The sequence below is a fragment of the Doryrhamphus excisus genome, chromosome 14, assembly GCF_030265055.1.
Source record: "Doryrhamphus excisus isolate RoL2022-K1 chromosome 14, RoL_Dexc_1.0, whole genome shotgun sequence".
Classification (NCBI taxonomy): domain Eukaryota; kingdom Metazoa; phylum Chordata; class Actinopteri; order Syngnathiformes; family Syngnathidae; genus Doryrhamphus; species Doryrhamphus excisus.
In genome coordinates this window covers 1,819,426-1,884,439 of record NC_080479.1, presented here as the reverse complement: position 1 = coordinate 1,884,439, position 65,014 = coordinate 1,819,426, and positions in this window count along the sequence as shown.

The window sequence follows — 65,014 nt, the reverse complement described above, 5'->3', positions numbered from 1 at the left end:
AGAGGGTTGTGAGCATGCAGCTTGTTGACCAACCACAGCAGGGGCCACTGATGACCTGCACCTGCTGGCCCTTTACTGCTTCCTTGCAGCGCAGACAGCCAATCAGGAGGGGACCTACCGTCAGCTGACCAAGTCATATGGCTGCTCATGATTAGGCTGGTGGGAAGACATGGGTTACACTGGCCCTCTAAAGCTGGCGCATTAAGGCTGGCCTTTTAAGCCGGCCCTCTAAAGCTGGCCCTCCAAGGCTGGCCCTCTTAGCTGAGCCTTTAAGGCTGACCCTCGCTGGCCTTCTAAGGCTGGCCTTCTAAGGCTGGCCCTCTAAGGCTGGCCCTTTAAGGCTGGCCCTCTAAGGCTGGCCCTCTAAGGCTGGCCCTTTAAGGCTGGCCCTTTCAGGATGGCCCTTTAAGGCTGGCCCTTTAAGGCTGGCCCTTTAAGCTGGCCCTTTAAGCTGGCCCTGTAAGGCTGGCCCTCTAAGTCTGGCCCTTTAAGGCTGGCCCTCTAAGGCTGGCGCTTTAAGGCTGGCCCTCTAAGGCTGGCCCTCTAAGGCTGGCCCTCTAAGGCTGGCCCTCTAAGGCTGGCCCTCTAAGGCTGGCCCTCTAAGGCTGGCCCTCTAAGGCTGGCCCTTTAAGGCTGGCCCTTTAAGCTGGCCCTGTAAGGCTGGCCCTCTAAGGCTGGCCCTTTAAGCTGGCCCTTTAAGCGGGCCCTGTAAGGCTGGCCCTTTAAGGCTGGCCCTTTAAGGCTGGCCCTTTAAGCTGGCCCTGTAAGGCTGGCCCTCTAAGGCTGGCCCTTTAAGCTGGCCCTTTAAGCGGGCCCTGTAAGGCTGGCCCTCTAAGGCTGGCCCTTTAAGGCTACAGCTTTAAGGCTGGCCCTTTAAGCTGGCCCTCTAAGGCTAGCCCTTTAAGCTGGCCCTTTAAGCTGGCCCTCTAAGGCTGGCCCTCTAAGGCTGGCCCTTTAAGGCTGGCCCTCTAAGGCTAGCCCTTTAAGCTGGCCCTTTAAGATGGCCCTGTAAGGCTGGCCCTCTAAGGCTGGCCCTTTAAGGCTGGCCCTTTAAGGCTGGCCTTTTAAGGCTGGCCCTTTAAGGATGGCCCTTTAAGGATGGGCCTTGAAGGCTGGCCCTTTAAGGCTGGCCCTCTAAGGCTGGCCCTTTAAGCTGGCCCTCTAAGGCTGGCCCTTTAAGGATGGCCCCTTAAGGCTGGCCCTCTAAGGCTGGCCCTCTAAGGCTGGCCCTCTAAGGCTGGCCCTCTAAGGCTGGCCCTTTAAGGATGGCCCCTTAAGGCTGGCCCTCTAAGGCTTGCCCTCTAAGGCTGGCCCTCTAAGGCTGGCCCTCTAAGGCTGGCCCTTTAAGCTGGCCCTCTAAGGCTGGCCCTCTAAGGCTGGCCCTTTAAGCTGGCCCTTTAAGCTGGCCCTGTAAGGCTGGCCCTCTAAGTCTGGCCCTTTAAGGCTGGCCCTCTAAGGCTGGCCCTTTAAGGCTGGCCCTCTAAGGCTGGCCCTCTAAGGCTGGCCCTTTAAGCTGGCCCTTTAAGCGGGCCCTGTAAGGCTGGCCCTCTAAGGCTGGCCCTTTAAGGCTACAGCTTTAAGGCTGGCCGTTTAAGCTGGCCCTTTACGCTGGCCCTCTAAGGCTGGCCCTCTAAGGCTCGCCCTTTAAGGATGGCCCCTTAAGGCTGGCCCTCTAAGGCTGGCCCTCTAAGGCTGGCCCTTTAAGCTGGCCCTCTAAGGCTGGCCCTCTAAGGCTGGCCCTCTACGGCTGGCCCTCTAAGGCTGGCCCTTTAAGGCTGGCCCTTTAAGGCTGGCCCTTTAAGCTGGCCCTTTAAGCTGGCCCTGTTAGGCTGGCCCTCTAACACTGGCCCTCTAAAGCTGGCGCATTAAGGCTGGCCTTTTAAGCCGGCCCTCTAAAGCTGGCCCTCCAAGGCTGGCCCTCTAAGCTGACCCTTTAAGGCTGCCCTCTAAGGCTGGCCCTCTAAGACTGGCCCTTTAAGGCTGGCACTTTAAGCTAACCCTTTAAGGCTGACCCTCGCTGGCCCTCTAAGACTGGCCCTTTAAGGCTGGCACTTTAAGCTAACCCTTTAAGGCTGACCCTCGCTGGCCTTCTAAGGCTGGCCTTCTAAGGCTGGCCCTCTAAGGCTGGCCCTTTAAGGCTGGCCCTCTAAGGCTGGGCCTCTAAGGCTGGCCCTCTAAGGCTGGCCCTCTAAGGCTGGCCCTCTAAGGCTGGCCCTCTAAGGTCGGCCATGTAAGGCTGGCCCTCTAAGGCTGGCCCTCTAAGGCTGGCCCTCTAAGGCTGGCCCTCTAAGACTGGCCCTTTAAGCTGGCCCTTTAAGGCTGGCCCTCTAAGGCTGGCCCTTTCAGGATGGCCCTTTAAGGCTGGCCCTTTAAGGCTGGCCCTTTAAGCGGGCCCTGTAAGGCTGGCCCTCTAAGGCTGGCCCTCTAAGGCTGGCCCTTTAAGCTGGCCCTTTAAGCTGGCCCTTTAAGCTGGCCCTTTAAGGCTGGCCCTCTAAGGTCGGCCCTTTAAGCTGGCCCTGTACGGCTGGCCCTCTAAGTCTGGCCCTTTAAGGCTGGCCCTCTAAGGCTGGCCCTTTAAGGCTGGCCCTCTAAGGCTGGCCCTCTAAGGCTGGCCCTCTAAGGCTGGCCCTTTAAGGCTGGCCCTTTCAGGATGGCCCTTTAAGGCTGGCCCTTTAAGGCTGGCCCTTTAAGCTGGCCCTTTAAGCTGGCCCTGTAAGGCTGGCCCTCTAAGTCTGGCCCTTTAAGGCTGGCCCTCTAACGCTGGCCCTTTAAGGCTGGCCCTCTAAGGCTGGCCCTCTAAGGCTGGCCCTCTAAGGCTGGCCCTCTAAGGCTGGCCCTCTAAGGCTGGCCCTCTAAGGCTGGCCCTTTAAGGCTGGCCCTTTAAGGCTGGCCCTTTAAGGCTGGCCCTTTAAGCTGGCCCTGTAAGGCTGGCCCTCTAAGGCTGGCCCTTTAAGGCTGGCCCTCTAAGGCTGGCCCTCTAAGGCTGGCCCTCTAAGGCTGGCCCTTTAAGCTGGCCCTTTAAGCTGGCCCTTTAAGCGGGCCCTGTAAGGCTGGCCCTCTAAGGCTGGCCCTTTAAGGCTACAGCTTTAAGGCTGGCCCTTTTAGCTGGCCCTTTAAGCTGGCCCTCTAAGGCTGGCCCTCTAAGGCTGGACCTTTAAGGATGGCCCCTTAAGGCTGGCCCTCTAAGGCTGGCCCTCTAAGGCTGGCCCTCTAAGGCTGGCCCTCTAAGGCTGGCCCTTTAAGCTGGCCCTCTAAGGCTGGCCCTCTAAGGCTGGCCCTCTAAGGCTGGCCCTCTAAGGCTGGCCCTTTAAGCTGGCCCTTTAAGCTGGCCCTGTAAGGCTGGCCCTCTAAGTCTGGCGCTTTAAGGCTGGCCCTCTAAGGCTGGCCCTTTAAGGCTGGCCCTCTAAGGCTGGCCCTCTAAGGCTGGCCCTCTAAGGCTGGCCCTTTAAGCTGGCCCTTTAAGCGGGCCCTGTAAGGCTGGCCCTCTAAGGCTGGCCCTTTAAGGCTGGCCCTCTAAGGCTGGCCCTTTAAGGCTGGCCCTTTAAGGCTGGCCCTTTAAGCTGGCCCTGTAAGGCTGGCCCTCTAAGGCTGGCCCCTTAAGGCTGGCCCTCTAAGGCTGGCCCTCTAAGGCTGGCCCTTTAAGCTGGCCCTTTAAGCTGGCCCTTTAAGCGGGCCCTGTAAGGCTGGCCCTTTAAGCGGGCCCTGTAAGGCTGGCCCTCTAAGGCTGGCCCTTTAAGCTGGCCCTTTAAGCTGGCCCTTTAAGCGGGCCCTGTAAGGCTGGCCCTTTAAGCGGGCCCTGTAAGGCTGGCCCTCTAAGGCTGGCCCTTTAAGGCTACAGCTTTAAGGCTGGCCCTTTAAGCTGGCCCTTTAAGCTGGCCCTCTAAGGCTGCCCCTCTAAGGCTGGCCCTTTAAGTATGGCCCCTTAAGGCTGGCCCTCTAAGGCTGGCCCTCTAAGACTGGCCCTCTAAGGCTGGCCCTCTAAGGCTGGCCCTTTAAGCTGGCCCTCTAAGGCTGGCCCTCTAAGGCTGGCCCTCTAAGGCTGGCCCTTTAAGCTGGCCCTTTAAGCTGGCCCTGTAAGGCTGGCCCTCTAAGTCTGGCCCTTTAAGGCTGGCCCTCTAAGGCTGGCCCTTTAAGGCTGGCCCTCTAAGGCTGGCCCTCTAAGGCTGGCCCTCTAAGGCTGGCCCTTTAAGCTGGCCCTTTAAGCGGGCCCTGTAAGGCTGGCCCTCTAAGGCTGGCCCTTTAAGGCTACAGCTTTAAGGCTGGCCCTTTAAGCTGGCCCTTTAAGCTGGCCCTCTAAGGCTGGCCCTCTAAGGCTGGCCCTTTAAGGATGGCGCCTAAGGCTGGCCCTCTAAGGCTGGCCCTCTAAGGCTGGCCCTTTAAGCTGGCCCTCTAAGGCTGGCCCTCTAAGGCTGGCCCTTTAAGGCTGGCCCTTTAAGGCTGGCCCTTTAAGCTGGCCCTGTACGGCTGGCCCTCTAAGTCTGGCCCTTTAAGGCTGGCCCTCTAAGGCTGGCCCTTTAAGGCTGGCCCTCTAAGGCTGGCCCTCTAAGGCTGGCCCTCTAAGGCTGGCCCTTTAAGGCTGGCCCTTTCAGGATGGCCCTTTAAGGCTGGCCCTTTAAGGCTGGCCCTTTAAGCTGGCCCTTTAAGCTGGCCCTGTAAGGCTGGCCCTCTAAGTCTGGCCCTTTAAGGCTGGCCCTCTAACACTGGCCCTTTAAGGCTGGCCCTCTAAGGCTGGCCCTCTAAGGCTGGCCCTCTAAGGCTGGCCCTCTAAGGCTGGCCCTCTAAGGCTGGCCCTCTAAGGCTGGCCCTTTAAGGCTGGCCCTTTAAGGCTGGCCCTTTAAGGCTGGCCCTTTAAGGCTGGCCCTTTAAGCTGGCCCTGTAAGGCTGGCCCTCTAAGGCTGGCCCTTTAAGGCTGGCCCTCTAAGGCTGGCCCTCTAAGGCTGGCCCTCTAAGGCTGGCCCTTTAAGCTGGCCCTTTAAGCGGGCCCTGTAAGGCTGGCCCTCTAAGGCTGGCCCTTTAAGGCTACAGCTTTAAGGCTGGCCCTTTAAGCTGGCCCTTTAAGCTGGCCCTCTAAGGCTGGCCCTCTAAGGCTGGACCTTTAAGGATGGCCCCTTAAGGCTGGCCCTCTAAGGCTGGCCCTCTAAGGCTGGCCCTCTAAGGCTGGCCCTCTAAGGCTGGCCCTCTAAGGCTGGCCCTTTAAGCTGGCCCTCTAAGGCTGGCCCTCTAAGGCTGGCCCTCTAAGGCTGGCCCTTTAAGCTGGCCCTTTAAGCTGGCCCTGTAAGGCTGGCCCTCTAAGTCTGGCGCTTTAAGGCTGGCCCTCTAAGGCTGGCCCTTTAAGGCTGGCCCTCTAAGGCTGGCCCTCTAAGGCTGGCCCTCTAAGGCTGGCCCTTTAAGCTGGCCCTTTAAGCGGGCCCTGTAAGGCTGGCCCTCTAAGGCTGGCCCTTTAAGGCTGGCCCTCTAAGGCTGGCCCTTTAAGGCTGGCCCTTTAAGGCTGGCCCTTTAAGCTGGCCCTGTAAGGCTGGCCCTCTAAGGCTGGCCCCTTAAGGCTGGCCCTCTAAGGCTGGCCCTCTAAGGCTGGCCCTTTAAGCTGGCCCTTTAAGCTGGCCCTTTAAGCGGGCCCTGTAAGGCTGGCCCTTTAAGCGGGCCCTGTAAGGCTGGCCCTCTAAGGCTGGCCCTTTAAGCTGGCCCTTTAAGCTGGCCCTTTAAGCGGGCCCTGTAAGGCTGGCCCTTTAAGCGGGCCCTGTAAGGCTGGCCCTCTAAGGCTGGCCCTTTAAGGCTACAGCTTTAAGGCTGGCCCTTTAAGCTGGCCCTTTAAGCTGGCCCTCTAAGGCTGCCCCTCTAAGGCTGGCCCTTTAAGTATGGCCCCTTAAGGCTGGCCCTCTAAGGCTGGCCCTCTAAGACTGGCCCTCTAAGGCTGGCCCTCTAAGGCTGGCCCTTTAAGCTGGCCCTCTAAGGCTGGCCCTCTAAGGCTGGCCCTCTAAGGCTGGCCCTTTAAGCTGGCCCTTTAAGCTGGCCCTGTAAGGCTGGCCCTCTAAGTCTGGCCCTTTAAGGCTGGCCCTCTAAGGCTGGCCCTTTAAGGCTGGCCCTCTAAGGCTGGCCCTCTAAGGCTGGCCCTTTAAGCTGGCCCTTTAAGCGGGCCCTGTAAGGCTGGCCCTCTAAGGCTGGCCCTTTAAGGCTACAGCTTTAAGGCTGGCCCTTTAAGCTGGCCCTTTAAGCTGGCCCTCTAAGGCTGGCCCTCTAAGGCTGGCCCTTTAAGGATGGCGCCTAAGGCTGGCCCTCTAAGGCTGGCCCTCTAAGGCTGGCCCTTTAAGCTGGCCCTCTAAGGCTGGCCCTCTAAGGCTGGCCCTTTAAGGCTGGCCCTTTAAGGCTGGCCCTTTAAGCTGGCCCTTCAAGCTGGCCCTGTAAGGCTGGCCCTCTAACACTGGCCCTCTAAAGCTGGCGCATTAAGGCTGGCCTTTTAAGCCGGCCCTCTAAAGCTGGCCCTCCAAGGCTGGCCCTCTAAGCTGACCCTTTAAGGCTGCCCTCTAAGGCTGGCCCTCTAAGACTGGCCCTTTAAGGCTGGCACTTTAAGCTAACCCTTTAAGGCTGACCCTCGCTGGCCCTCTAAGACTGGCCCTTTAAGGCTGGCACTTTAAGCTAACCCTTTAAGGCTGACCCTCGCTGGCCTTCTAAGGCTGGCCTTCTAAGGCTGGCCCTCTAAGGCTGGCCCTTTAAGGCTGGCCCTCTAAGGCTGGCCTTCTAAGGCTGGCCCTCTAAGGCTGGCCCTTTAAGGCTGGCCCTCTAAGGCTGGGCCTCTAAGGCTGGCCCTCTAAGGCTGGCCCTCTAAGGCTGGCCCTCTAAGGCTGGCCCTCTAAGGTCGGCCATGTAAGGCTGGCCCTCTAAGGCTGGCCCTTTCAGGATGGCCCTTTCAGGATGGCCCTTTAAGGCTGGCCCTTTAAGGCTGGCCCTCTAAAGCTGGCCCTCTAAGGCTGGCCCTCTAAGGCTGGCCCTCTAATGCTGGCCCTCTAAGACTGGCCCTCTAAGGCTGGCCCTCTAAGGCTGGCCCTCTAAGGCTGGCCCTCTAAGGCTGGCCCTTTAAGGCTGGCCCTTTCAGGATGGCCCTTTAAGGCTGGCCCTTTAAGGCTGGCCCTTTAAACTGGCCCTTTAAGCTGGCCCTGTAAGGCTGGCCCTCTAAGGCTGGCCCTCTAAGGCTGGCCCTCTAAGGTCGGCCATGTAAGGCTGGCCCTCTAAGGCTGGCCCTTTCAGGATGGCCCTTTCAGGATGGCCCTTTAAGGCTGGCCCTTTAAGGCTGGCCCTCTAAAGCTGGCCCTCTAAGGCTGGCCCTCTAAGGCTGGCCCTCTAAGGCTGGCCCTCTATTGCTGGCCCTCTAAGACTGGCCCTCTAAGGCTGGCCCTCTAAGGCTGGCCCTTTAAGGCTGGCCCTCTAAGGCTGGCCCTCTAAGGCTGGCCCTCTAAGGCTGGCCCTTTAAGCTGGCCCTCTAAGGCTGGCCCTCTAAAGCTGGCCCTCTAAGGCTGGCCCTCTAAGGCTGGCCCTCTAATGCTGGCCCTCTAAGACTGGCCCTCTAAGGCTGGCCCTCTAAGGCTGGCCCTTTAAGCTGGCCCTTTAAGCTGGCCCCATAAGGCTTGCCCTCTAAGGCTTGCCCTCTAAGGCTGGCCCTCAAAGGCTGGCCCTCTAAGGCTGGCCCTTTAAGCTGGCCCTTTAAGGCTGGCCCTCTAAGGCTGGCCCTTTCAGGATGGCCCTTTAAGGCTAGCCCTTTAAGGCTGGCCCTTTAAGCGGGCCCTGTAAGGCTGGCCCTCTAAGGCTGGCCCTCTAAGGCTGGCCCTTTAAGCTGGCCCTTTAAGCTGGCCCTTTAAGCTGGCCCTCTAAGGCTGGCCCTCTAAGGTCGGCCCTTTAAGCTGGCCCTGTACGGCTGGCCCTCTAAGGCTGGCCCTTTAAGGCTGGCCCTCTAAGGCTGGCCCTTTAAGGCTGGCCCTCTAAGGCTGGCCCTCTAAGGCTGGCCCTCTAAGGCTGGCCCTTTAAGGCTGGCCCTTTCAGGATGGCCCTTTAAGGCTGGCCCTTTAAGCTGGCCCTGTAAGGCTGGCCCTCTAAGGCTGGCCCTCTAAGGCTGGCCCTCTAAGGCTGGCCCTCTAAGGCGGGCCCTGTAAGGCTGGCCCTCTAAGGCTGGCCCTTTAAGGCTACAGCTTTAAGGCTGGCCCTTTAAGCTGGCCCTTTAAGCTGGCCCTCTAAGGCTGGCCCTCTAAGGCTGGACCTTTAAGGATGGCCCCTTAAGGCTGGCCCCTTAAGGCTGGCCCTCTAAGGCTGGCCCTCTAAGGCGGGCCCTCTAAGGCTGGCCCTTTAAGCTGGCCCTCTAAGGCTGGCCCTCTAAGGCTGGCCCTTTAAGCTGGCCCTCTAAGGCTGGCCCTCTAAGGCTGGCCCTTTAAGCTGGCCCTTTAAGCTGGCCCTGTAAGGCTGGCCCTCTAAGTCTGGCCCTTTAAGGCTGGCCCTCTAAGGCTGGCCCTTTAAGGCTGGCCCTCTAAGGCTGGCCCTCTAAGGCTGGCCCTTTAAGCTGGCCCTTTAAGCGGGCCCTGTAAGGCTGGCCCTCTAAGGCTGGCCCTTTAAGGCTACAGCTTTAAGGCTGGCCGTTTAAGCTGGCCCTTTACGCTGGCCCTCTAAGGCTGGCCCTCTAAGGCTCGCCCTTTAAGGATGGCCCCTTAAGGCTGGCCCTCTAAGGCTGGCCCTCTAAGGCTGGCCCTTTAAGCTGGCCCTCTAAGGCTGGCCCTCTAAGGCTGGCCCTCTAAGGCTGGCCCTCTAAGGCTGGCCCTTTAAGGCTGGCCCTTTAAGGCTGGCCCTTTAAGCTGGCCCTTTAAGCTGGCCCTGTTAGGCTGGCCCTCTAACACTGGCCCTCTAAAGCTGGCGCATTAAGGCTGGCCTTTTAAGCCGGCCCTCTAAAGCTGGCCCTCCAAGGCTGGCCCTCTAAGCTGACCCTTTAAGGCTGCCCTCTAAGGCTGGCCCTCTAAGACTGGCCCTTTAAGGCTGGCACTTTAAGCTAACCCTTTAAGGCTGACCCTCGCTGGCCCTCTAAGACTGGCCCTTTAAGGCTGGCACTTTAAGCTAACCCTTTAAGGCTGACCCTCGCTGGCCTTCTAAGGCTGGCCTTCTAAGGCTGGCCCTCTAAGGCTGGCCCTTTAAGGCTGGCCCTCTAAGGCTGGGCCTCTAAGGCTGGCCCTCTAAGGCTGGCCCTCTAAGGCTGGCCCTCTAAGGCTGGCCCTCTAAGGCTGGCCCTCTAAGGTCGGCCATGTAAGGCTGGCCCTCTAAGGCTGGCCCTCTAAGGCTGGCCCTCTAAGGCTGGCCCTCTAAGGCTGGCCCTTTAAGCTGGCCCTTTAAGGCTGGCCCTCTAAGGCTGGCCCTTTCAGGATGGCCCTTTAAGGCTGGCCCTTTAAGGCTGTCCCTTTAAGCGGGCCCTGTAAGGCTGGCCCTCTAAGGCTGGCCCTCTAAGGCTGGCCCTTTAAGCTGGCCCTTTAAGCTGGCCCTTTAAGCTGGCCCTTTAAGGCTGGCCCTCTAAGGTCGGCCCTTTAAGCTGGCCCTGTACGGCTGGCCCTCTAAGTCTGGCCCTTTAAGGCTGGCCCTCTAAGGCTGGCCCTTTAAGGCTGGCCCTCTAAGGCTGGCCCTCTAAGGCTGGCCCTCTAAGGCCGGCCCTTTAAGGCTGGCCCTTTCAGGATGGCCCTTTAAGGCTGGCCCTTTAAGGCTGGCCCTTTAAGCTGGCCCTTTAAGCTGGCCCTGTAAGGCTGGCCCTCTAAGTCTGGCCCTTTAAGGCTGGCCCTCTAACGCTGGCCCTTTAAGGCTGGCCCTCTAAGGCTGGCCCTCTAAGGCTGGCCCTCTAAGGCTGGCCCTCTAAGGCTAGCCCTCTAAGGCTGGCCCTCTAAGGCTGGCCCTTTAAGGCTGGCCCTTTAAGGCTGGCCCTTTAAGGCTGGCCCTTTAAGCTGGCCCTGTAAGGCTGGCCCTCTAAGGCTGGCCCTTTAAGGCTGGCCCTCTAAGGCTGGCCCTCTAAGGCTGGCCCTCTAAGGCTGGCCCTTTAAGCTGGCCCTTTAAGCTGGCCCTGTAAGGCTGGCCCTCTAAGTCTAGCGCTTTAAGGCTGGCCCTCTAAGGCTGGCCCTTTAAGGCTGGCCCTCTAAGGCTGGCCCTCTAAGGCTGGCCCTCTAAGGCTGGCCCTTTAAGCTGGCCCTTTAAGCGGGCCCTGTAAGGCTGGCCCTCTAAGGCTGGCCCTTTAAGGCTGGCCCTCTAAGGCTGGCCCTTTAAGGCTGGCCCTTTAAGGCTGGCCCTTTAAGCTGGCCCTGTAAGGCTGGCCCTCTAAGGCTGGCCCCTTAAGGCTGGCCCTCTAAGGCTGGCCCTCTAAGGCTGGCCCTTTAAGCTGGCCCTTTAAGCTGGCCCTTTAAGCGGGCCCTGTAAGGCTGGCCCTCTAAGGCTGGCCCTTTAAGCTGGCCCTTTAAGCTGGCCCTTTAAGCGGGCCCTGTAAGGCTGGCCCTTTAAGCGGGCCCTGTAAGGCTGGCCCTCTAAGGCTGGCCCTTTAAGGCTACAGCTTTAAGGCTGGCCCTTTAAGCTGGCCCTTTAAGCTGGCCCTCTAAGGCTGCCCCTCTAAGGCTGGCCCTTTAAGTATGGCCCCTTAAGGCTGGCCCTCTAAGGCTGGCCCTCTAAGACTGGCCCTCTAAGGCTGGCCCTCTAAGGCTGGCCCTTTAAGCTGGCCCTCTAAGGCTGGCCCTCTAAGGCTGGCCCTCTAAGGCTGGCCCTTTAAGCTGGCCCTTTAAGCTGGCCCTGTAAGGCTGGCCCTCTAAGTCTGGCCCTTTAAGGCTGGCCCTCTAAGGCTGGCCCTTTAAGGCTGGCCCTTTAAGCTGGCCCTTTAAGCGGGCCCTGTAAGGCTGGCCCTCTAAGGCTGGCCCTTTAAGGCTACAGCTTTAAGGCTGGCCCTTTAAGCTGGCCCTTTAAGCTGGCCCTCTAAGGCTGGCCCTCTAAGGCTGGCCCTTTAAGGATGGCGCCTAAGGCTGGCCCTCTAAGGCTGGCCCTCTAAGGCTGGCCCTTTAAGCTGGCCCTCTAAGGCTGGCCCTCTAAGGCTGGCCCTTTAAGGCTGGCCCTTTAAGGCTGGCCCTTTAAGCTGGCCCTGTACGGCTGGCCCTCTAAGTCTGGCCCTTTAAGGCTGGCCCTCTAAGGCTGGCCCTTTAAGGCTGGCCCTCTAAGGCTGGCCCTCTAAGGCTGGCCCTCTAAGGCTGGCCCTTTAAGGCTGGCCCTTTCAGGATGGCCCTTTAAGGCTGGCCCTTTAAGGCTGGCCCTTTAAGCTGGCCCTTTAAGCTGGCCCTGTAAGGCTGGCCCTCTAAGTCTGGCCCTTTAAGGCTGGCCCTCTAACGCTGGCCCTTTAAGGCTGGCCCTCTAAGGCTGGCCCTCTAAGGCTGGCCCTCTAAGGCTGGCCCTCTAAGGCTGGCCCTCTAAGGCTGGCCCTCTAAGGCTGGCCCTTTAAGGCTGGCCCTTTAAGGCTGGCCCTTTAAGGCTGGCCCTTTAAGCTGGCCCTGTAAGGCTGGCCCTCTAAGGCTGGCCCTTTAAGGCTGGCCCTCTAAGGCTGGCCCTCTAAGGCTGGCCCTCTAAGGCTGGCCCTTTAAGCTGGCCCTTTAAGCTGGCCCTTTAAGCGGGCCCTGTAAGGCTGGCCCTCTAAGGCTGGCCCTTTAAGGCTACAGCTTTAAGGCTGGCCCTTTAAGCTGGCCCTTTAAGCTGGCCCTCTAAGGCTGGCCCTCTAAGGCTGGACCTTTAAGGATGGCCCCTTAAGGCTGGCCCTCTAAGGCTGGCCCTCTAAGGCTGGCCCTCTAAGGCTGGCCCTCTAAGGCTGGCCCTCTAAGGCTGGCCCTCTAAGGCTGGCCCTTTAAGCTGGCCCTCTAAGGCTGGCCCTCTAAGGCTGGCCCTCTAAGGCTGGCCCTTTAAGCTGGCCCTTTAAGCTGGCCCTGTAAGGCTGGCCCTCTAAGTCTGGCGCTTTAAGGCTGGCCCTCTAAGGCTGGCCCTTTAAGGCTGGCCCTCTAAGGCTGGCCCTCTAAGGCTGGCCCTCTAAGGCTGGCCCTTTAAGCTGGCCCTTTAAGCGGGCCCTGTAAGGCTGGCCCTCTAAGGCTGGCCCTTTAAGGCTGGCCCTCTAAGGCTGGCCCTTTAAGGCTGGCCCTTTAAGGCTGGCCCTTTAAGCTGGCCCTGTAAGGCTGGCCCTCTAAGGCTGGCCCCTTAAGGCTGGCCCTCTAAGGCTGGCCCTCTAAGGCTGGCCCTTTAAGCTGGCCCTTTAAGCTGGCCCTTTAAGCGGGCCCTGTAAGGCTGGCCCTTTAAGCGGGCCCTGTAAGGCTGGCCCTCTAAGGCTGGCCCTTTAAGCTGGCCCTTTAAGCTGGCCCTTTAAGCGGGCCCTGTAAGGCTGGCCCTTTAAGCGGGCCCTGTAAGGCTGGCCCTCTAAGGCTGGCCCTTTAAGGCTACAGCTTTAAGGCTGGCCCTTTAAGCTGGCCCTTTAAGCTGGCCCTCTAAGGCTGCCCCTCTAAGGCTGGCCCTTTAAGTATGGCCCCTTAAGGCTGGCCCTCTAAGGCTGGCCCTCTAAGACTGGCCCTCTAAGGCTGGCCCTCTAAGGCTGGCCCTTTAAGCTGGCCCTCTAAGGCTGGCCCTCTAAGGCTGGCCCTCTAAGGCTGGCCCTTTAAGCTGGCCCTTTAAGCTGGCCCTGTAAGGCTGGCCCTCTAAGTCTGGCCCTTTAAGGCTGGCCCTCTAAGGCTGGCCCTTTAAGGCTGGCCCTCTAAGGCTGGCCCTCTAAGGCTGGCCCTTTAAGCTGGCCCTTTAAGCGGGCCCTGTAAGGCTGGCCCTCTAAGGCTGGCCCTTTAAGGCTACAGCTTTAAGGCTGGCCCTTTAAGCTGGCCCTTTAAGCTGGCCCTCTAAGGCTGGCCCTCTAAGGCTGGCCCTTTAAGGATGGCGCCTAAGGCTGGCCCTCTAAGGCTGGCCCTCTAAGGCTGGCCCTTTAAGCTGGCCCTCTAAGGCTGGCCCTCTAAGGCTGGCCCTTTAAGGCTGGCCCTTTAAGGCTGGCCCTTTAAGCTGGCCCTTCAAGCTGGCCCTGTAAGGCTGGCCCTCTAACACTGGCCCTCTAAAGCTGGCGCATTAAGGCTGGCCTTTTAAGCCGGCCCTCTAAAGCTGGCCCTCCAAGGCTGGCCCTCTAAGCTGACCCTTTAAGGCTGCCCTCTAAGGCTGGCCCTCTAAGACTGGCCCTTTAAGGCTGGCACTTTAAGCTAACCCTTTAAGGCTGACCCTCGCTGGCCCTCTAAGACTGGCCCTTTAAGGCTGGCACTTTAAGCTAACCCTTTAAGGCTGACCCTCGCTGGCCTTCTAAGGCTGGCCTTCTAAGGCTGGCCCTCTAAGGCTGGCCCTTTAAGGCTGGCCCTCTAAGGCTGGGCCTCTAAGGCTGGCCCTCTAAGGCTGGCCCTCTAAGGCTGGCCCTCTAAGGCTGGCCCTCTAAGGTCGGCCATGTAAGGCTGGCCCTCTAAGGCTGGCCCTTTCAGGATGGCCCTTTCAGGATGGCCCTTTAAGGCTGGCCCTTTAAGGCTGGTCCTCTAAAGCTGGCCCTCTAAGGCTGGCCCTCTAAGGCTGGCCCTCTAATGCTGGCCCTCTAAGACTGGCCCTCTAAGGCTGGCCCTCTAAGGCTGGCCCTCTAAGGCTGGCCCTCTAAGGCTGGCCCTTTAAGGCTGGCCCTTTCAGGATGGCCCTTTAAGGCTGGCCCTTTAAGGCTGGCCCTTTAAACTGGCCCTTTAAGCTGGCCCTGTAAGGCTGGCCCTCTAAGGCTGGCCCTCTAAGGCTGGCCCTCTAAGGTCGGCCATGTAAGGCTGGCCCTCTAAGGCTGGCCCTTTCAGGATGGCCCTTTCAGGATGGCCCTTTAAGGCTGGCCCTTTAAGGCTGGCCCTCTAAAGCTGGCCCTCTAAGGCTGGCCCTCTAAGGCTGGCCCTCTAAGGCTGGCCCTCTATTGCTGGCCCTCTAAGACTGGCCCTCTAAGGCTGGCCCTCTAAGGCTGGCCCTTTAAGGCTGGCCCTCTAAGGCTGGCCCTCTAAGGCTGGCCCTCTAAGGCTGGCCCTTTAAGCTGGCCCTCTAAGGCTGGCCCTCTAAAGCTGGCCCTCTAAGGCTGGCCCTCTAAGGCTGGCCCTCTAATGCTGGCCCTCTAAGACTGGCCCTCTAAGGCTGGCCCTCTAAGGCTGGCCCTTTAAGCTGGCCCTTTAAGCTGGCCCCATAAGGCTTGCCCTCTAAGGCTTGCCCTCTAAGGCTGGCCCTCAAAGGCTGGCCCTCTAAGGCTGGCCCTTTAAGCTGGCCCTTTAAGGCTGGCCCTCTAAGGCTGGCCCTTTCAGGATGGCCCTTTAAGGCTAGCCCTTTAAGGCTGGCCCTTTAAGCGGGCCCTGTAAGGCTGGCCCTCTAAGGCTGGCCCTCTAAGGCTGGCCCTTTAAGCTGGCCCTTTAAGCTGGCCCTTTAAGCTGGCCCTTTAAGCTGGCCCTTTAAGGCTGGCCCTCTAAGGTCGGCCCTTTAAGCTGGCCCTGTACGGCTGGCCCTCTAAGTCTGGCCCTTTAAGGCTGGCCCTCTAAGGCTGGCCCTTTAAGGCTGGCCCTCTAAGGCTGGCCCTCTAAGGCTGGCCCTCTAAGGCTGGCCCTTTAAGGCTGGCCCTTTCAGGATGGCCCTTTAAGGCTGGCCCTTTAAGCTGGCCCTTTAAGCTGGCCCTGTAAGGCTGGCCCTCTAAGGCTGGCCCTCTAAGGCTGGCCCTCTAAGGCTGGCCCTCTAAGGCTGGCCCTCTAAGGCTGGCCCTCTAAGGCTGGCCCTTTAAGGCTGGCCCTTTAAGGCTGGCCCTTTAAGGCTGGCCCTGTAAGGCTGGCCCTCTAAGGCTGGCCCTTTAAGGCTGGCCCTCTAAGGCTGGCCCTCTAAGGCTGGCCCTCTAAGGCTGGCCCTTTAAGCTGGCCCTTTAAGCTGGCCCTTTAAGCGGGCCCTGTAAGGCTGGCCCTCTAAGGCTGGCCCTTTAAGGCTACAGCTTTAAGGCTGGCCCTTTAAGCTGGCCCTTTAAGCTGGCCCTCTAAGGCTGGCCCTCTAAGGCTGGACCTTTAAGGATGGCCCCTTAAGGCTGGCCCCTTAAGGCTGGCCCTCTAAGGCTGGCCCTCTAAGGCGGGCCCTCTAAGGCTGGCCCTTTAAGCTGGCCCTCTAAGGCTGGCCCTCTAAGGCTGGCCCTTTAAGCTGGCCCTTTAAGGCTGGCCCTCTAAGGCTAGCCCTTTAAGCTGGCCCTTTAAGATGGCCCTGTAAGGCTGGCCCTCTAAGGTTGGCCCTTTAAGGCTGGCCCTTTAAGGCTGGCCTTTTAAGGCTGGCCCTTTAAGGATGGCCCTTTAAGGATGGGCCTTTAAGGCTGGCCCTTTAAGGCTGGCCCTCTAAGGCTGGCCCTTTAAGCTGACCCTTTAAGGCTAGAGCTTTAAGGCGGCCCTGTAAGGCTGGCCCTTTAAAAGGGCCCTGAAAGGCTGGCCCTCTAAGGCTGGCCCTTTAAGGATGGCCCCTTAAGGCTGGCCCTCTAAGGCTGGCCCTTTAAGGCTGGCCCTCTAAGGCTGGCCCTCTAAGGCTGGCCCTCTAAGGCCGGCCCTTTAAGGCTGGCCCTTTCAGGATGGCCCTTTAAGGCTGGCCCTTTAAGGCTGGCCCTTTAAGCTGGCCCTTTAAGCTGGCCCTGTAAGGCTGGCCCTCTAAGTCTGGCCCTTTAAGGCTGGCCCTCTAACGCTGGCCCTTTAAGGCTGGCCCTCTAAGGCTGGCCCTCTAAGGCTGGCCCTCTAAGGCTGGCCCTCTAAGGCTAGCCCTCTAAGGCTGGCCCTCTAAGGCTGGCCCTTTAAGGCTGGCCCTTTAAGGCTGGCCCTTTAAGGCTGGCCCTTTAAGCTGGCCCTGTAAGGCTGGCCCTCTAAGGCTGGCCCTTTAAGGCTGGCCCTCTAAGGCTGGCCCTCTAAGGCTGGCCCTCTAAGGCTGGCCCTTTAAGCTGGCCCTTTAAGCTGGCCCTGTAAGGCTGGCCCTCTAAGTCTAGCGCTTTAAGGCTGGCCCTCTAAGGCTGGCCCTTTAAGGCTGGCCCTCTAAGGCTGGCCCTCTAAGGCTGGCCCTCTAAGGCTGGCCCTTTAAGCTGGCCCTTTAAGCGGGCCCTGTAAGGCTGGCCCTCTAAGGCTGGCCCTTTAAGGCTGGCCCTCTAAGGCTGGCCCTTTAAGGCTGGCCCTTTAAGGCTGGCCCTTTAAGCTGGCCCTGTAAGGCTGGCCCTCTAAGGCTGGCCCCTTAAGGCTGGCCCTCTAAGGCTGGCCCTCTAAGGCTGGCCCTTTAAGCTGGCCCTTTAAGCTGGCCCTTTAAGCGGGCCCTGTAAGGCTGGCCCTCTAAGGCTGGCCCTTTAAGCTGGCCCTTTAAGCTGGCCCTTTAAGCGGGCCCTGTAAGGCTGGCCCTTTAAGCGGGCCCTGTAAGGCTGGCCCTCTAAGGCTGGCCCTTTAAGGCTACAGCTTTAAGGCTGGCCCTTTAAGCTGGCCCTTTAAGCTGGCCCTCTAAGGCTGCCCCTCTAAGGCTGGCCCTTTAAGTATGGCCCCTTAAGGCTGGCCCTCTAAGGCTGGCCCTCTAAGACTGGCCCTCTAAGGCTGGCCCTCTAAGGCTGGCCCTTTAAGCTGGCCCTCTAAGGCTGGCCCTCTAAGGCTGGCCCTCTAAGGCTGGCCCTTTAAGCTGGCCCTTTAAGCTGGCCCTGTAAGGCTGGCCCTCTAAGTCTGGCCCTTTAAGGCTGGCCCTCTAAGGCTGGCCCTTTAAGGCTGGCCCTTTAAGCTGGCCCTTTAAGCGGGCCCTGTAAGGCTGGCCCTCTAAGGCTGGCCCTTTAAGGCTACAGCTTTAAGGCTGGCCCTTTAAGCTGGCCCTTTAAGCTGGCCCTCTAAGGCTGGCCCTCTAAGGCTGGCCCTTTAAGGATGGCGCCTAAGGCTGGCCCTCTAAGGCTGGCCCTCTAAGGCTGGCCCTTTAAGCTGGCCCTCTAAGGCTGGCCCTCTAAGGCTGGCCCTTTAAGGCTGGCCCTTTAAGGCTGGCCCTTTAAGCTGGCCCTGTACGGCTGGCCCTCTAAGTCTGGCCCTTTAAGGCTGGCCCTCTAAGGCTGGCCCTTTAAGGCTGGCCCTCTAAGGCTGGCCCTCTAAGGCTGGCCCTCTAAGGCTGGCCCTTTAAGGCTGGCCCTTTCAGGATGGCCCTTTAAGGCTGGCCCTTTAAGGCTGGCCCTTTAAGCTGGCCCTTTAAGCTGGCCCTGTAAGGCTGGCCCTCTAAGTCTGGCCCTTTAAGGCTGGCCCTCTAACGCTGGCCCTTTAAGGCTGGCCCTCTAAGGCTGGCCCTCTAAGGCTGGCCCTCTAAGGCTGGCCCTCTAAGGCTGGCCCTCTAAGGCTGGCCCTCTAAGGCTGGCCCTTTAAGGCTGGCCCTTTAAGGCTGGCCCTTTAAGGCTGGCCCTTTAAGCTGGCCCTGTAAGGCTGGCCCTCTAAGGCTGGCCCTTTAAGGCTGGCCCTCTAAGGCTGGCCCTCTAAGGCTGGCCCTCTAAGGCTGGCCCTTTAAGCTGGCCCTTTAAGCTGGCCCTTTAAGCGGGCCCTGTAAGGCTGGCCCTCTAAGGCTGGCCCTTTAAGGCTACAGCTTTAAGGCTGGCCCTTTAAGCTGGCCCTTTAAGCTGGCCCTCTAAGGCTGGCCCTCTAAGGCTGGACCTTTAAGGATGGCCCCTTAAGGCTGGCCCTCTAAGGCTGGCCCTCTAAGGCTGGCCCTCTAAGGCTGGCCCTCTAAGGCTGGCCCTCTAAGGCTGGCCCTCTAAGGCTGGCCCTTTAAGCTGGCCCTCTAAGGCTGGCCCTCTAAGGCTGGCCCTCTAAGGCTGGCCCTTTAAGCTGGCCCTTTAAGCTGGCCCTGTAAGGCTGGCCCTCTAAGTCTGGCGCTTTAAGGCTGGCCCTCTAAGGCTGGCCCTTTAAGGCTGGCCCTCTAAGGCTGGCCCTCTAAGGCTGGCCCTCTAAGGCTGGCCCTTTAAGCTGGCCCTTTAAGCGGGCCCTGTAAGGCTGGCCCTCTAAGGCTGGCCCTTTAAGGCTGGCCCTCTAAGGCTGGCCCTTTAAGGCTGGCCCTTTAAGGCTGGCCCTTTAAGCTGGCCCTGTAAGGCTGGCCCTCTAAGGCTGGCCCCTTAAGGCTGGCCCTCTAAGGCTGGCCCTCTAAGGCTGGCCCTTTAAGCTGGCCCTTTAAGCTGGCCCTTTAAGCGGGCCCTGTAAGGCTGGCCCTTTAAGCGGGCCCTGTAAGGCTGGCCCTCTAAGGCTGGCCCTTTAAGCTGGCCCTTTAAGCTGGCCCTTTAAGCGGGCCCTGTAAGGCTGGCCCTTTAAGCGGGCCCTGTAAGGCTGGCCCTCTAAGGCTGGCCCTTTAAGGCTACAGCTTTAAGGCTGGCCCTTTAAGCTGGCCCTTTAAGCTGGCCCTCTAAGGCTGCCCCTCTAAGGCTGGCCCTTTAAGTATGGCCCCTTAAGGCTGGCCCTCTAAGGCTGGCCCTCTAAGACTGGCCCTCTAAGGCTGGCCCTCTAAGGCTGGCCCTTTAAGCTGGCCCTCTAAGGCTGGCCCTCTAAGGCTGGCCCTCTAAGGCTGGCCCTTTAAGCTGGCCCTTTAAGCTGGCCCTGTAAGGCTGGCCCTCTAAGTCTGGCCCTTTAAGGCTGGCCCTCTAAGGCTGGCCCTTTAAGGCTGGCCCTCTAAGGCTGGCCCTCTAAGGCTGGCCCTTTAAGCTGGCCCTTTAAGCGGGCCCTGTAAGGCTGGCCCTCTAAGGCTGGCCCTTTAAGGCTACAGCTTTAAGGCTGGCCCTTTAAGCTGGCCCTTTAAGCTGGCCCTCTAAGGCTGGCCCTCTAAGGCTGGCCCTTTAAGGATGGCGCCTAAGGCTGGCCCTCTAAGGCTGGCCCTCTAAGGCTGGCCCTTTAAGCTGGCCCTCTAAGGCTGGCCCTCTAAGGCTGGCCCTTTAAGGCTGGCCCTTTAAGGCTGGCCCTTTAAGCTGGCCCTTCAAGCTGGCCCTGTAAGGCTGGCCCTCTAACACTGGCCCTCTAAAGCTGGCGCATTAAGGCTGGCCTTTTAAGCCGGCCCTCTAAAGCTGGCCCTCCAAGGCTGGCCCTCTAAGCTGACCCTTTAAGGCTGCCCTCTAAGGCTGGCCCTCTAAGACTGGCCCTTTAAGGCTGGCACTTTAAGCTAACCCTTTAAGGCTGACCCTCGCTGGCCCTCTAAGACTGGCCCTTTAAGGCTGGCACTTTAAGCTAACCCTTTAAGGCTGACCCTCGCTGGCCTTCTAAGGCTGGCCTTCTAAGGCTGGCCCTCTAAGGCTGGCCCTTTAAGGCTGGCCCTCTAAGGCTGGGCCTCTAAGGCTGGCCCTCTAAGGCTGGCCCTCTAAGGCTGGCCCTCTAAGGCTGGCCCTCTAAGGTCGGCCATGTAAGGCTGGCCCTCTAAGGCTGGCCCTTTCAGGATGGCCCTTTCAGGATGGCCCTTTAAGGCTGGCCCTTTAAGGCTGGTCCTCTAAAGCTGGCCCTCTAAGGCTGGCCCTCTAAGGCTGGCCCTCTAATGCTGGCCCTCTAAGACTGGCCCTCTAAGGCTGGCCCTCTAAGGCTGGCCCTCTAAGGCTGGCCCTCTAAGGCTGGCCCTTTAAGGCTGGCCCTTTCAGGATGGCCCTTTAAGGCTGGCCCTTTAAGGCTGGCCCTTTAAACTGGCCCTTTAAGCTGGCCCTGTAAGGCTGGCCCTCTAAGGCTGGCCCTCTAAGGCTGGCCCTCTAAGGTCGGCCATGTAAGGCTGGCCCTCTAAGGCTGGCCCTTTCAGGATGGCCCTTTCAGGATGGCCCTTTAAGGCTGGCCCTTTAAGGCTGGCCCTCTAAAGCTGGCCCTCTAAGGCTGGCCCTCTAAGGCTGGCCCTCTAAGGCTGGCCCTCTATTGCTGGCCCTCTAAGACTGGCCCTCTAAGGCTGGCCCTCTAAGGCTGGCCCTTTAAGGCTGGCCCTCTAAGGCTGGCCCTCTAAGGCTGGCCCTCTAAGGCTGGCCCTTTAAGCTGGCCCTCTAAGGCTGGCCCTCTAAAGCTGGCCCTCTAAGGCTGGCCCTCTAAGGCTGGCCCTCTAATGCTGGCCCTCTAAGACTGGCCCTCTAAGGCTGGCCCTCTAAGGCTGGCCCTTTAAGCTGGCCCTTTAAGCTGGCCCCATAAGGCTTGCCCTCTAAGGCTTGCCCTCTAAGGCTGGCCCTCAAAGGCTGGCCCTCTAAGGCTGGCCCTTTAAGCTGGCCCTTTAAGGCTGGCCCTCTAAGGCTGGCCCTTTCAGGATGGCCCTTTAAGGCTAGCCCTTTAAGGCTGGCCCTTTAAGCGGGCCCTGTAAGGCTGGCCCTCTAAGGCTGGCCCTCTAAGGCTGGCCCTTTAAGCTGGCCCTTTAAGCTGGCCCTTTAAGCTGGCCCTTTAAGGCTGGCCCTCTAAGGTCGGCCCTTTAAGCTGGCCCTGTACGGCTGGCCCTCTAAGTCTGGCCCTTTAAGGCTGGCCCTCTAAGGCTGGCCCTTTAAGGCTGGCCCTCTAAGGCTGGCCCTCTAAGGCTGGCCCTCTAAGGCTGGCCCTTTAAGGCTGGCCCTTTCAGGATGGCCCTTTAAGGCTGGCCCTTTAAGCTGGCCCTTTAAGCTGGCCCTGTAAGGCTGGCCCTCTAAGGCTGGCCCTCTAAGGCTGGCCCTCTAAGGCTGGCCCTCTAAGGCTGGCCCTCTAAGGCTGGCCCTCTAAGGCTGGCCCTTTAAGGCTGGCCCTTTAAGGCTGGCCCTTTAAGGCTGGCCCTGTAAGGCTGGCCCTCTAAGGCTGGCCCTTTAAGGCTGGCCCTCTAAGGCTGGCCCTCTAAGGCTGGCCCTCTAAGGCTGGCCCTTTAAGCTGGCCCTTTAAGCTGGCCCTTTAAGCGGGCCCTGTAAGGCTGGCCCTCTAAGGCTGGCCCTTTAAGGCTACAGCTTTAAGGCTGGCCCTTTAAGCTGGCCCTTTAAGCTGGCCCTCTAAGGCTGGCCCTCTAAGGCTGGACCTTTAAGGATGGCCCCTTAAGGCTGGCCCCTTAAGGCTGGCCCTCTAAGGCTGGCCCTCTAAGGCGGGCCCTCTAAGGCTGGCCCTTTAAGCTGGCCCTCTAAGGCTGGCCCTCTAAGGCTGGCCCTTTAAGCTGGCCCTTTAAGGCTGGCCCTCTAAGGCTAGCCCTTTAAGCTGGCCCTTTAAGATGGCCCTGTAAGGCTGGCCCTCTAAGGTTGGCCCTTTAAGGCTGGCCCTTTAAGGCTGGCCTTTTAAGGCTGGCCCTTTAAGGATGGCCCTTTAAGGATGGGCCTTTAAGGCTGGCCCTTTAAGGCTGGCCCTCTAAGGCTGGCCCTTTAAGCTGACCCTTTAAGGCTAGAGCTTTAAGGCGGCCCTGTAAGGCTGGCCCTTTAAAAGGGCCCTGAAAGGCTGGCCCTCTAAGGCTGGCCCTTTAAGGATGGCCCCTTAAGGCTGGCCCTCTAAGGCTGGCCCTTTAAGGCTGGCCCTCTAAGGCTGGCCCTCTAAGGCTGGCCCTCTAAGGCCGGCCCTTTAAGGCTGGCCCTTTCAGGATGGCCCTTTAAGGCTGGCCCTTTAAGGCTGGCCCTTTAAGCTGGCCCTTTAAGCTGGCCCTGTAAGGCTGGCCCTCTAAGTCTGGCCCTTTAAGGCTGGCCCTCTAACGCTGGCCCTTTAAGGCTGGCCCTCTAAGGCTGGCCCTCTAAGGCTGGCCCTCTAAGGCTGGCCCTCTAAGGCTAGCCCTCTAAGGCTGGCCCTCTAAGGCTGGCCCTTTAAGGCTGGCCCTTTAAGGCTGGCCCTTTAAGGCTGGCCCTTTAAGCTGGCCCTGTAAGGCTGGCCCTCTAAGGCTGGCCCTTTAAGGCTGGCCCTCTAAGGCTGGCCCTCTAAGGCTGGCCCTCTAAGGCTGGCCCTTTAAGCTGGCCCTTTAAGCTGGCCCTGTAAGGCTGGCCCTCTAAGTCTAGCGCTTTAAGGCTGGCCCTCTAAGGCTGGCCCTTTAAGGCTGGCCCTCTAAGGCTGGCCCTCTAAGGCTGGCCCTCTAAGGCTGGCCCTTTAAGCTGGCCCTTTAAGCGGGCCCTGTAAGGCTGGCCCTCTAAGGCTGGCCCTTTAAGGCTGGCCCTCTAAGGCTGGCCCTTTAAGGCTGGCCCTTTAAGGCTGGCCCTTTAAGCTGGCCCTGTAAGGCTGGCCCTCTAAGGCTGGCCCCTTAAGGCTGGCCCTCTAAGGCTGGCCCTCTAAGGCTGGCCCTTTAAGCTGGCCCTTTAAGCTGGCCCTTTAAGCGGGCCCTGTAAGGCTGGCCCTCTAAGGCTGGCCCTTTAAGCTGGCCCTTTAAGCTGGCCCTTTAAGCGGGCCCTGTAAGGCTGGCCCTTTAAGCGGGCCCTGTAAGGCTGGCCCTCTAAGGCTGGCCCTTTAAGGCTACAGCTTTAAGGCTGGCCCTTTAAGCTGGCCCTTTAAGCTGGCCCTCTAAGGCTGCCCCTCTAAGGCTGGCCCTTTAAGTATGGCCCCTTAAGGCTGGCCCTCTAAGGCTGGCCCTCTAAGACTGGCCCTCTAAGGCTGGCCCTCTAAGGCTGGCCCTTTAAGCTGGCCCTCTAAGGCTGGCCCTCTAAGGCTGGCCCTCTAAGGCTGGCCCTTTAAGCTGGCCCTTTAAGCTGGCCCTGTAAGGCTGGCCCTCTAAGTCTGGCCCTTTAAGGCTGGCCCTCTAAGGCTGGCCCTTTAAGGCTGGCCCTTTAAGCTGGCCCTTTAAGCGGGCCCTGTAAGGCTGGCCCTCTAAGGCTGGCCCTTTAAGGCTACAGCTTTAAGGCTGGCCCTTTAAGCTGGCCCTTTAAGCTGGCCCTCTAAGGCTGGCCCTCTAAGGCTGGCCCTTTAAGGATGGCGCCTAAGGCTGGCCCTCTAAGGCTGGCCCTCTAAGGCTGGCCCTTTAAGCTGGCCCTCTAAGGCTGGCCCTCTAAGGCTGGCCCTTTAAGGCTGGCCCTTTAAGGCTGGCCCTTTAAGCTGGCCCTGTACGGCTGGCCCTCTAAGTCTGGCCCTTTAAGGCTGGCCCTCTAAGGCTGGCCCTTTAAGGCTGGCCCTCTAAGGCTGGCCCTCTAAGGCTGGCCCTCTAAGGCTGGCCCTTTAAGGCTGGCCCTTTCAGGATGGCCCTTTAAGGCTGGCCCTTTAAGGCTGGCCCTTTAAGCTGGCCCTTTAAGCTGGCCCTGTAAGGCTGGCCCTCTAAGTCTGGCCCTTTAAGGCTGGCCCTCTAACGCTGGCCCTTTAAGGCTGGCCCTCTAAGGCTGGCCCTCTAAGGCTGGCCCTCTAAGGCTGGCCCTCTAAGGCTGGCCCTCTAAGGCTGGCCCTCTAAGGCTGGCCCTTTAAGGCTGGCCCTTTAAGGCTGGCCCTTTAAGGCTGGCCCTTTAAGCTGGCCCTGTAAGGCTGGCCCTCTAAGGCTGGCCCTTTAAGGCTGGCCCTCTAAGGCTGGCCCTCTAAGGCTGGCCCTCTAAGGCTGGCCCTTTAAGCTGGCCCTTTAAGCTGGCCCTTTAAGCGGGCCCTGTAAGGCTGGCCCTCTAAGGCTGGCCCTTTAAGGCTACAGCTTTAAGGCTGGCCCTTTAAGCTGGCCCTTTAAGCTGGCCCTCTAAGGCTGGCCCTCTAAGGCTGGACCTTTAAGGATGGCCCCTTAAGGCTGGCCCTCTAAGGCTGGCCCTCTAAGGCTGGCCCTCTAAGGCTGGCCCTCTAAGGCTGGCCCTCTAAGGCTGGCCCTCTAAGGCTGGCCCTTTAAGCTGGCCCTCTAAGGCTGGCCCTCTAAGGCTGGCCCTCTAAGGCTGGCCCTTTAAGCTGGCCCTTTAAGCTGGCCCTGTAAGGCTGGCCCTCTAAGTCTGGCGCTTTAAGGCTGGCCCTCTAAGGCTGGCCCTTTAAGGCTGGCCCTCTAAGGCTGGCCCTCTAAGGCTGGCCCTCTAAGGCTGGCCCTTTAAGCTGGCCCTTTAAGCGGGCCCTGTAAGGCTGGCCCTCTAAGGCTGGCCCTTTAAGGCTGGCCCTCTAAGGCTGGCCCTTTAAGGCTGGCCCTTTAAGGCTGGCCCTTTAAGCTGGCCCTGTAAGGCTGGCCCTCTAAGGCTGGCCCCTTAAGGCTGGCCCTCTAAGGCTGGCCCTCTAAGGCTGGCCCTTTAAGCTGGCCCTTTAAGCTGGCCCTTTAAGCGGGCCCTGTAAGGCTGGCCCTTTAAGCGGGCCCTGTAAGGCTGGCCCTCTAAGGCTGGCCCTTTAAGCTGGCCCTTTAAGCTGGCCCTTTAAGCGGGCCCTGTAAGGCTGGCCCTTTAAGCGGGCCCTGTAAGGCTGGCCCTCTAAGGCTGGCCCTTTAAGGCTACAGCTTTAAGGCTGGCCCTTTAAGCTGGCCCTTTAAGCTGGCCCTCTAAGGCTGCCCCTCTAAGGCTGGCCCTTTAAGTATGGCCCCTTAAGGCTGGCCCTCTAAGGCTGGCCCTCTAAGACTGGCCCTCTAAGGCTGGCCCTCTAAGGCTGGCCCTTTAAGCTGGCCCTCTAAGGCTGGCCCTCTAAGGCTGGCCCTCTAAGGCTGGCCCTTTAAGCTGGCCCTTTAAGCTGGCCCTGTAAGGCTGGCCCTCTAAGTCTGGCCCTTTAAGGCTGGCCCTCTAAGGCTGGCCCTTTAAGGCTGGCCCTCTAAGGCTGGCCCTCTAAGGCTGGCCCTTTAAGCTGGCCCTTTAAGCGGGCCCTGTAAGGCTGGCCCTCTAAGGCTGGCCCTTTAAGGCTACAGCTTTAAGGCTGGCCCTTTAAGCTGGCCCTTTAAGCTGGCCCTCTAAGGCTGGCCCTCTAAGGCTGGCCCTTTAAGGATGGCGCCTAAGGCTGGCCCTCTAAGGCTGGCCCTCTAAGGCTGGCCCTTTAAGCTGGCCCTCTAAGGCTGGCCCTCTAAGGCTGGCCCTTTAAGGCTGGCCCTTTAAGGCTGGCCCTTTAAGCTGGCCCTTCAAGCTGGCCCTGTAAGGCTGGCCCTCTAACACTGGCCCTCTAAAGCTGGCGCATTAAGGCTGGCCTTTTAAGCCGGCCCTCTAAAGCTGGCCCTCCAAGGCTGGCCCTCTAAGCTGACCCTTTAAGGCTGCCCTCTAAGGCTGGCCCTCTAAGACTGGCCCTTTAAGGCTGGCACTTTAAGCTAACCCTTTAAGGCTGACCCTCGCTGGCCCTCTAAGACTGGCCCTTTAAGGCTGGCACTTTAAGCTAACCCTTTAAGGCTGACCCTCGCTGGCCTTCTAAGGCTGGCCTTCTAAGGCTGGCCCTCTAAGGCTGGCCCTTTAAGGCTGGCCCTCTAAGGCTGGGCCTCTAAGGCTGGCCCTCTAAGGCTGGCCCTCTAAGGCTGGCCCTCTAAGGCTGGCCCTCTAAGGTCGGCCATGTAAGGCTGGCCCTCTAAGGCTGGCCCTTTCAGGATGGCCCTTTCAGGATGGCCCTTTAAGGCTGGCCCTTTAAGGCTGGTCCTCTAAAGCTGGCCCTCTAAGGCTGGCCCTCTAAGGCTGGCCCTCTAATGCTGGCCCTCTAAGACTGGCCCTCTAAGGCTGGCCCTCTAAGGCTGGCCCTCTAAGGCTGGCCCTCTAAGGCTGGCCCTTTAAGGCTGGCCCTTTCAGGATGGCCCTTTAAGGCTGGCCCTTTAAGGCTGGCCCTTTAAACTGGCCCTTTAAGCTGGCCCTGTAAGGCTGGCCCTCTAAGGCTGGCCCTCTAAGGCTGGCCCTCTAAGGTCGGCCATGTAAGGCTGGCCCTCTAAGGCTGGCCCTTTCAGGATGGCCCTTTCAGGATGGCCCTTTAAGGCTGGCCCTTTAAGGCTGGCCCTCTAAAGCTGGCCCTCTAAGGCTGGCCCTCTAAGGCTGGCCCTCTAAGGCTGGCCCTCTATTGCTGGCCCTCTAAGACTGGCCCTCTAAGGCTGGCCCTCTAAGGCTGGCCCTTTAAGGCTGGCCCTCTAAGGCTGGCCCTCTAAGGCTGGCCCTCTAAGGCTGGCCCTTTAAGCTGGCCCTCTAAGGCTGGCCCTCTAAAGCTGGCCCTCTAAGGCTGGCCCTCTAAGGCTGGCCCTCTAATGCTGGCCCTCTAAGACTGGCCCTCTAAGGCTGGCCCTCTAAGGCTGGCCCTTTAAGCTGGCCCTTTAAGCTGGCCCCATAAGGCTTGCCCTCTAAGGCTTGCCCTCTAAGGCTGGCCCTCAAAGGCTGGCCCTCTAAGGCTGGCCCTTTAAGCTGGCCCTTTAAGGCTGGCCCTCTAAGGCTGGCCCTTTCAGGATGGCCCTTTAAGGCTAGCCCTTTAAGGCTGGCCCTTTAAGCGGGCCCTGTAAGGCTGGCCCTCTAAGGCTGGCCCTCTAAGGCTGGCCCTTTAAGCTGGCCCTTTAAGCTGGCCCTTTAAGCTGGCCCTTTAAGGCTGGCCCTCTAAGGTCGGCCCTTTAAGCTGGCCCTGTACGGCTGGCCCTCTAAGTCTGGCCCTTTAAGGCTGGCCCTCTAAGGCTGGCCCTTTAAGGCTGGCCCTCTAAGGCTGGCCCTCTAAGGCTGGCCCTCTAAGGCTGGCCCTTTAAGGCTGGCCCTTTCAGGATGGCCCTTTAAGGCTGGCCCTTTAAGCTGGCCCTTTAAGCTGGCCCTGTAAGGCTGGCCCTCTAAGGCTGGCCCTCTAAGGCTGGCCCTCTAAGGCTGGCCCTCTAAGGCTGGCCCTCTAAGGCTGGCCCTCTAAGGCTGGCCCTTTAAGGCTGGCCCTTTAAGGCTGGCCCTTTAAGGCTGGCCCTGTAAGGCTGGCCCTCTAAGGCTGGCCCTTTAAGGCTGGCCCTCTAAGGCTGGCCCTCTAAGGCTGGCCCTCTAAGGCTGGCCCTTTAAGCTGGCCCTTTAAGCTGGCCCTTTAAGCGGGCCCTGTAAGGCTGGCCCTCTAAGGCTGGCCCTTTAAGGCTACAGCTTTAAGGCTGGCCCTTTAAGCTGGCCCTTTAAGCTGGCCCTCTAAGGCTGGCCCTCTAAGGCTGGACCTTTAAGGATGGCCCCTTAAGGCTGGCCCCTTAAGGCTGGCCCTCTAAGGCTGGCCCTCTAAGGCGGGCCCTCTAAGGCTGGCCCTTTAAGCTGGCCCTCTAAGGCTGGCCCTCTAAGGCTGGCCCTTTAAGCTGGCCCTTTAAGGCTGGCCCTCTAAGGCTAGCCCTTTAAGCTGGCCCTTTAAGATGGCCCTGTAAGGCTGGCCCTCTAAGGTTGGCCCTTTAAGGCTGGCCCTTTAAGGCTGGCCTTTTAAGGCTGGCCCTTTAAGGATGGCCCTTTAAGGATGGGCCTTTAAGGCTGGCCCTTTAAGGCTGGCCCTCTAAGGCTGGCCCTTTAAGCTGACCCTTTAAGGCTAGAGCTTTAAGGCGGCCCTGTAAGGCTGGCCCTTTAAAAGGGCCCTGAAAGGCTGGCCCTCTAAGGCTGGCCCTTTAAGGATGGCCCCTTAAGGCTGGCCCTCTAAGGCTGGCCCTCTAAGGCTGGCCCTCTAAGGCTGGCCCTCTAAGGCTGGCCCTTTAAGGATGGCCCCTTAAGGCTGGCCCTCTAAGGCTTGCCCTCTAAGGCTGGCCCTCTAAGGCTGGCCCTCTAAGGCTGGCCCTTTAAGCTGGCCCTCTAAGGCTGGCCCTCTAAGGCTGGCCCTTTAAGCTGGCCCTTGAAGCTGGCCCTGTAAGGCTGGCCCTCTAAGTCTGGCCCTTTAAGGCTGGCCCTCTAAGGCTGGCCCTTTAAGGCTGGCCCTCTAAGGCTGGCCCTCTAAGGCTGGCCCTTTAAGCTGGCCCTTTAAGCGGGCCCTGTAAGGCTGGCCCTCTAAGGCTGGCCCTTTAAGGCTACAGCTTTAAGGCTGGCCGTTTAAGCTGGCCCTTTACGCTGGCCCTCTAAGGCTGGCCCTCTAAGGCTCGCCCTTTAAGGATGGCCCCTTAAGGCTGGCCCTCTAAGGCTGGCCCTCTAAGGCTGGCCCTTTAAGCTGGCCCTCTAAGGCTGGCCCTCTAAGGCTGGCCCTCTAAGGCTGGCCCTCTAAGGCTGGCCCTTTAAGGCTGGCCCTTTAAGGCTGGCCCTTTAAGCTGGCCCTTTAAGCTGGCCCTGTTAGGCTGGCCCTCTAACACTGGCCCTCTAAAGCTGGCGCATTAAGGCTGGCCTTTTAAGCCGGCCCTCTAAAGCTGGCCCTCCAAGGCTGGCCCTCTAAGCTGACCCTTTAAGGCTGCCCTCTAAGGCTGGCCCTCTAAGACTGGCCCTTTAAGGCTGGCACTTTAAGCTAACCCTTTAAGGCTGACCCTCGCTGGCCCTCTAAGACTGGCCCTTTAAGGCTGGCACTTTAAGCTAACCCTTTAAGGCTGACCCTCGCTGGCCTTCTAAGGCTGGCCTTCTAAGGCTGGCCCTCTAAGGCTGGCCCTTTAAGGCTGGCCCTCTAAGGCTGGGCCTCTAAGGCTGGCCCTCTAAGGCTGGCCCTCTAAGGCTGGCCCTCTAAGGCTGGCCCTCTAAGGTCGGCCATGTAAGGCTGGCCCTCTAAGGCTGGCCCTCTAAGGCTGGCCCTCTAAGGCTGGCCCTCTAAGGCTGGCCCTTTAAGCTGGCCCTTTAAGGCTGGCCCTCTAAGGCTGGCCCTTTCAGGATGGCCCTTTAAGGCTGGCCCTTTAAGGCTGGCCCTTTAAGCGGGCCCTGTAAGGCTGGCCCTCTAAGGCTGGCCCTCTAAGGCTGGCCCTTTAAGCTGGCCCTTTAAGCTGGCCCTTTAAGCTGGCCCTTTAAGGCTGGCCCTCTAAGGTCGGCCCTTTAAGCTGGCCCTGTACGGCTGGCCCTCTAAGTCTGGCCCTTTAAGGCTGGCCCTCTAAGGCTGGCCCTTTAAGGCTGGCCCTCTAAGGCTGGCCCTCTAAGGCTGGCCCTCTAAGGCTGGCCCTTTAAGGCTGGCCCTTTCATGATGGCCCTTTAAGGCTGGCCCTTTAAGCTGGCCCTTTAAGCTGGCCCTGTAAGGCTGGCCCTCTAAGTCTGGCCCTTTAAGGCTGGCCCTCTAACGCTGGCCCTTTAAGGCTGGCCCTCTAAGGCTGGCCCTCTAAGGCTGGCCCTCTAAGGCTGGCCCTCTCAGGCTGGCCCTCTAAGGCTGGCCCTTTAAGCTGGCCCTGTAAGGCTGGCCCTCTAAGGCTGGCCCTTTAAGGCTGGCCCTCTAAGGCTGGCCCTCTAAGGCTGGCCCTCTAAGGCTGGCCCTTTAAGCTGGCCCTTTAAGCTGGCCCTTTAAGCGGGCCCTGTAAGGCTGGCCCTCTAAGGCTGGCCCTTTAAGGCTACAGCTTTAAGGCTGGCCCTTTAAGCTGGCCCTTTAAGCTGGCCCTCTAAGGCTGGCCCTCTAAGGCTGGACCTTTAAGGATGGCCCCTTAAGGCTGGCCCTCTAAGGCTGGCCCTCTAAGGCTGGCCCTCTAAGGCTGGCCCTCTAAGGCTGGCCCTCTAAGGCTGGCCCTTTAAGCTGGCCCTCTAAGGCTGGCCCTCTAAGGCTGGCCCTCTAAGGCTGGCCCTTTAAGCTGGCCCTTTAAGCTGGCCCTGTAAGGCTGGCCCTCTAAGTCTGGCGCTTTAAGGCTGGCCCTCTAAGGCTGGCCCTTTAAGGCTGGCCCTCTAAGGCTGGCCCTCTAAGGCTGGCCCTCTAAGGCTGGCCCTTTAAGCTGGCCCTTTAAGCGGGCCCTGTAAGGCTGGCCCTCTAAGGCTGGCCCTTTAAGGCTGGCCCTCTAAGGCTGGCCCTTTAAGGCTGGCCCTTTAAGGCTGGCCCTTTAAGCTGGCCCTGTAAGGCTGGCCCTCTAAGGCTGGCCCCTTAAGGCTGGCCCTCTAAGGCTGGCCCTCTAAGGCTGGCCCTTTAAGCTGGCCCTTTAAGCGGGCCCTGTAAGGCTGGCCCTTTAAGCGGGCCCTGTAAGGCTGGCCCTCTAAGGCTGGCCCTTTAAGCTGGCCCTTTAAGCTGGCCCTTTAAGCGGGCCCTGTAAGGCTGGCCCTTTAAGCGGGCCCTGTAAGGCTGGCCCTCTAAGGCTGGCCCTTTAAGGCTACAGCTTTAAGGCTGGCCCTTTAAGCTGGCCCTTTAAGCTGGCCCTCTAAGGCTGCCCCTCTAAGGCTGGCCCTTTAAGTATGGCCCCTTAAGGCTGGCCCTCTAAGGCTGGCCCTCTAAGACTGGCCCTCTAAGGCTGGCCCTCTAAGGCTGGCCCTTTAAGCTGGCCCTCTAAGGCTGGCCCTCTAAGGCTGGCCCTCTAAGGCTGGCCCTTTAAGCTGGCCCTTTAAGCTGGCCCTGTAAGGCTGGCCCTCTAAGTCTGGCCCTTTAAGGCTGGCCCTCTAAGGCTGGCCCTTTAAGGCTGGCCCTCTAAGGCTGGCCCTCTAAGGCTGGCCCTCTAAGGCTGGCCCTTTAAGCTGGCCCTTTAGGCGGGCCCTGTAAGGCTGGCACTCTAAGGCTGGCCCTTTAAGGCTACAGCTTTAAGGCTGGCCCTTTAAGCTGGCCCTTTAAGCTGGCCCTCTAAGGTTGGCCCTCTAAGGCTGGCCCTTTAAGGATGGCGCCTAAGGCTGGCCCTCTAAGGCTGGCCCTCTAAGGCTGGCCCTTTAAGCTGGCCCTCTAAGGCTGGCCCTCTAAGGCTGGCCCTTTAAGGCTGGCCCTTTAAGGCTGGCCCTTTAAGCTGGCCCTGTACGGCTGGCCCTCTAAGTCTGGCCCTTTAAGGCTGGCCCTCTAAGGCTGGCCCTTTAAGGCTGGCCCTCTAAGGCTGGCCCTCTAAGGCTGGCCCTCTAAGGCTGGCCCTTTAAGGCTGGCCCTTTCAGGATGGCCCTTTAAGGCTGGCCCTTTAAGGCTGGCCCTTTAAGCTGGCCCTTTAAGCTGGCCCTGTAAGGCTGGCCCTCTAAGTCTGGCCCTTTAAGGCTGGCCCTCTAACGCTGGCCCTTTAAGGCTGGCCCTCTAAGGCTGGCCCTCTAAGGCTGGCCCTCTAAGGCTGGCCCTCTAAGGCTGGCCCTTTAAGGCTGGCCCTTTAAGGCTGGCCCTTTAAGCTGGCCCTGTAAGGCTGGCCCTCTAAGGCTGGCCCTTTAAGGCTGGCCCTCTAAGGCTGGCCCTCTAAGGCTGGCCCTCTAAGGCTGGCCCTTTAAGCTGGCCCTTTAAGCTGGCCCTTTAAGCGGGCCCTGTAAGGCTGGCCCTCTAAGGCTGGCCCTTTAAGGCTACAGCTTTAAGGCTGGCCCTTTAAGCTGGCCCTTTAAGCTGGCCCTCTAAGGCTGGCCCTCTAAGGCTGGACCTTTAAGGATGGCCCCTTAAGGCTGGCCCTCTAAGGCTGGCCCTCTAAGGCTGGCCCTCTAAGGCTGGCCCTCTAAGGCTGGCCCTCTAAGGCTGGCCCTCTAAGGCTGGCCCTTTAAGCTGGCCCTCTAAGGCTGGCCCTCTAAGGCTGGCCCTCTAAGGCTGGCCCTTTAAGCTGGCCCTTTAAGCTGGCCCTGTAAGGCTGGCCCTCTAAGTCTGGCGCTTTAAGGCTGGCCCTCTAAGGCTGGCCCTTTAAGGCTGGCCCTCTAAGGCTGGCCCTCTAAGGCTGGCCCTCTAAGGCTGGCCCTTTAAGCTGGCCCTTTAAGCGGGCCCTGTAAGGCTGGCCCTCTAAGGCTGGCCCTTTAAGGCTGGCCCTCTAAGGCTGGCCCTTTAAGGCTGGCCCTTTAAGGCTGGCCCTTTAAGCTGGCCCTGTAAGGCTGGCCCTCTAAGGCTGGCCCCTTAAGGCTGGCCCTCTAAGGCTGGCCCTCTAAGGCTGGCCCTTTAAGCTGGCCCTTTAAGCTGGCCCTTTAAGCGGGCCCTGTAAGGCTGGCCCTTTAAGCGGGCCCTGTAAGGCTGGCCCTCTAAGGCTGGCCCTTTAAGCTGGCCCTTTAAGCTGGCCCTTTAAGCGGGCCCTGTAAGGCTGGCCCTTTAAGCGGGCCCTGTAAGGCTGGCCCTCTAAGGCTGGCCCTTTAAGGCTACAGCTTTAAGGCTGGCCCTTTAAGCTGGCCCTTTAAGCTGGCCCTCTAAGGCTGCCCATCTAAGGCTGGCCCTTTAAGTATGGCCCCTTAAGGCTGGCCCTCTAAGGCTGGCCCTCTAAGACTGGCCCTTTAAGCTGGCCCTTTAAGCTGGCCCTGTAAGGCTGGCCCTCTAAGTCTGGCCCTTTAAGGCTGGCCCTCTAAGGCTGGCCCTTTAAGGCTGGCCCTCTAAGGCTGGCCCTCTAAGGCTGGCCCTTTAAGCTGGCCCTTTAAGCGGGCCCTGTAAGGCTGGCCCTCTAAGGCTGGCCCTTTAAGGCTACAGCTTTAAGGCTGGCCCTTTAAGCTGGCCCTTTAAGCTGGCCCTCTAAGGCTGGCCCTCTAAGGCTGGCCCTTTAAGGATGGCGCCTAAGGCTGGCCCTCTAAGGCTGGCCCTCTAAGGCTGGCCCTTTAAGCTGGCCCTCTAAGGCTGGCCCTCTAAGGCTGGCCCTTTAAGGCTGGCCCTTTAAGGCTGGCCCTTTAAGCTGGCCCTTCAAGCTGGCCCTGTAAGGCTGGCCCTCTAACACTGGCCCTCTAAAGCTGGCGCATTAAGGCTGGCCTTTTAAGCCGGCCCTCTAAAGCTGGCCCTCCAAGGCTGGCCCTCTAAGCTGACCCTTTAAGGCTGCCCTCTAAGGCTGGCCCTCTAAGACTGGCCCTTTAAGGCTGGCACTTTAAGCTAACCCTTTAAGGCTGACCCTCGCTGGCCCTCTAAGACTGGCCCTTTAAGGCTGGCACTTTAAGCTAACCCTTTAAGGCTGACCCTCGCTGGCCTTCTAAGGCTGGCCTTCTAAGGCTGGCCCTCTAAGGCTGGCCCTTTAAGGCTGGCCCTCTAAGGCTGGGCCTCTAAGGCTGGCCCTCTAAGGCTGGCCCTCTAAGGCTGGCCCTCTAAGGCTGGCCCTCTAAGGTCGGCCATGTAAGGCTGGCCCTCTAAGGCTGGCCCTTTCAGGATGGCCCTTTCAGGATGGCCCTTTAAGGCTGGCCCTTTAAGGCTGGCCCTCTAAAGCTGGCCCTCTAAGGCTGGCCCTCTAAGGCTGGCCCTTTAAGGCTGGCCCTTTCAGGATGGCCCTTTAAGGCTGGCCCTTTAAGGCTGGCCCTTTAAACTGGCCCTCTAAGGCTGGCCCTCTATTGCTGGCCCTCTAAGACTGGCCCTCTAAGGCTGGCCCTCTAAGGCTGGCCCTTTAAGGCTGGCCCTCTAAGGCTGGCCCTCTAAGGCTGGCCCTCTAAGGCTGGCCCTTTAAGCTGGCCCTCTAAGGCTGGCCCTCTAAAGCTGGCCCTCTAAGGCTGGCCCTCTAAGGCTGGCCCTCTAATGCTGGCCCTCTAAGACTGGCCCTCTAAGGCTGGCCCTCTAAGGCTGGCCCTTTAAGCTGGCCCTTTAAGCTGGCCCCATAAGGCTTGCCCTCTAAGGCTTGCCCTCTAAGGCTGGCCCTCAAAGGCTGGCCCTCTAAGGCTGGCCCTTTAAGCTGGCCCTTTAAGGCTGGCCCTCTAAGGCTGGCCCTTTCAGGATGGCCCTTTAAGGCTAGCCCTTTAAGGGTGGCCCTTTAAGCGGGCCCTGTAAGGCTGGCCCTCTAAGGCTGGCCCTCTAAGGCTGGCCCTTTAAGCTGGCCCTTTAAGCTGGCCCTTTAAGCTGGCCCTTTAAGGCTGGCCCTCTAAGGTCGGCCCTTTAAGCTGGCCCTGTACGGCTGGCCCTCTAAGTCTGGCCCTTTAAGGCTGGCCCTCTAAGGCTGGCCCTTTAAGGCTGGCCCTCTAAGGCTGGCCCTCTAAGGCTGGCCCTCTAAGGCTGGCCCTTTAAGGCTGGCCCTTTCAGGATGGCCCTTTAAGGCTGGCCCTTTAAGCTGGCCCTTTAAGCTGGCCCTGTAAGGCTGGCCCTCTAAGGCTGGCCCTCTAAGGCTGGCCCTCTAAGGCTGGCCCTCTAAGGCTGGCCCTCTAAGGCTGGCCCTCTAAGGCTGGCCCTTTAAGGCTGGCCCTTTAAGGCTGGCCCTTTAAGGCTGGCCCTGTAAGGCTGGCCCTCTAAGGCTGGCCCTTTAAGGCTGGCCCTCTAAGGCTGGCCCTCTAAGGCTGGCCCTCTAAGGCTGGCCCTTTAAGCTGGCCCTTTAAGCTGGCCCTTTAAGCGGGCCCTGTAAGGCTGGCCCTCTAAGGCTGGCCCTTTAAGGCTACAGCTTTAAGGCTGGCCCTTTAAGCTGGCCCTTTAAGCTGGCCCTCTAAGGCTGGCCCTCTAAGGCTGGACCTTTAAGGATGGCCCCTTAAGGCTGGCCCTCTAAGGCTGGCCCTCTAAGGCTGGCCCTCTAAGGCTGGCCCTCTAAGGCTGGCCCTTTAAGCTGGCCCTCTAAGGCTGGCCCTCTAAGGCTGGCCCTCTAAGGCTGGCCCTTTAAGCTGGCCCTTTAAGCTGGCCCTGTAAGGCTGGCCCTCTAAGTCTGGCGCTTTAAGGCTGGCCCTCTAAGGCTGGCCCTTTAAGGCTGGCCCTCTAAGGCTGGCCTTCTAAGGCTGGCCCTTTAAGCTGGCCCTTTAAGCGCGCCCTGTAAGGCTGGCCCACTAAGGCTGGCCCTTTAAGGCTACAGCTTTAAGGCTGGCCCTTTAAGCTGGCCCTTTAAGCTGGCCCTCTAAGGCTGGCCCTCTAAGGCTGGCCCTTTAAGGATGCCCCCTAAGGCTGGCCGCTTAAGGCTTGCCCTCTAAGGCTTGCCCTCTAAGGCTGGCCCTCAAAGGCTGGCCCTCTAAGGCTGGCCCTTTAAGCTGGCCCTTTAAGGCTGGCCCTCTAAGGCTGGCCCTTTCAGGATGGCCCTTTAAGGCTGGCCCTCTAAGGCTGGCCCTTTAAGCGGGCCCTGTAAGGCTGGCCCTCTAAGGCTGGCAATCTAAGGCTGGCCCTTTAAGCTGGCCCTTTAAGCTGGCCCTTTAAGCTGGCCCTTTAAGGCTGGCCCTCTAAGGTCGGCCCTTTAAGCTGGCCCTGTACGGCTGGCCCTCTAAGTCTGGCCCTTTAAGGCTGGCCCTCTAAGGCTGGCCCTTAAAGGCTGGCCCTCTAAGGCTGGCCCTCTAAGGCTGGCCCTCTAAGGCTGGCCCTCTAAGGCTGGCCCTTTCAGGATGGCCCTTTAAGGCTGGCCCTTTAAGGCTGGCCCTTTAAGCTGGCCCTTTAAGCTGGCCCTGTAAGGCTGGCCCTCTAAGTCTGGCCCTTTAAGGCTGGCCCTCTAAGGCTGGCCCTTTAAGGCTGGCCCTCTAAGGCTGGCCCTCTAAGGCTGGCCCTCTAAGGCTGGCCCTCAAAGGCTGGCCCTCTAAGGCTGGCCCTTTAAGCTGGCCCTTTAAGGCTGGCCCTCTAAGGCTGGCCATTTCAGGATGGCCCTTTAAGGCTGGCCCTTTAAGGCTGGCCCTTTAAGCGGGCCCTGTAAGGCTGGCCCTCTAAGGCAGGCCCTCTAAGGCTGGCCCTTTAAGCTGGCCCTTTAAGCTGGCCCTTTAAGCTGGCCCTTTAAGCGGGCCCTGTAAGGCTGGCCCTTTAAGCGGGCCCTGTAAGGCTGGCCCTCTAAGGCTGGCCCTTTAAGGCTACAGCTTTAAGGCTGGCCCTTTAAGCTGGCCCTTTAAGCTGGCCCTCTAAGGCTGCCCCTCTAAGGCTGGCCCTTTAAGTATGGCCCCTTAAGGCTGGCCCTCTAAGGCTGGCCCTCTAAGGCTGGCCCTCTAAGGCTGGCCCTCTAAGGCTGGCCCTTTAAGCTGGCCCTCTAAGGCTGGCCCTCTAAGGCTGGCCCTCTAAGGCTGGCCCTTTAAGCTGGCCCTTTAAGCTGGCCCTGTAAGGCTGGCCCTCTAAGTCTGGCCCTTTAAGGCTGGCCCTCTAAGGCTGGCCCTTTAAGGCTGGCCCTCTAAGGCTGGCCCTCTAAGGCTGGCCCTTTAAGCTGGCCCTTTAAGCGGGCCCTGTAAGGCTGGCCCTCTAAGGCTGGCCCTTTAAGGCTACAGCTTTAAGGCTGGCCCTTTAAGCTGGCCCTTTAAGCTGGCCCTCTAAGGCTGGCCCTCTAAGGCTGGCCCTTTAAGGATGGCGCCTAAGGCTGGCCCTCTAAGGCTGGCCCTCTAAGGCTGGCCCTTTAAGCTGGCCCTCTAAGGCTGGCCCTCTAAGGCTGGCCCTTTAAGGCTGGCCCTTTAAGGCTGGCCCTTTAGGCTGGCCCTTCAAGCTGGCCCTGTAAGGCTGGCCCTCTAACACTGGCCCTCTAAAGCTGGCGCATTAAGGCTGGCCTTTTAAGCCGGCCCTCTAAAGCTGGCCCTCCAAGGCTGGCCCTCTAAGCTGACCCTTTAAGGCTGCCCTCTAAGGCTGGCCCTCTAAGACTGGCCCTTTAAGGCTGGCACTTTAAGCTAACCCTTTAAGGCTGACCCTCGCTGGCCCTCTAAGACTGGCCCTTTAAGGCTGGCACTTTAAGCTAACCCTTTAAGGCTGACCCTCGCTGGCCTTCTAAGGCTGGCCTTCTAAGGCTGGCCCTCTAAGGCTGGCCCTTTAAGGCTGGCCCTCTAAGGCTGGGCCTCTAAGGCTGGCCCTCTAAGGCTGGCCCTCTAAGGCTGGCCCTCTAAGGCTGGCCCTCTAAGGTCGGCCATGTAAGGCTGGCCCTCTAAGGCTGGCCCTTTCAGGATGGCCCTTTCAGGATGGCCCTTTAAGGCTGGCCCTTTAAGGCTGGCCCTCTAAAGCTGGCCCTCTAAGGCTGGCCCTCTAAGGCTGGCCCTCTAATGCTGGCCCTCTAAGACTGGCCCTCTAAGGCTGGCCCTCTAAGGCTGGCCCTCTAAGGCTGGCCCTCTAAGGCTGGCCCTTTAAGGCTGGCCCTTTCAGGATGGCCCTTTAAGGCTGGCCCTTTAAGGCTGGCCCTTTAAACTGGCCCTTTAAGCTGGCCCTGTAAGGCTGGCCCTCTAAGGCTGGCCCTCTAAGGCTGGCCCTCTAAGGTCGGCCATGTAAGGCTGGCCCTCTAAGGCTGGCCCTTTCAGGATGGCCCTTGTAGGATGGCCCTTTAAGGCTGGCCCTTTAAGGCTGGCCCTCTAAAGCTGGCCCTCTAAGGCTGGCCCTCTAAGGCTGGCCCTCTAAGGCTGGCCCTCTATTGCTGGCCCTCTAAGACTGGCCCTCTAAGGCTGGCCCTCTAAGGCTGGCCCTTTAAGGCTGGCCCTCTAAGGCTGGCCCTCTAAGGCTGGCCCTTTAAGGCTGGCCCTTTCAGGATGGCCCTTTAAGGCTGGCCCTTTAAGGCTGGCCCTTTAAGCTGGCCCTTTAAGCTGGCCCTGTAAGGCTGGCCCTCTAAGGCTGGCCCTTTAAGTATGGCCCCTTAAGGCTGGCCCTCTAAGGCTGGCCCTCTAAGGCTGGCCCTCTAAGGCTGGCCCTCTAAGGCTGGCCCTTTAAGCTGCCCCTCTAAGGCTGGCCCTTTAAGTATGGCCCCTTAAGGCTGGCCCTCTAAGGCTGGCCCTCTAAGGCTGGCCCTCTAAGGCTGGCCCTCTAAGGCTGGCCCTTTAAGCTGGCCCTCTAAGGCTGGCCCTCTAAGGCTGGCCCTCTAAGGCTGGCCCTTTAAGCTGGCCCTTTAAGCTGGCCCTGTAAGGCTGGCCCTCTAAGTCTGGCCCTTTAAGGCTGGCCCTCTAAGGCTGGCCCTTTAAGGCTGGCCCTCTAAGGCTGGCCCTCTAAGGCTGGCCCTTTAAGCTGGCCCTTTAAGCGGGCCCTGTAAGGCTGGCCCTCTAAGGTTGGCCCTTTAAGGCTACAGCTTTAAGGCTGGCCCTTTAAGCTGGCCCTTTAAGCTGGCCCTCTAAGGCTGGCCCTCTAAGGCTGGCCCTTTAAGGATGGCGCCTAAGGCTGGCCCTCTAAGGCTGGCCCTCTAAGGCTGGCCCTTTAAGCTGGCCCTCTAAGGCTGGCCCTCTAAGGCTGGCCCTTTAAGGCTGGCCATTTAAGGCTGGCCCTTTAAGCTGGCCCTTCAAGCTGGCCCTGTAAGGCTGGCCCTCTAACACTGGCCCTCTAAAGCTGGCGCATTAAGGCTGGCCTTTTAAGCCGGCCCTCTAAAGCTGGCCCTCCAAGGCTGGCCCTCTAAGCTGACCCTTTAAGGCTGCCCTCTAAGGCTGGCCCTCTAAGACTGGCCCTTTAAGGCTGGCATTAAGCTAACCCTTTAAGGCTGACCCTCGCTGGCCCTCTAAGACTGGCCCTTTAAGGCTGGCACTTTAAGCTAACCCTTTAAGGCTGACCCTCGCTGGCCTTCTAAGGCTGGCCTTCTAAGGCTGGCCCTCTAAGGCTGGCCCTTTAAGGCTGGCCCTCTAAGGCTGGGCCTCTAAGGCTGGCCCTCTAAGGCTGGCCCTCTAAGGCTGGCCCTCTAAGGCTGGCCCTCTAAGGTCGGCCATGTAAGGCTGGCCCTCTAAGGCTGGCCCTTTCAGGATGGCCCTTTCAGGATGGCCCTTTAAGGCTGGCCCTTTAAGGCTGGCCCTCTAAAGCTGGCCCTCTAAGGCTGGCCCTCTAAGGCTGGCCCTCTAATGCTGGCCCTCTAAGACTGGCCCTCTAAGGCTGGCCCTCTAAGGCTGGCCCTCTAAGGCTGGCCCTCTAAGGCTGGCCCTTTAAGGCTGGCCCTTTCAGGATGGCCCTTTAAGGCTGGCCCTTTAAGGCTGGCCCTTTAAACTGGCCCTTTAAGCTGGCCCTGTAAGGCTGGCCCTCTAAGGCTGGCCCTCTAAGGCTGGCCCTCTAAGGTCGGCCATGTAAGGCTGGCCCTCTAAGGCTGGCCCTTTCAGGATGGCCCTTTCAGGATGGCCCTTTAAGGCTGGCCCTTTAAGGCTGGCCCTCTAAAGCTGGCCCTCTAAGGCTGGCCCTCTAAGGCTGGCCCTCTAAGGCTGGCCCTCTATTGCTGGCCCTCTAAGACTGGCCCTCTAAGGCTGGCCCTCTAAGGCTGGCCCTTTAAGGCTGGCCCTCTAAGGCTGGCCCTCTAAGGCTGGCCCTTTAAGGCTGGCCCTTTCAGGATGGCCCTTTAAGGCTGGCCCTTTAAGGCTGGCCCTTTAAGCTGGCCCTTTAAGCTGGCCCTGTAAGGCTGGCCCTCTAAGTCTGGCCCTTTAAGGCTGGCCCTCTAAGGCTGGCGCTTTAAGGCTGGCCCTCTAAGGCTGGCCCTCTAAGGCTGGCCCTCTAAGGCTGGCCCTCTAAGGCTGGCCCTCTAAGGCTGGCCCTCTAAGGCTGGCCCTCTAAGGCTGGCCCTTTAAGGCTGGCCCTTTAAGGCTGGCCCTTTAAGCTGGCCCTGTAAGGCTGGCCCTCTAAGGCTGGCCCTTTAAGGCTGGCCCTCTAAGGCTGGCCCTCTAAGGCTGGCCCTTTAAGCTGGCCCTTTAAGCTGGCCCTTTAAGCGGGCCCTGTAAGGCTGGCCCTTTAAGCGGGCCCTGTAAGGCTGGCCCTCTAAGGCTGGCCCTTTAAGGCTACAGCTTTGAGGCTGGCCCTTTAAGCTAGCCCTTTAAGCTAGCCCTTTAAGCTGGCCCTCTAAGGCTGGCCCTCTAAGGCTGGCCCTTTAAGGATGGCCCCTTAAGGCTGGCCCTCTAAGGCTGGCCCTCTAAGGCTGGCCCTATAAGGCTGGCCCTCTAAGGCTGCCCCTTTAAGCTGGCCCTCTAAGGCTGGCCCTCTAAGGCTGGCCCTCTAAGGCTGGCCCTTTAAGCTGGCCCTTTAAGCTGGCCCTGTAAGGCTGGCCCTCTAAGTCTGGCCCTTTAAGGCTGGCCCTCTAAGGCTGGCCCTTTAAGGCTGGCCCTGTAAGGCTGGCCCTCTAAGTCTGGCCCTTTAAGGCTGGCCCTCTAAGGCTGGCCCTTTAAGGCTGGCCCTCTAAGGCTGGCCCTCTAAGGCTGGCCCTTTAAGCTGGCCCTTTAAGCGGGCCCTGTAAGGCTGGCCCTCTAAGGCTGGCCCTTTAAGGCTACAGCTTTAAGGCTGGCCCTTTAAGCTGGCCCTCTAAGGCTAGCCCTTTAAGCTGGCCCTTTAAGATGGCCCTGTAAGGCTGGCCCTCTAAGGCTGGCCCTTTAAGGCTGGCCCTTTAAGGCTGGCCTTTTAAGGCTGGCCCTTTAAGGATGGCCCTTTAAGGATGGGCCTTTAAGGCTGGCCCTTTAAGGCTGGCCCTCTAAGGCTGGCCCTTTAAGCTGACCCTTTAAGGCTAGAGCTTTAAGGCGGCCCTTCAAGGCTGGCCCTTTAATGCCAGAAACAGGTATTAACATGTCAGTCCACTTTACAAAATGTACCGGTAAATAAACCAACACTTATACATCCAATTCAAGATGGCCATCCTTCATAATGACAGTAAAAGTTCACTTGTGGCATTCATCCCACTTTACTGTCGAGCAATGAGTTTAGCAGTTGAAATATATATATACACACAGATAATAATATATAATATAAATACATAATATATCCATTCAGATGTAGCGGCCACAGACATGGCCGGTGAAATGGAAAGGCTTACCGCAAAGTTGTTTTCTGTAGGTATGGATATCAAAGAGGGTTGTGAGCATGCAGCTTGTTGACCAACCACAGCAGGGGCCACTGATGACCTGCACCTGCTGGCCCTTTACTGCTTCCTTGCAGCGCAGACAGCCAATCAGGAGGGGACCTACCGTCAGCTGACCAAGTCATATGGCTGCTCATGATTAGGCTGGTGGGAAGACATGGGTTACACTGGCCCTCTAAAGCTGGCGCATTAAGGCTGGCCTTTTAAGCCGGCCCTCTAAAGCTGGCCCTCCAAGGCTGGCCCTCTAAGCTGAGCCTTTAAGGCTGACCCTCGCTGGCCTTCTAAGGCTGGCCTTCTAAGGCTGGCCCTCTAAGGCTGGCCCTTTAAGGCTGGCCCTCTAAGGCTGGGCCTCTAAGGCTGGCCCTTTAAGCTGGCCCTTTAAGCTGGCCCTTTAAGGCTGGCCCTCTAAGGTCGGCCCTTTAAGCTGGCCCTGGCTTAAAAGGCCAGCCTTAATGGATGGCCCTTTAAGGCTGGCCCTTTAAGGCTGGCCCTCTAAAGCTGGCCCTCTAAGGCTGGCCCTCTAAGGCTGGCCCTTTAAGCTGGCCCTTTAAGCGGGCCCTGTAAGGCTGGCCCTTTAAGCGGGCCCTTTAAGCGGGCCCTGTAAGGCTGGCCCTCTAAGGCTGGCCCTTTAAGGCTACAGCTTTAAGGCTTGCCCTTTAAGCTGGCCCTTTAAGGCTGGCCTTTTAAGGCTGGCCCTTTAAGGATGGCCCTTTCAGGATGGCCCTTTCAGGATGGCCCTTTAAGGCTGGCCCTCTAAAGCTGGCCCTCTAAGGCTGGCCCTCTAAGGCTGGCCCTCTAATGCTGGCCCTCTAAGACTGGCCCTCTAAGGCTGGCCCTCTAAGGCTGGCCCTTTAAGCTGGCCCTTTAAGCTGGCCCCATAAGGCTTGCCCTCTAAGGCTTGCCCTCTAAGGCTGGCCCTCAAAGGCTGGCCCTCTAAGGCTGGCCCTTTAAGCTGGCCCTTTAAGGCTGGCCCTCTAAGGCTGGCCCTTTCAGGATGGCCCTTTAAGGCTGGCCCTTTAAGGCTGGCCCTTTAAGCGGGCCCTGTAAGGCTGGCCCTCTAAGGCTGGCCCTCTAAGGCTGGCCCTTTAAGCTGGCCCTTTAAGCTGGCCCTTTAAGCTGGCCCTCTAAGGCTGGCCCTCTAAGGCTGGCCCTTTAAGGCTGGCCCTTTAAGGCTGGCCCTTTAAGCTGGCCCTTTAAGCTGGCCCTGTAAGGCTGGCCCTCTAAGGCTGGCCCTTTAAGGCTGGCCCTCTAAGGCTGGCCCTCTAAGGCTGGCCCTCTAAGGCTGGCCCTTTAAGCTGGCCCTTTAAGCTGGCCCTTTAAGCGGGCCCTGTAAGGCTGGCCCTTTAAGCGGGCCCTGTAAGGCTGGCCCTCTATGGCTGGCCCTTTAAGGATGGCACCTTAAGGCTGGCCCTCTAAGGCTGGCCCTCTAAGGCTGGCCCTCTAAGGCTGGCCCTCTAAGGCTGGCCCTTTAAGGATGGCCCCTTAAGGCTGGCCCTCTAAGGCTTGCCCTCTCAGGCTGGCCCTCTAAGGCTGGCCCTCTAAGGCTGGCCCTTTAAGCTGGCCCTCTAAGGCTGGCCCTCTAAGGCTGGCCCTTTAAGCTGGCCCTTTAAGCTGGCCCTGTAAGGCTGGCCCTCTAAGTCTGGCCCTTTAAGGCTGGCCCTCTAAGGCTGGCCCTTTAAGGCTGGCCCTCTAAGGCTGGCCCTCTAAAGGCTGGCCCTTTAAGCTGGCCCTTTAAGCGGGCCCTGTAAGGCTGGCCCTCTAAGGCTGGCCCTTTAAGGCTACAGCTTTAAGGCTGGCCCTTTAAGCTGGCCCTTTACGCTGGCCCTCTAAGGCTGGCCCTCTAAGGCTCGCCCTTTAAGGATGGCCCCTTAAGGCTGGCCCTCTAAGGCTGGCCCTCTAAGGCTGGCCCTTTAAGCTGGCCCTCTAAGGCTGGCCCTCTAAGGCAGGCCCTCTAAGGCTGGCCCTCTAAGGCTGGCGCATTAAGGCTGGCCTTTTAAGCCGGCCCTCTAAAGCTGGCCCTCCAAGGCTGGCCCTCTAAGCTGACCCTTTAAGGCTGCCCTCTAAGGCTGACCCTCTAAGACTGGCCCTTTAAGGCTGGCACTTTAAGCTAACCCTTTAAGGCTGACCCTCGCTGGCCCTCTAAGACTGGCCCTTTAAGGCTGGCACTTTAAGCTAACCCTTTAAGGCTGACCCTCGCTGGCCTTCTAAGGCTGGCCTTCTAAGGCTGGCCCTCTAAGGCTGGCCCTTTAAGGCTGGCCCTCTAAGGCTGGGCCTCTAAGGCTGGCCCTCTAAGGCTGGCCCTCTAAGGCTGGCCCTCTAAGGCTGGCCCTCTAAGGCTGGCCCTCTAAGGCTGGCCCTCTAAGGTCGGCCATGTAAGGCTGGCCCTCTAAGGCTGGCCCTCTAAGGCTGGCCCTCTAAGGCTGGCCCTCTAAGGCTGGCCCTTTAAGCTGGCCCTTTAAGCGGGCCCTTTAAGGCTGGCCCTTTAAGCGGGCCCTGTAAGGCTGGCCCTCTAAGGCTGGCCCTTTAAGGCTACAGCTTTAAGGCTGGCCCTTTAAGCTGGCCCTTTAAGCTGGCCCTCTAAGGCTGGCCCTCTAAGGCTGGCCCTTTAAGGATGGCCCCTTAAGGCTGGCCCTCTAAGGCTGGCCGTCTAAGGCTGGCCCTTTAAGCTGGCCCTCTAAGGCTGGCCCTCTAAGGCTGGCCCTCTAAGGCTGGCCCTTTAAGGCTGGCCCTTTAAGGCTGGCCCTTTAAGCTGGCCCTTTAAGCTGGCCCTGTAAGGCTGGCCCTCTAAAGCTGGCGCATTAAGGCTGGCCTTTTAAGCCGGCCCTCTAAAGCTGGCCCTCCAAGGCTGGCCCTCTAAGCTGACCCTTTAAGGCTGCCCTCTAAGGCTGGCCCTCTAAGACTGGCCCTTTAAGGCTGGCACTTTAAGCTAACCCTTTAAGGCTGACCCTCGCTGGCCCTCTAAGACTGGCCCTTTAAGGCTGGCACTTTAAGCTAACCCTTTAAGGCAGAACCTCGCTGGCCTTCTAAGGCTGGCCTTCTAAGGCTGGCCCTCTAAGGCTGGCCCTTTAAGGCTGGCCCTCTAAGGCTGGGCCTCTAAGGCTGGCCCTCTAAGGCTGGCCCTCTAAGGCTGGCCCTCTAAGGTCGGCCATGTAAGGCTGGCCCTCTAAGGCTGGCCCTTTCAGGATGGCCCTTTCAGGATGGCCCTTTAAGGCTGGCACTTTAAGGCTGGCCCTCTAAAGCTGTCCCTCTAAGGCTGGCCCTCTAAGGCTGGCCCTCTAATGCTGGCCCCTAAGACTGGCCCTCTAAGGCTGGCCCTCTAAGGCTGGCCCTTTAAGCTGGCCCCTTAAGGCTTGCCCTCTAAGGCTTGCCCTCTAAGGCTGGCCCTCAAAGGCTGGCCCTCTAAGGCTGGCCCTTTAAGCTGGCCCTTTAAGGCTGGCCCTTTAAGGCTGGCCCTTTAAGCGGGCCCTGTAAGGCAGGCCCTCTAAGGCTGGCCCTTTAAGCTGGCCCTTTAAGCTGGCCCTTTAAGCTGGCCCTTTAAGGCTGGCCCTCTAAGGTCGGCCCTTTACGCTGGCCCTGTAAGGCTGGCCCTCTAAGCCTGGCCATTCAAGGCTGGCCCTTTAAGGCTGGCCCTTTAAGGCTGGCCCTTTCAGGATGGCCCTTTAAGGCTGGCACTTTAAGGCTGGCCCTCTAAAGCTGTCCCTCTAAGGCTGGCCCTCTAAGGCTGGCCCTCTAATGCTGGCCCCTAAGACTGGCCCTCTAAGGCTGGCCCTCTAAGGCTGGCCCTTTAAGCTGGCCCCTTAAGGCTTGCCCTCTAAGGCTTGCCCTCTAAGGCTGGCCCTCAAAGGCTGGCCCTCTAAGGCTGGCCCTTTAAGCTGGCCCTTTAAGGCTGGCCCTCTAAGGCTGGCCATTTCAGGATGGCCCTTTAAGGCTGGCCCTTTAAGGCTGGCCCTTTAAGCGGGCCCTGTAAGGCTGGCCCTCTAAGGCAGGCCCTCTAAGGCTGGCCCTTTAAGCTGGCCCTTTAAGCTGGCCCTTTAAGCTGGCCCTTTAAGGCTGGCCCTCTAAGGTCGGCCCTTTAAGCTGGCCCTGTAAGGCTGGCCCTCTAAGCCTGGCCATTCAAGGCTGGCCCTTTAAGGCTGGCCCTTTAAGGCTGGCCCTTTCAGGATGGCCCTTTAAGGCTGGCCCTTTAAGGCTGGCCCTTTAAGCTGGCCCTTTAAGCTGGCCCTGTAAGGCTGGCCTTCTAAGTCTGGCCCTTTAAGGCTGGCCCTCTAAGGCTGGCCCTTTAAGGCTGGCCCTCTAAGGCTGGCCCTCTAAGGCTGGCCCTTTAAGCTGGCTCTTTAAGCGGGCAATGTAAGGCTGGCCCTTTAAGCGGGCCCTGTAAGGCTGGCCCTCTAAGGCTGGCCCTTTAAGGCTACAGCTTTAAGGCTGGCCCTTTAAGCTGGCCATTTAAGCTGGCCCTGTAAGGCTGGCCCTCTAAGGCTGGCCCTTTAAGGATGGCCCCTTAAGGCTGGCCCCTTAAGGCTGGCCCTCTAAGGCTGGCCCTTTAAGGATGGCCCCTTAAGGCTGGCCCTCTAAGGCTGGCCGTCTAAGGCTGGCCCTTTAAGCTGGCCCTCTAAGGCTGGCCCTCTAAGGCTGGCCCTCTAAGGCTGGCCCTCTAAGGCTGGCCCTTTAAGGCTACAGCTTTAAGGCTGGCCCTTTAAGCTGGCCCTTTAAGCTGGCCCTCTAAGGCTGGCCCTCTAAGGCTGGCCCTTTAAGGATGGCCCCTTAAGGCTGGCCCTCTAAGGCTGGCCGTCTAAGGCTGGCCCTTTAAGCTGGCCCTCTAAGGCTGGCCCTCTAAGGCTGGCCCTCTAAGGCTGGCACTTTAAGGCTGGCCCTCTAAAGCTGGCCCTCTAAAGCTGGCCCTCTAAGGCTGGCCCTCTAATGCTGGCCCCTAAGACTGGCCCTCTAAGGCTGGTCCTCTAAGGCTGGCCCTTTAAGCTGGCCCTTTAAGGCTTGCCCTCTAAGGCTGGCCCTCTAAGGCTGGCCCTCTAAGGCTGGCCCTTTAAGGATGGCCCCTTAAGGCTGGCCCTCTAAGGATGGCCCCTTAAGGCTGGCCCTCTAAGGCTGGCCGTCTAAGGCTGGCCCTTTAAGCTGGCCCTCTAAGGCTGGCCCTCTAAGGCTGGCCCTCTAAGGCTGGCCCTTTAAGGCTGGCCCTTTAAGGCTGGCCCTTTAAGCTGGCCCTTTAAGCTGGCCCTGTAAGGCTGGCCCTCTAAAGCTGGCGCATTAAGGCTGGCCTTTTAAGCCGGCCCTCTAAAGCTGGCCCTCCAAGGCTGGCCCTCTAAGCTGACCCTTTAAGGCTGCCCTCTAAGGCTGGCCCTCTAAGACTGGCCCTTTAAGGCTGGCACTTTAAGCTAACCCTTTAAGGCTGACCCTCGCTGGCCCTCTAAGACTGGCCCTTTAAGGCTGGCACTTTAAGCTAACCCTTTAAGGCTGAACCTCGCTGGCCTTCTAAGGCTGGCCTTCTAAGGCTGGCCCTCTAAGGCTGGCCCTTTAAGGCTGGCCCTCTAAGGCTGGGCCTCTAAGGCTGGCCCTCTAAGGCTGGCCCTCTAAGGCTGGCCCTCTAAGGTCGGCCATGTAAGGCTGGCCCTCTAAGGCTGGCCCTTTCAGGATGGCCCTTTAAGGCTGGCACTTTAAGGCTGGCCCTCTAAAGCTGTCCCTCTAAGGCTGGCCCTCTAAGGCTGGCCCTCTAATGCTGGCCCCTAAGACTGGCCCTCTAAGGCTGGCCCTCTAAGGCTGGCCCTTTAAGCTGGCCCCTTAAGGCTTGCCCTCTAAGGCTTGCCCTCTAAGGCTGGCCCTCAAAGGCTGGCCCTCTAAGGCTGGCCCTTTAAGCTGGCCCTTTAAGGCTGGCCCTCTAAGGCTGGCCATTTCAGGATGGCCCTTTAAGGCTGGCCCTTTAAGGCTGGCCCTTTAAGCGGGCCCTGTAAGGCTGGCCCTCTAAGGCAGGCCCTCTAAGGCTGGCCCTTTAAGCTGGCCCTTTAAGCTGGCCCTTTAAGCTGGTCCTTTAAGGCTGGCCCTCTAAGGTCGGCCCTTTAAGCTGGCCCTGTAAGGCTGGCCCTCTAAGCCTGGCCATTCAAGGCTGGCCCTTTAAGGCTGGCCCTTTAAGGCTGGCCCTTTCAGGATGGCCCTTTAAGGCTGGCCCTTTAAGGCTGGCCCTTTAAGCTGGCCCTTTAAGCTGGCCCTGTAAGGCTGGCCTTCTAAGTCTGGCCCTTTAAGCGGGCCCTGTAAGGCTGGCCCTCTAAGGCTGGCCCTTTAAGGCTACAGCTTTAAGGCTGGCCCTTTAAGCTGGCCCTTTAAGCTGGCCCTTTAAGCTGGCCCTGTAAGGCTGGCCCTCTAAGGCTGGCCCTTTAAGGATGGCCCCTTAAGGCTGGCCCCTTAAGGCTGGCCCTCTAAGGCTGGCCCTTTAAGGATGGCCCCTTAAGGCTGGCCCTCTAAGGCTGGCCGTCTAAGGCTGGCCCTTTAAGCTGGCCCTCTAAGGCTGGCCCTCTAAGGCTGGCCCTTTAAGGCTGGCCCTTTAAGGCTGGCCCTTTAAGCTGGCCCTTTAAGCTGGCCCTGTAATGCTGGCCCTCTAAAGCTGGCGCATTAAGGCTGGCCTTTTAAGCCGGCCCTCTAAAGCTGGCCCTCCAAGGCTGGCCCTCTAAGCTGACCCTTTAAGGCTGCCCTCTAAGGCTGGCCCTCTAAGACTGGCCCTTTAAGGATGGCACTTTAAGCTAACCCTTTAAGGCTGACCCTCGCTGGCCCTCTAAGACTGGCCCTTTAAGGCTGGCACTTTAAGCTAACCCTTTATGGCTGACCCTCGCTGGCCTTCTAAGGCTGGCCTTCTAAGGCTGGCCCTCTAAGGCTGGCCCTTTAAGGCTGGCCCTCTAAGGCTGGGCCTCTAAGGCTGGCCCTCTAAGGCTGGCCCTCTAAGGCTGGCCCTCTAAGGCTGGCCCTCTAAGGTCGGCCATGTAAGGCTGGCCCTCTAAGGCTGGCCCTTTCAGGATGGCCCTTTCAGGATGGCCCTTTAAGGCTGGCACTTTAAGGCTGGCCCTCTAAAGCTGGCCCTCTAAGGCTGGCCCTCTAAGGCTGGCCCTGTAATGCTGGCCCCTAAGACTGGCCCTCTAAGGCTGGCCCTCTAAGGCTGGCCCTTTAAGCTGGCCCTTTAAGCTGGCCCCTTAAGGCTTGCCCTCTAAGGCTTGCCCTCTAAGGCTGGCCCTCAAAGGCTGGCCCTCTAAGGCTGGCCCTTTAAGCTGGCCCTTTAAGCCTGGCCCTCTAAGGCTGGCCATTTCAGGATGGCCCTTTAAGGCTGGCCCTTTAAGGCTGGCCCTTTAAGCGGGCCCTGTAAGGCTGGCCCTCTAAGGCATGCCCTCTAAGGCTGGCCCTTTAAGCTGGCCCTTTAAGCTGGCCCTTTAAGCTGGCCCTCTAAGGCTGGCCCTCTAAGGCTGGCCCTTTAAGCTGGCCCTCTAAGGCTGGCCCTCTAAGGCTGGCCCTTTAAGGCTGGCCCTTTAAGCTGGCGCTGTAAGGCTGGCCCTCTAAGGCTGGCCCTTTAAGGCTGGCCCTCTAAGGCTGGCCCTCTAAGGCTGGCCCTCTAAGGCTGGCCCTTTAAGCTGGCCCTTTAAGCTGGCCCTTTAAGGGGGCCCTGTAAGGCTGGCCCTTTAAGCGGGCCCTGTAAGGCTGGCCCTCTAAGGCTGGCCCTTTAAGGCTACAGCTTTAAGGCTGGCCCTTTAAGCTGGCCCTTTAAGCTGGCCCTCTAAGGCTGGCCCTCTAAGGCTGGCCCTCTAAGGCTGGCCCTCTAAGGCTGGCCCTCTAAAGCTGGCCCTCTAAGGCTGGCCCTCTAAGGTCGGCCATGTAAGGCTGGCCCTCTAAGGCTGGCCCTTTAAGCTGGCCCTTTAAGCGGGCCCTTTAAGGCTGGCCCTTTAAGCGGGCCCTGTAAGGCTGGACCTCTAAGGCTGGCCCTTTAAGGCTACAGCTTTAAGGCTGGCCCTTTAAGCTGGCCCTTTAAGCTGGCCCTCTAAAAGCTGGCCCTTTAAGGCTGGCACTTTAAGCTAACCCTTTAAGGCTGAACCTCGCTGGCCTTCTAAGGCTGGCCTTCTAAGGCTGGCCCTCTAAGGCTGGCCCTTTAAGGCTGGCCCTCTAAGGCTGGGCCTCTAAGGCTGGCCCTCTAAGGCTGGCCCTCTAAGGCTGGCCCTCTAAGGTCGGCCATGTAAGGCTGGCCCTCTAAGGCTGGCCCTTTCAGGATGGCCCTTTAAGGCTGGCACTTTAAGGCTGGCCCTCTAAAGCTGTCCCTCTAAGGCTGGCCCTCTAAGGCTGGCCCTCTAATGCTGGCCCCTAAGACTGGCCCTCTAAGGCTGGCCCTCTAAGGCTGGCCCTTTAAGCTGGCCCCTTAAGGCTTGCCCTCTAAGGCTTGCCCTCTAAGGCTGGCCCTCAAAGGCTGGCCCTCTAAGGCTGGCCCTTTAAGCTGGCCCTTTAAGGCTGGCCCTCTAAGGCTGGCCATTTCAGGATGGCCCTTTAAGGCTGGCCCTTTAAGGCTGGCCCTTTAAGCGGGCCCTGTAAGGCTGGCCCTCTAAGGCAGGCCCTCTAAGGCTGGCCCTTTAAGCTGGCCCTTTAAGCTGGCCCTTTAAGCTGGTCCTTTAAGGCTGGCCCTCTAAGGTCGGCCCTTTAAGCTGGCCCTGTAAGGCTGGCCCTCTAAGCCTGGCCATTCAAGGCTGGCCCTTTAAGGCTGGCCCTTTAAGGCTGGCCCTTTCAGGATGGCCCTTTAAGGCTGGCCCTTTAAGGCTGGCCCTTTAAGCTGGCCCTTTAAGCTGGCCCTGTAAGGCTGGCCTTCTAAGTCTGGCCCTTTAAGCGGGCCCTGTAAGGCTGGCCCTCTAAGGCTGGCCCTTTAAGGCTACAGCTTTAAGGCTGGCCCTTTAAGCTGGCCCTTTAAGCTGGCTCTTTAAGCTGGCCCTGTAAGGCTGGCCCTCTAAGGCTGGCCCTTTAAGGATGGCCCCTTAAGGCTGGCCCCTTAAGGCTGGCCCTCTAAGGCTGGCCCTTTAAGGATGGCCCCTTAAGGCTGGCCCTCTAAGGCTGGCCGTCTAAGGCTGGCCCTTTAAGCTGGCCCTCTAAGGCTGGCCCTCTAAGGCTGGCCCTTTAAGGCTGGCCCTTTAAGGCTGGCCCTTTAAGCTGGCCCTTTAAGCTGGCCCTGTAAGGCTGGCCCTCTAAAGCTGGCGCATTAAGGCTGGCCTTTTAAGCCGGCCCTCTAAAGCTGGCCCTCCAAGGCTGGCCCTCTAAGCTGACCCTTTAAGGCTGCCCTCTAAGGCTGGCCCTCTAAGACTGGCCCTTTAAGGATGGCACTTTAAGCTAACCCTTTAAGGCTGACCCTCGCTGGCCCTCTAAGACTGGCCCTTTAAGGCTGGCACTTTAAGCTAACCCTTTATGGCTGACCCTCGCTGGCCTTCTAAGGCTGGCCTTCTAAGGCTGGCCCTCTAAGGCTGGCCCTTTAAGGCTGGCCCTCTAAGGCTGGGCCTCTAAGGCTGGCCCTCTAAGGCTGGCCCTCTAAGGCTGGCCCTCTAAGGCTGGCCCTCTAAGGTCGGCCATGTAAGGCTGGCCCTCTAAGGCTGGCCCTTTCAGGATGGCCCTTTCAGGATGGCCCTTTAAGGCTGGCACTTTAAGGCTGGCCCTCTAAAGCTGGCCCTCTAAGGCTGGCCCTCTAAGGCTGGCCCTGTAATGCTGGCCCCTAAGACTGGCCCTCTAAGGCTGGCCCTCTAAGGCTGGCCCTTTAAGCTGGCCCTTTAAGCTGGCCCCTTAAGGCTTGCCCTCTAAGGCTTGCCCTCTAAGGCTGGCCCTCAAAGGCTGGCCCTCTAAGGCTGGCCCTTTAAGCTGGCCCTTTAAGCCTGGCCCTCTAAGGCTGGCCATTTCAGGATGGCCCTTTAAGGCTGGCCCTTTAAGGCTGGCCCTTTAAGCGGGCCCTGTAAGGCTGGCCCTCTAAGGCATGCCCTCTAAGGCTGGCCCTTTAAGCTGGCCCTTTAAGCTGGCCCTTTAAGCTGGCCCTCTAAGGCTGGCCCTCTAAGGCTGGCCCTTTAAGCTGGCCCTCTAAGGCTGGCCCTCTAAGGCTGGCCCTTTAAGGCTGGCCCTTTAAGCTGGCGCTGTAAGGCTGGCCCTCTAAGGCTGGCCCTTTAAGGCTGGCCCTCTAAGGCTGGCCCTCTAAGGCTGGCCCTCTAAGGCTGGCCCTTTAAGCTGGCCCTTTAAGCTGGCCCTTTAAGGGGGCCCTGTAAGGCTGGCCCTTTAAGCGGGCCCTGTAAGGCTGGCCCTCTAAGGCTGGCCCTTTAAGGCTACAGCTTTAAGGCTGGCCCTTTAAGCTGGCCCTTTAAGCTGGCCCTCTAAGGCTGGCCCTCTAAGGCTGGCCCTCTAAGGCTGGCCCTCTAAGGCTGGCCCTCTAAAGCTGGCCCTCTAAGGCTGGCCCTCTAAGGTCGGCCATGTAAGGCTGGCCCTCTAAGGCTGGCCCTTTAAGCTGGCCCTTTAAGCGGGCCCTTTAAGGCTGGCCCTTTAAGCGGGCCCTGTAAGGCTGGACCTCTAAGGCTGGCCCTTTAAGGCTACAGCTTTAAGGCTGGCCCTTTAAGCTGGCCCTTTAAGCTGGCCCTCTAAAAGCTGGCCCTTTAAGGCTGGCACTTTAAGCTAACCCTTTAAGGCTGAACCTCGCTGGCCTTCTAAGGCTGGCCTTCTAAGGCTGGCCCTCTAAGGCTGGCCCTTTAAGGCTGGCCCTCTAAGGCTGGGCCTCTAAGGCTGGCCCTCTAAGGCTGGCCCTCTAAGGCTGGCCCTCTAAGGTCGGCCATGTAAGGCTGGCCCTCTAAGGCTGGCCCTTTCAGGATGGCCCTTTAAGGCTGGCACTTTAAGGCTGGCCCTCTAAAGCTGTCCCTCTAAGGCTGGCCCTCTAAGGCTGGCCCTCTAATGCTGGCCCCTAAGACTGGCCCTCTAAGGCTGGCCCTCTAAGGCTGGCCCTTTAAGCTGGCCCCTTAAGGCTTGCCCTCTAAGGCTTGCCCTCTAAGGCTGGCCCTCAAAGGCTGGCCCTCTAAGGCTGGCCCTTTAAGCTGGCCCTTTAAGGCTGGCCCTCTAAGGCTGGCCATTTCAGGATGGCCCTTTAAGGCTGGCCCTTTAAGGCTGGCCCTTTAAGCGGGCCCTGTAAGGCTGGCCCTCTAAGGCAGGCCCTCTAAGGCTGGCCCTTTAAGCTGGCCCTTTAAGCTGGCCCTTTAAGCTGGTCCTTTAAGGCTGGCCCTCTAAGGTCGGCCCTTTAAGCTGGCCCTGTAAGGCTGGCCCTCTAAGCCTGGCCATTCAAGGCTGGCCCTTTAAGGCTGGCCCTTTAAGGCTGGCCCTTTCAGGATGGCCCTTTAAGGCTGGCCCTTTAAGGCTGGCCCTTTAAGCTGGCCCTTTAAGCTGGCCCTGTAAGGCTGGCCTTCTAAGTCTGGCCCTTTAAGGCTGGCCCTCTAAGGCTGGCCCTTTAAGGCTGGCCCTCTAAGGCTGGCCCTCTAAGGCTGGCCCTTTAAGCTGGCTCTTTAAGCGGGCCCTGTAAGGCTGGCCCTTTAAGCGGGCCCTGTAAGGCTGGCCCTCTAAGGCTGGCCCTTTAAGGCTACAGCTTTAAGGCTGGCCCTTTAAGCTGGCCCTTTAAGCTGGCCCTTTAAGCTGGCCCTGTAAGGCTGGCCCTCTAAGGCTGGTCCTTTAAGGATGGCCCCTTAAGGCTGGCCCCTTAAGGCTGGCCCTCTAAGGCTGGCCCTTTAAGGATGGCCCCTGAAGGCTGGCCCTCTAAGGCTGGCCGTCTAAGGCTGGCCCTTTAAGCTGGCCCTCTAAGGCTGGCCCTCTAAGGCTGGCCCTTTAAGGCTGGCCCTTTAAGGCTGGCCCTTTAAGCTGGCCCTTTAAGCTGGCCCTGTAAGGCTGGCCCTCTAAAGCTGGCGCATTAAGGCTGGCCTTTTAAGCCGGCCCTCTAAAGCTGGCCCTCCAAGGCTGGCCCTCTAAGCGGACCCTTTAAGGCTGCCCTCTAAGGCTGGCCCTCTAAGGCTGGCCCTTTAAGGATGGCCCCTTAAGGCTGGCCCTCTAAGGCTGGCCGTCTAAGGCTGGCCCTTTAAGCTGGCCCTCTAAGACTGGCCCTTTAAGGATGGCACTTTAAGCTAACCCTTTAAGGCTGACCCTCGCTGGCCCTCTAAGACTGGCCCTTTAAGGCTGGCACTTTAAGCTAACCCTTTATGGCTGACCCTCGCTGGCCTTCTAAGGCTGGCCTTCTAAGGCTGGCCCTCTAAGGCTGGCCCTTTAAGGCTGGCCCTCTAAGGCTGGGCCTCTAAGGCTGGCCCTCTAAGGCTGGCCCTCTAAGGCTGGCCCTCTAAGGCTGGCCCTCTAAGGTCGGCCATGTAAGGCTGGCCCTCTAAGGCTGGCCCTTTAAGCTGGCCCTTTAAGCTGGCCCCTTAAGGCTTGCCCTCTAAGGCTTGCCCTCTAAGGCTGGCCCTCAAAGGCTGGCCCTCTAAGGCTGGCCCTTTAAGCTGGCCCTTTAAGGCTGGCCCTCTAAGGCTGGCCATTTCAGGATGGCCCTTTAAGGCTGGCCCTTTAAGGCTGGCCCTTTAAGCGGGCCCTGTAAGGCTGGCCCTCTAAGGCATGCCCTCTAAGGCTGGCCCTTTAAGCTGGCCCTTTAAGCTGGCCCTTTAAGGCTGGCCCTCTAAGGTCGGCCCTTTAAGCTGGCCCTGTAAGGCTGGCCCTCTAAGGCTGGCCATTCAAGGCTGGCCCTTTAAGGCTGGCCCTTTAAGGCTGGCCCTTTCAGGATGGCCCTTTAAGGCTGGCCCTTTAAGGCTGGCCCTTTAAGCTGGCCCTTTAAGCTGGCCCTGTAAGGCTGGCCTTCTAAGTCTGGCCCTTTAAGGCTGGCCCTCTAAGGCTGGCCCTTTAAGGCTGGCCCTCTAAGGCTGGCCCTCTAAGGCTGGCCCTTTAAGCTGGCTCTTTAAGCGGGCCCTGTAAGGCTGGCCCTTTAAGCGGGCCCTGTAAGGCTGGCCCTCTAAGGCTGGCCCTTTAAGGCTACAGCTTTAAGGCTACAGCTTTAAGGCTGGCCCTTTAAGCTGGCCCTTTAAGCTGGCCCTCTAAGGCTGGCCCTCTAAGGCTGGCCCTTTAAGCTGGCCCTCTAAGGCTGGCTCTCTAAGGCTGGCCCTTTAAGGCTGGCCCTTTAAGCTGGCGCTGTAAGGCTGGCCCTCTAAGGCTGGCCCTTTAAGGCTGGCCCTCTAAGGCTGGCCCTCTAAGGCTGGCCCTCTAAGGCTGGCCCTTTAAGCTGGCCCTTTAAGCTGGCCCTTTAAGGGGGCCCTCTAAGGCTGGCCCTTTAAGGATGGCCCCTTAAGGCTGGCCCTCTAAGGCTGGCCGTCTAAGGCTGGCCCTTTAAGCTGGCCCTCTAAGGCTGGCCCTCTAAGGCTGGCCCTCTAAGGCTGGCCCTTTAAGGCTGGCCCTTTAAGGCTGGCCCTTTAAGCTGGCCCTTTAAGCTGGCCCTGTAAGGCTGGCCCTCTAAAGCTGGCGCATTAAGGCTGGCCTTTTAAGCCGGCCCTCTAAAGCTGGCCCTCCAAGGCTGGCCCTCTAAGCTGACCCTTTAAGGCTGCCCTCTAAGGCTGGCCCTCTAAGACTGGCCCTTTAAGGCTGGCACTTTAAGCTAACCCTTTAAGGCTGACCCTCGCTGGCCCTCTAAGACTGGCCCTTTAAGGCTGGCACTTTAAGCTAACCCTTTAAGGCTGACCCTCGCTGGCCTTCTAAGGCTGGCCTTCTAAGGCTGGCCCTCTAAGGCTGGCCCTTTAAGGCTGGCCCTCTAAGGCTGGGCCTCTAAGGCTGGCCCTCTAAGGCTGGCCCTCTAAGGCTGGCCCTCTAAGGCTGGCCCTCTAAGGTCGGCCATGTAAGGCTGGCCCTCTAAGGCTGGCCCTTTCAGGATGGCCCTTTCAGGATGGCCCTTTAAGGCTGGCACTTTAAGGCTGGCCCTCTAAAGCTGGCCCTCTAAGGCTGGCCCTCTAAGGCTGGCCCTCTAATGCTGGCCCCTAAGACTGGCCCTCTAAGCTGACCCTTTAAGGCTGCCCTCTAAGGCTGGCCCTTTAAGCTGGCCCTTTAAGGCTTGCCCTCTAAGGCTGGCCCTCTAAGGCTGGCCCTCTAAGGCTGGCCCTCTAAGGCTGGCCCTCTAAGGTCGGCCATGTAAGGCTGGCCCTCTAAGGCTGGCCCTTTCAGGATGGCCCTTTCAGGATGGCCCTTTCAGGATGGCCCTTTAAGGCTGGCACTTTAAGGCTGGCCCTCTAAAGCTGGCCCTCTAAGGCTGGCCCTCTAAGGCTGGCCCTCTAATGCTGGCCCCTAAGACTGGCCCTCTAAGGCTGGTCCTCTAAGGCTGGCCCTTTAAGCTGGCCCTTTAAGGCTTGCCCTCTAAGGCTGGCCCTCTAAGGCTGGCCCTCTAAGGCTGGCCCTTTAAGGATGGCCCCTTAAGGCTGGCCCTCTAAGGCTGGCCGTCTAAGGCTGGCCCTTTAAGCTGGCCCTCTAAGGCTGGCCCTCTAAGGCTGGCCCTCTAAGGCTGGCCCTTTAAGGCTGGCCCTTTAAGGCTGGCCCTTTAAGCTGGCCCTTTAAGCTGGCCCTGTAAGGCTGGCCCTCTAAAGCTGGCGCATTAAGGCTGGCCTTTTAAGCCGGCCCTCTAAAGCTGGCCCTCCAAGGCTGGCCCTCTAAGCTGACCCTTTAAGGCTGCCCTCTAAGGCTGGCCCTCTAAGACTGGCCCTTTAAGGCTGGCACTTTAAGCTACCCCTTTAAGGCTGACCCTCGCTGGCCCTCTAAGACTGGCCCTTTAAGGCTGGCACTTTAAGCTAACCCTTTAAGGCTGAACCTCGCTGGCCTTCTAAGGCTGGCCTTCTAAGGCTGGCCCTCTAAGGCTGGCCCTTTAAGGCTGGCCCTCTAAGGCTGGGCCTCTAAGGCTGGCCCTCTAAGGCTGGCCCTCTAAGGCTGGCCCTCTAAGGTCGGCCATGTAAGGCTGGCCCTCTAAGGCTGGCCCTTTCAGGATGGCCCTTTAAGGCTGGCACTTTAAGGCTGGCCCTCTAAAGCTGTCCCTCTAAGGCTGGCCCTCTAAGGCTGGCCCTCTAATGCTGGCCCCTAAGACTGGCCCTCTAAGGCTGGCCCTCTAAGGCTGGCCCTTTAAGCTGGCCCCTTAAGGCTTGCCCTCTAAGGCTTGCCCTCTAAGGCTGGCCCTCAAAGGCTGGCCCTCTAAGGCTGGCCCTTTAAGCTGGCCCTTTAAGGCTGGCCCTCTAAGGCTGGCCATTTCAGGATGGCCCTTTAAGGCTGGCCCTTTAAGGCTGGCCCTTTAAGCGGGCCCTGTAAGGCTGGCCCTCTAAGGCAGGCCCTCTAAGGCTGGCCCTTTAAGCTGGCCCTTTAAGCTGGCCCTTTAAGCTGGTCCTTTAAGGCTGGCCCTCTAAGGTCGGCCCTTTAAGCTGGCCCTGTAAGGCTGGCCCTCTAAGCCTGGCCATTCAAGGCTGGCCCTTTAAGGCTGGCCCTTTAAGGCTGGCCCTTTCAGGATGGCCCTTTAAGGCTGGCCCTTTAAGGCTGGCCCTTTAAGCTGGCCCTTTAAGCTGGCCCTGTAAGGCTGGCCTTCTAAGTCTGGCCCTTTAAGGCTGGCCCTCTAAGGCTGGCCCTTTAAGGCTGGCCCTCTAAGGCTGGCCCTCTAAGGCTGGCCCTTTAAGCTGGCTCTTTCAGCGGGCCCTGTAAGGCTGGCCCTTTAAGCGGGCCCTGTAAGGCTGGCCCTCTAAGGCTGGCCCTTTAAGGCTACAGCTTTAAGGCTGGCCCTTTAAGCTGGCCCTTTAAGCTGGCCCTTTAAGCTGGCCCTGTAAGGCTGGCCCTCTAAGGCTGGCCCTTTAAGGATGGCCCCTTAAGGCTGGCCCCTTAAGGCTGGCCCTCTAAGGCTGGCCCTTTAAGGATGGCCCCTTAAGGCTGGCCCTCTAAGGCTGGCCCTCTAAGGCTGGCCCTTTAAGGCTGGCCCTTTAAGGCTGGCCCTTTAAGCTGGCCCTTTAAGCTGGCCCTGTAAGGCTGGCCCTCTAAAGCTGGCGCATTAAGGCTGGCCTTTTAAGCCGGCCCTCTAAAGCTGGCCCTCCAAGGCTGGCCCTCTAAGCGGACCCTTTAAGGCTGCCCTCTAAGGCTGGCCCTCTAAGGCTGGCCCTTTAAGGATGGCCCCTTAAGGCTGGCCCTCTAAGGCTGGCCGTCTAAGGCTGGCCCTTTAAGCTGGCCCTCTAAGACTGGCCCTTTAAGGATGGCACTTTAAGCTAACCCTTTAAGGCTGACCCTCGCTGGCCCTCTAAGACTGGCCCTTTAAGGCTGGCACTTTAAGCTAACCCTTTATGGCTGACCCTCGCTGGCCTTCTAAGGCTGGCCTTCTAAGGCTGGCCCTCTAAGGCTGGCCCTTTAAGGCTGGCCCTCTAAGGCTGGGCCTCTAAGGCTGGCCCTCTAAGGCTGGCCCTCTAAGGCTGGCCCTCTAAGGCTGGCCCTCTAAGGTCGGCCATGTAAGGCTGGCCCTCTAAGGCTGGCCCTCTAAGGCTGGCCCTTTAAGCTGGCCCTTTAAGCTGGCCCCTTAAGGCTTGCCCTCTAAGGCTTGCCCTCTAAGGCTGGCCCTCAAAGGCTGGCCCTCTAAGGCTGGCCCTTTAAGCTGGCCCTTTAAGGCTGGCCCTCTAAGGCTGGCCATTTCAGGATGGCCCTTTAAGGCTGGCCCTTTAAGGCTGGCCCTTTAAGCGGGCCCTGTAAGGCTGGCCCTCTAAGGCATGCCCTCTAAGGCTGGCCCTTTAAGCTGGCCCTTTAAGCTGGCCCTTTAAGGCTGGCCCTCTAAGGTCGGCCCTTTAAGCTGGCCCTGTAAGGCTGGCCCTCTAAGGCTGGCCATTCAAGGCTGGCCCTTTAAGGCTGGCCCTTTAAGGCTGGCCCTTTCAGGATGGCCCTTTAAGGCTGGCCCTTTAAGGCTGGCCCTTTAAGCTGGCCCTTTAAGCTGGCCCTGTAAGGCTGGCCTTCTAAGTCTGGCCCTTTAAGGCTGGCCCTCTAAGGCTGGCCCTTTAAGGCTGGCCCTCTAAGGCTGGCCCTCTAAGGCTGGCCCTTTAAGCTGGCTCTTTAAGCGGGCCCTGTAAGGCTGGCCCTTTAAGCGGGGCCTGTAAGGCTGGCCCTCTAAGGCTGGCCCTTTAAGGCTACAGCTTTAAGGCTACAGCTTTAAGGCTGGCCCTTTAAGCTGGCCCTTTAAGCTGGCCCTCTAAGGCTGGCCCTCTAAGGCTGGCCCTTTAAGCTGGCCCTCTAAGGCTGGCTCTCTAAGGCTGGCCCTTTAAGGCTGGCCCTTTAAGCTGGCGCTGTAAGGCTGGCCCTCTAAGGCTGGCCCTTTAAGGCTGGCCCTCTAAGGCTGGCCCTCTAAGGCTGGCCCTCTAAGGCTGGCCCTTTAAGCTGGCCCTTTAAGCTGGCCCTTTAAGGGGGCCCTGTAAGGCTGGCCCTTTAAGCGGGCCCTGTAAGGCTGGCCCTCTAAGGCTGGCCCTTTAAGGCTACAGCTTTAAGGCTGGCCCTTTAAGCTGGCCCTTTAAGCTGGCCCTCTAAGGCTGGCCCTCTAAGGCTGGCCCTTTAAGGATGGCCCCTTAAGGCTGGCCCTCTAAGGCTGGCCCTCTAAGGCTGGCCCTCTAAGGCTGGCCCTCTAAGGCTGGCCCTTTAATCTGGCCCTCTAAGGCTGGCCCTCTAAGGCTGGCCCTCTAAGGCTGGCCCTCTAAGGTTGGCCATGTAAGGCTGGCCCTCTAAGGCTGGCCCTTTAAGACTACAGCTTTAAGGCTGGCCCTTTAAGCTGGCCCTTTAAGCTGGCCCTCTAAGGCTGGCCCTCTAAGGCTGGCCCTCTAAGGCTGGCCCTTTAAGGATGGCCCCTTAAGGCTGGCCCTCTAAGGCTGGCCCTCTAAGGCTGGCCCTCTAAGGCTGGCCCTCTAAGGCTGGCCCTTTAAGCTGGCCCTCTAAGGCTGGCCCTCTAAGGCTGGCCCTCTAAGGCTGGCCCTCTAAGGCTGGCCCTCTAAGGCTGGCCCTTTAAGCTGGACCTTTAAGCGGGCCCTTTAAGCGGGCCCTTTAAGGCTGGCCCTGTAAGGCTGGCCCTTTAAGGCTACAGCTTTAAGGCTGGCCCTTTAAGCTGGCCCTTTAAGCTGGCCCTTTAAGCTGGCCCTCTAAGGCTGGCCCTCTAAGGATGGCCCTTTAAGGATGGCCCCTTAAGGCTGGCCCTCTAAGGCTGGCCCTTTAAGCTGGCCCTCTAAGGCTGGCCCTCTAAGGCTGGCCCTTTAAGCTGGCCCTTTAAGGCTGGCCCTCTAAGGCTAGCCCTTTAAGCTGGCCCTTTAAGATGGCCCTGTAAGGCTGGCCCTCTAAGGCTGGCCCTTTAAGGCTGGCCCTTTAAGGCTGGCCCTTTAAGGCTGGCCTTTTAAGGCTGGCCCTTTAAGGATGGCCCTTTAAGGATGGGCCTTTAAGGCTGGCCCTTTAAGGCTGGCCCTCTAAGGCTGGCCCTTTAAGCTGACCCTTTAAGGCTAGAGCTTTAAGGCGGCCCTTCAAGGCTGGCCCTTTAATGCCAGAAACAGGTATTAACATGTCAGTCCACTTTACAAAATGTACCGGTAAATAATCCAACACTTATACATCCAATTCAAGATGGCCATCCTTCATAATGACAGTAAAAGTTCACTTGTGGCATTCATCCCACTTTACTGTCGAGCAATGAGTTTAGCAGTTGAAATATATATATACACACAGATAATAATATATAATATATATACATAATATATCCATTCAGATGTAGCGGCCACAGACATTGCCGGTGAAATGGAAAGGCTTACCGCAAAGTTGTTTTCTGTAGGTATGGATATCAAAGAGGGTTGTGAGCATGCAGCTTGTTGACCAACCACAGCAGGAGCCACTGATGACCTGCACCTGCTGGCCCTTTACTGCTTCCTTGCAGCGCAGACAGCCAATCAGGAGGGGACCTACCGTCAGCTGACCAAGTCATATGGCTGCTCATGATTAGGCTGGTGGGAAGACATGGGTTACACTGGCCCTCTAAAGCTGGCGCATTAAGGCTGGCCTTTTAAGCCGGCCCTCTAAAGCTGGCCCTCCAAGGCTGGCCCTCTAAGCTGACCCTTTAAGGCTGCCCTCTAAGGCTGGCCCTCTAAGACTGGCCCTTTAAGGCTGGCACTTTAAGCTAACCCTTTAAGGCTGACCCTCGCTGGCCCTCTAAGACTGGCCCTTTAAGGCTGGCACTTTAAGCTAACCCTTTAAGGCTGACCCTCGCTGGCCTTCTAAGGCTGGCCTTCTAAGGCTGGCCCTCTAAGGCTGGCCCTTTAAGGCTGGCCCTCTAAGGCTGGGCCTCTAAGGCTGGCCCTCTAAGGCTGGCCCTCTAAGGCTGGCCCTCTAATGTCGGCCATGTAAGGCTGGCCCTCTAAGGCTGGCCCTTTCAGGATGGCCCTTTCAGGATGGCCCTTTAAGGCTGGCCCTTTAAGGCTGGCCCTCTAAAGCTGGCCCTCTAAGGCTGGCCCTCTAAGGCTGGCCCTCTAAGCCTGGCCCTCTAAGCCTGGCCCACTAAGGCTGGCCCTCTAAGGCTGGCCCTTTAAGCTGGCCCTTTAAGCTGGCCCCTTAAGGCTTGCCCTCTAAGGCTTGCCCTCTAAGGCTGGCCCTCAAAGGCTGGCCCTCTAAGGCTGGCCCTTTAAGCTGGCCCTTTAAGGCTGGCCCTCTTAGGCTGGCCCTTTCAGGATGGCCCTTTAAGGCTGGCCCTTTAAGGCTGGCCCTTTAAGCGGGCCCTGTAAGGCTGGCCCTCTAAGGCTGGCCCTCTAAGGCTGGCCCTTTAAGCTGGCCCTTTAAGCTGGCCCTTTAAGCTGGCCCATTAAGGCTGGCCCTCTAAGGTCGGCCCTTTAAGCTGGCCCTGTAAGGCTGGCCCTCTAAGGCTGGCCCTTCAAGGCTGGCCCTTTAAGGCTGGCCCTTTCAGGATGGCCCTTTAAGGCTGGCCCTTTAAGGCTGGCCCTTTAAGCTGGCCCTTTAAGCTGGCCCTGTAAGGCTGGCCCTCTAAGTCTGGCCCTTTAAGGCTGGCCCTCTAAGGCTGGCCCTTTAAGGCTGGCCCTCTAAGGCTGGCCCTCTAAGGCTGGCCCTCTAAGGCTGGCCCTTTAAGCTGGCCCTTTAAGCGGGCCCTGTAAGGCTGGCCCTTCAAGCGGGCCCTGTAAGGCTGGCCCTCTAAGGCTGGCCCTTTAAGGCTACAGCTTTAAGGCTGGCCCTTTAAGCTGGCCCTTTAAGCTGGCCCTCTAAGGCTGGCCCTCTAAGGCTGGCCCTTTAAGGATGGCCCCTTAAGGCTGGCCCTCTAAGGCTGGCCGTCTAAGGCTGGCCCTTTAAGCTGGCCCTCTAAGGCTGGCCCTCTAAAGCTGGCCCTCTAAGGCTGGCCCTTTAAGGCTGGCCCTTTAAGGCTGGCCCTTTAAGCTGGCCCTTTAAGCTGGCCCTGTAAGGCTGGCCCTCTAAAGCTGGCGCATTAAGGCTGGCCTTTTAAGCCAGCCCTCTAAAGCTGGCCCTCCAAGGCTGGCCCTCTAAGCTGACCCTTTAAGGCTGCCCTCTAAGGCTGGCCCTCTAAGACTGGCCCTTTAAGGCTGGCACTTTAAGCTAACCCTTTAAGGCTGACCCTCGCTGGCCCTCTAAGACTGGCCCTTTAAGGCTGGCACTTTAAGCTAACCCTTTAAGGCTGACCCTCGCTGGCCTTCTAAGGCTGGCCTTCTAAGGCTGGCCCTCTAAGGCTGGCCCTTTAAGGCTGGCCCTCTAAGGCTGGGCCTCTAAGGCTGACCCTCTAAGGCTGGCCCTCTAAGGCTGGCCCTCTAAGGTCGGCCATGTAAGGCTGGCCCTCTAAGGCTGGCCCTTTCAGGATGGCCCTTTCAGGATGGCCCTTTAAGGCTGGCACTTTAAGGCTGGCCCTCTAAAGCTGGCCCTCTAAGGCTGGCCCTCTAAGGCTGGCCCTCTAATGCTGGCCCCTAAGACTGGCCCTCTAAGGCAGGCCCTCTAAGGCTGGCCCTTTAAGCTGGCCCTTTAAGCTGGCCCCTTAAGGCTTGCCCTCTAAGGCTTGCCCTCTAAGGCTGGCCCTCAAAGGCTGGCCCTCTAAGGCTGGCCCTTTAAGCTGGCCCTTTAAGGCTGGCCCTCTAAGGCTGGCCATTTCAGGATGGCCCTTTAAGGCTGGCCCTTTAAGGCTGGCCCTTTAAGCGGGCCCTGTAAGGCTGGCCCTCTAAGGCAGGCCCTCTAAGGCTGGCCCTTTAAGCTGGCCCTTTAAGCTGGCCCTTTAAGGCTGGCCCTCTAAGGTCGGCCCTTTAAGCTGGCCCTGTAAGGCTGGCCCTCTAAGCCTGGCCATTCAAGGCTGGCCCTTTAAGGCTGGCCCTTTAAGGCTGGCCCTTTCAGGATGGCCCTTTAAGGCTGGCCCTTTAAGGCTGGCCCTTTAAGCTGGCCCTTTAAGCTGGCCCTGTAAGGCTGGCCTTCTAAGTCTGGCCCTTTAATGCTGGCCCTCTAAGGCTGGCCCTTTAAGGCTGGCCCTCTAAGGCTGGCCCTCTAAGGCTGGCCCTTTAAGCTGGCTCTTTAAGCGGGCCCTGTAAGGCTGGCCCTTTAAGCGGGCCCTGTAAGGCTGGCCCTCTAAGGCTGGCCCTTTAAGGCTACAGCTTTAAGGCTGGCCCTTTAAGCTGGCCCTTTAAGCTGGCCCTCTAAGGCTGGCCCTCTAAGGCTGGCCCTTTAAGGATGGCCCCTTAAGGCTGGCCCTCTAAGGCTGGCCCTCTAAGGCTGGCCCTCTAAGGCTGGCCCTCTAAGGCTGGCCCTTTAAGCTGGCCCTCTAAGGCTGGCCCTCTAAGGCTGGCCCTCTAAGGTTGGCCATGTAAGGCTGGCCCTCTAAGGCTGGCCCTTTAAGACTACTGCTTTAAGGCTGGCCCTTTAAGCTGGCCCTTTAAGCTGGCCCTCTAAGGCTGGCCCTCTAAGGCTAGCCCTCTAAGGCTGGCCCTTTAAGGATGGCCCCTTAAGGCTGGCCCTCTAAGGCTGGCCCTCTAAGGCTGGCCCTTTAAGCTGGCCCTCTAAGGCTGGCCCTCTAAAGCTGGCCCTCTAAGGCTGGCCCTTTAAGGCTGGCCCTTTAAGGCTGGCCCTTTAAGCTGGCCCTTTAAGCTGGCCCTGTAAGGCTGGCCCTCTAAAGCTGGCGCATTAAGGCTGGCCTTTTAAGCCAGCCCTCTAAAGCTGGCCCTCCAAGGCTGGCCCTCTAAGCTGACCCTTTAAGGCTGCCCTCTAAGGCTGGCCCAATAAGACTGGCCCTTTAAGGCTGGCACTTTAAGCTAACCCTTTAAGGCTGACCCTCGCTGGCCCTCTAAGACTGGCCCTTTAAGGCTGGCACTTTAAGCTAACCCTTTAAGGCTGACCCTCGCTGGCCTTCTAAGGCTGGCCTTCTAAGGCTGGCCCTCTAAGGCTGGCCCTTTAAGGCTGGCCCTCTAAGGCTGGGCCTCTAAGGCTGGCCCTTTAAGGATGGCCCCTTAAGGCTGGCCCTCTAAGGCTGGCCCTTTAAGCTGGCCCTCTAAGGCTGGCCCTCTAAGGCTGGCCCTTTAAGCTGGCCCTTTAAGGCTGGCCCTCTAAGGCTAGCCCTTTAAGCTGGCCCTTTAAGATGGCCCTGTAAGGCTGGCCCTCTAAGGCTGGCCCTTTAAGGCTGGCCCTTTAAGGCTGGCCCTTTAAGGCTGGCCTTTTAAGGCTGGCCCTTTAAGGATGGCCCTTTAAGGATGGGCCTTTAAGGCTGGCCCTTTAAGGCTGGCCCTCTAAGGCTGGCCCTTTAAGCTGACCCTTTAAGGCTAGAGCTTTAAGGCGGCCCTTCAAGGCTGGCCCTTTAATGCCAGAAACAGGTATTAACATGTCAGTCCACTTTACAAAATGTACCGGTAAATAATCCAACACTTATACATCCAATTCAAGATGGCCATCCTTCATAATGACAGTAAAAGTTCACTTGTGGCATTCATCCCACTTTACTGTCGAGCAATGAGTTTAGCAGTTGAAATATATATATACACACAGATAATAATATATAATATATATACATAATATATCCATTCAGATGTAGCGGCCACAGACATGGCCGGTGAAATGGAAAGGCTTACCGCAAAGTTGTTTTCTGTAGGTATGGATATCAAAGAGGGTTGTGAGCATGCAGCTTGTTGACCAACCACAGCAGGGGCCACTGATGACCTGCACCTGCTGGCCCTTTACTGCTTCCTTGCAGCGCAGACAGCCAATCAGGAGGGGACCTACCGTCAGCTGACCAAGTCATATGGCTGCTCATGATTAGGCTGGTGGGAAGACATGGGTTACACTGGCCCTCTAAAGCTGGCGCATTAAGGCTGGCCTTTTAAGCCGGCCCTCTAAAGCTGGCCCTCCAAGGCTGGCCCTCTAAGCTGACCCTTTATAGCTGACCCTCGCTGGCCTTCTAAGGCTGGCCTTCTAAGGCTGGCCCTCTAAGGCTGGCCCTTTAAGGCTGGCCCTCTAAGGCTGGGCCTCTAAGGCTGGCCCTTTAAGCTGGCCCTTTAAGCTGGCCCTTTAAGGCTGGCCCTCTAAGGTCGGCCCTTTAAGCTGGCCCTGGCTTAAAAGGCCAGCCTTAATGGATGGCCCTTTCAGGATGGCCCTTTAAGGCTGGCCCTTTAAGGCTGGCCCTCTAAAGCTGGCCCTCTAAGGCTGGCCCTCTAAGGCTGGCCCTCTAATGCTGGCCCTCTAAGACTGGCCCTCTAAGGCTGGCCCTCTAAGGCTGGCCCTTTAAGGCTGGCCCTCTAAGGCTGGCCCTCTAAGGCTGGCCCTTTAAGCTGGCCCTTTAAGCGGGCCCTGTAAGGCTGGCCCTTTAAGCGGGCCCTGTAAGGCTGGCCCTCTAAGGCTGGCCCTTTAAGGCTACAGCTTTAAGGCTGGCCCTTTAAGCTGGCCCTTTAAGCTGGCCCTCTAAGGCTGGCCCTCTAAGGCTGGCCCTCTAAGGCTGGCCCTCTAAGGCTGGCCCTTTCAGGATGGCTCTTTCAGGATGGCCCTTTAAGGCTGGCCCTTTAAGGCTGGCCCTCTAAAGCTGGCCCTCTAAGGCTGGCCCTCTAAGGCTGGCCCTCTAATGCTGGCCCTCTAAGACTGGCCCTCTAAGGCTGGCCCTCTAAGGTCGGCCATGTAAGGCTGGCCCTCTAAGACTGGCCCTTTCAGGATGGCCCTTTCAGGATGGCCCTTTAAGGCTGGCACTTTAAGGCTGGCCCTCTAAAGCTGGCCCTCTAAGGCTGGCCCTCTAAGGCTGGCCCTCTAATGCTGGCCCCTAAGACTGGCCCTCTAAGGCAGGCCCTCTAAGGCTGGCCCTTTAAGCTGGCCCTTTAAGCTGGCCCCTTAAGGCTTGCCCTCTAAGGCTTGCCCTCTAAGGCTGGCCCTCTAAGGCTGGCCCTTTAAGCTGGCCCTTTAAGGCTGGCCCTCTAAGGCTGGCCATTTCAGGATGGCCCTTTAAGGCTGGCCCTTTAAGGCTGGCCCTTTAAGCGGGCCCTGTAAGGCTGGCCCTCTAAGGCAGGCCCTCTAAGGCTGGCCCTTTAAGCTGGCCCTTTAAGCTGGCCCTTTAAGGCTGGCCCTCTAAGGTCGGCCCTTTAAGCTGGCCCTGTAAGGCTGGCCCTCTAAGCCTGGCCATTCAAGGCTGGCC